This window comes from Triticum aestivum, chromosome 4A, assembly GCF_018294505.1.
Source record: "Triticum aestivum cultivar Chinese Spring chromosome 4A, IWGSC CS RefSeq v2.1, whole genome shotgun sequence".
In the NCBI taxonomy this organism is placed as follows: Eukaryota; Viridiplantae; Streptophyta; class Magnoliopsida; order Poales; family Poaceae; genus Triticum; species Triticum aestivum.
In genome coordinates, this window is record NC_057803.1 from 11631587 (window position 1) to 11703675 (window position 72089).

General features: G+C 45.3%; 2 protein-coding genes across 4 annotated transcripts; one reads left to right on the plus strand and one right to left on the minus strand.

Moving 5' to 3' along the window:
* The first annotated feature begins 20515 nt into the window (after positions 1-20515).
* LOC123084776 (uncharacterized) lies at positions 20516-26950 on the plus strand. 3 transcript variants are annotated; one of them, XM_044506284.1, is made up of 9 exons: positions 20516-20604; positions 21084-21173; positions 21570-21800; positions 23932-24004; positions 24116-24272; positions 24494-25752; positions 25878-25916; positions 26480-26564; positions 26674-26950. In XM_044506284.1, exons 6-9 carry the CDS (start codon positions 25411-25413, stop codon positions 26754-26756), a joined length of 549 nt encoding a protein of 182 aa, XP_044362219.1. In that variant the 5' UTR covers positions 20516-20604; positions 21084-21173; positions 21570-21800; positions 23932-24004; positions 24116-24272; positions 24494-25410; the 3' UTR covers positions 26757-26950. The 3 variants fall into 3 exon arrangements, with proteins under 3 accessions (XP_044362219.1, XP_044362220.1, XP_044362218.1); XM_044506285.1 differs by having other exon boundaries at positions 25267-25752; XM_044506283.1 differs by lacking the exon at positions 21084-21173 and having other exon boundaries at positions 24116-25752.
* A 2927-nt stretch (positions 26951-29877) lies between these two features.
* Positions 29878-32375, minus strand: LOC123084774 (cyclic dof factor 1). Its single transcript, XM_044506282.1, has 2 exons — positions 32027-32375; positions 29878-31357 (listed from the first exon to the last, which is right to left on the minus strand). Exons 1-2 carry the CDS (start codon positions 32117-32119, stop codon positions 30137-30139), a joined length of 1314 nt encoding a protein of 437 aa, XP_044362217.1. The 5' UTR covers positions 32120-32375; the 3' UTR covers positions 29878-30136.
* Between the last annotated feature and the right edge of the window lie 39714 nt (positions 32376-72089).

Genomic DNA, 72089 nt, shown 5'->3' on the forward strand with positions numbered 1-72089 from the left:
TTCTAAATATTTTCATCGATTATAGAATGTTTGCCAGTTCAGGAAAATTGCTTAAAAATGTTCACAATTTCTAAAAAATGTTTGTAAATAGCAAAAAATATTCATAAATTAAAAAAATGTTCTTGATTGTAGAAAATGTTCAGAAATTTGTAATAGTATGTTGTTTGCGATTTCAAATATGTGCATGAGTTTAACAAATTGTTCATAATTTCAAAATGTTCATGATTTCGAGAAATTGAGAGAGATATTGTATCTCGGTGATGCAACGAAATGTGATCATGACCATTTGAAATTATGAATTTTTTTCTCCCGTTGCAACGCACGGGCCCGTTTGCTAGTATATATCTCTACTCCTAATGGAGCAGTTGGTAGCCTCGCTTCCAGTTTTTTTTCGTCCCACCACTTTCGTTCGGTTTTTTTTCGTAGGTTAACCGTCGTAGATTTTTTTCGATGATGGTTTCTTATTCACCGGTTTATTTACCCCTCAGCTCTTTCCTTGCAAATCAGGACTTTCCAAACGTGCACGCAATCACGGATCTAAATTTACTAACTTATCCAAATCAACCGATACCTTCCATTATTGCAAATTTCTTTAGGAAACAAATAATAGATTTTAAGGAAACAAATAAAAGATTTTAAAGACACATCATACTTTACTAATAATCACTAAAAATCAAATCTAAATTAATTAACCTTACCTTAAATCACTCAATCACTTTAATTAGAAAACATTTTCTTTCCTAACTGCACCTCGCTTAGTGTGCACATAACAATCCGAAGTAATTAGAGTCACAAGATTGAATCCATTTATTTCGAGCGACATGATTGCGTTCCGGGATGGAGGCCATGATTTCGTCGAGGTCGTTGCTGCCTCCTACACTCAGGGTGTGTCGCCGAGATCGAGGCGAGCATGAGGAGCTGTGGCCACCGCCATGGTCACCTCATCGCAGGGGATGAAGCACGCCGTCGGCCTACAGCTTGTGGAGATCAGCACTTTCCAAACGTGCACGCAATCACGGATTTAAATTTACTAACTTATCCAAATCAACCGATATCTTCCATTATTGCAAATTTCTTTAGGAAACAAATAATATATTTTAAGGAAACAAATAAAAGATTTTAAAGACGCATCGTACTTTACTAACAATCACTAAAAATCAAATCTAAATTAATTAATCTTACCTTAAATCACTCAATCACTTTAATTAGAGAACATTTTCTTTCCTAATTGCACCCCGCTTAGTGTGCACATAACAATCCGAAGTAATTAGAGTCACATGATTGAATCCATTTATTTAGAGCGACATGATTGCATTCTGGGATGGAGGCCATGATTTCGTCGAGGTCGTTGCTGCCTCCTACACTCAGGGTGTGTCGCCAAGATCGAGGCGAGCATGAGGAGCTGTGGCCACCGCCATGGTCACCCCATCGCAGGGGATGGAGCACGCCGTCGGCCTACAGCTTGTGGAGATCACTGTTGCTCTTCAGGTCGCGTGGTGACCGGATCTTGCCGATGTGTCCCTCCCCGACGACCTCCTCTTCGCCCAGTTGGCCGGCATGGATCTCGCCACTACTGCCCTCAACTTCTCTGCCTCGAGCTCGACGGTCAGCCACCATGGATCCCCCAGCTGGAGGGTCACGTGAACCAGCCGTCCTCCCATGCTGCAGCGGCGAGAAGGTGACATGGCTCTCCGTACACGAAGAGTGGAGTGTGGAGTTCGGTCAAGTACTTATATACTTGGCCTCTACTGTTGATCCATGTACATGGAGAAGAACAGACAACCGCTCATTCATGCTTCGTTCCACTCCTTTGCGCTACATTACTGGAGGTGACATTTTCCTATCTCTCTATGTTGTAACAAGCCTGTTGCCTGCATAGTTAATGGATTTTTTATTTAAATTTATCGCTGCTTAGTGCTTTGTTGCAATTGTTCACGCAAGATTCTTATATATAATCTGAGCGTATGTAGGCATACTTAGCTTTGCTATTCCATTTTTTTTGGGCGCATAGAAATAAGAGTATTGTCCAGGTTAGGTATTCAATTGAGTATGGTATTTGGATTGCTATCAGAATGTCTTTTCTATGCATGTGATTTCTCACATCTGGTTATAATATTTGTGAAGACATGCATTGCACGTGCACTTGGAAGCGGGCCCGTGGCCCGCGCTGGACGGCGCCGACGCCGACCCGAGCCACCTCGTCCGCGTATTCTTGAAGCTGTGGCTGGTCGATTTACATGAAATTAATTCCCTCAGTTTTGGTGGCAAATATAATACACATAATCCATATTGTTATGCACTAGCGTGTATGTGTGAAATAGATGGATTATGGTTTCGTACCCAATAAGATGGATATGTGTGTGTGTTAGAGAGAGAGGGAGAGGGGGATAGAGAGTGAGGAAGACGGAGGGAGAGTGTGTGTCTGTGTGTGTGTGAGGATTTGATGGTAAAAAAGGTCGCCAATGTCGTAATATTGAACTCTTAAAGTTAATGTGGCTCCGTTGCAACGCACGGGCGTTCTTCTAGTATATATATATATATGAAAATGGGTTAGTACTCCTAGGAGTACGTACTCTCAATGCCACGTGTGCCTTTTTTTTAGACGCCCAAACCGCTGCTTAAATCTGCTTAGCTTTTTTATTTAAGAAAACAACAACTGTTGCATGCGAGGACCGCGCTCGTTTACAAGTTTGTTGACCGATCCATGTTTTTAGGGATTATAACTAGCTGTTCTCATGGGAATACAAATTTTAGAAGATACCTTCATAGAAAATATCCACTCTCGGCAGCTCCTCCTATGGCATGTCACAACCTTGCCGACGTATCACGACAGGCGACGACGGCGGCGGCACTACAACATCTGACGACGGCGATGAGATGCGCGACTTGCGGAGGTAACCAACGACATGTAAAACCAGATCCTTGGGAAGATCCTCCTTCTGTTGGATTCCAGGTGATTATCTATGGCCTTGTCGTTGCCTTCCGCGTCGCTAGTTTACATGGATGAGAGTTATGCATCAGTACAACGGATCTTGAAGCCAAGGGCCAGCAGCATGCGGTTAGTCTCCATACGATCAACCTATTATTTTTCCTGCTCTGTCGTTTCCTAGAGAAGAATAAACAGTTTTTTTTGTGCCCTATATGGAGGTTTTCCAGGTGGCCGAGGGTACTAGAACTCGGACAACTACGATGAATCCGTCGGCGACATACGTACGGGCTCAGCTATGTATGCATCCACTTATCCATATTCAGGGCGTTCAAGAGAGGCATTGCAAACTGCTGGCCTCGGTCATAAAAGAAGAATGTCACCACGATTCCTTGACCATCAAAGAAGAATGTCACCATGATTCTGGGGTAATTTGTTAGGATTTTCTTCTAGTTGTCTATAGATTTTCCTACTTCTATGTAAAAAGACCATAATGAATTACATATGCTAGTTACTTCCCACGAACTGTTTAGATGAACAAACTTGACGTGTACTGTCCTTGTAAATTAATATTCTCATAGATCTGATATACTTATTTTTAAATGAACATACTCCTTTTTAGGAAAATGCTCCTTTGTAACGAATATACTAATAATACTCATAGCTCTGAATATACTATTTTTAGATGAACATGCTCATATTTCTGAGCATACTCATGGCATATTTGTCCAGAAAACTAATTATACCACATTTTCTTTCTAGCTTTTTTTATCCCATAAGAAGAAAAGTGAGACAGCGTAGAGCTTTTTTTTTGCTATCCTAGTTTAAGCTACAAAGCAAAGGTCATCTTGTAAATTAGATGGACTTCTAGTTCTAATACACTTGCACTGTTTCTCTTTTGACATACTGAATTTATGAAGCAATCACCATCTCTTCATAGTTTAACGAGTTTCCGAGCTTCTTGTTTCACCATTGCTCATGTTCTTGACAAAACAACCATACTTCTTTACTTTCAGATCTTACATTAAACTGCAGCAAATTTGTGCTTTGGAAAGGAAGTGTGTATTGACATCTGGCGAAACATATTCAGATTGGTCACAAGATATACTCTTTTGTATTCTAATTCATTTTTATTGTAAATATATGCTCGAATTGGGAGATGCAAAAGCAAGTGCGTACTTTTATTTGTTATCTGGTACAAATATCTTTTATTTGTTATCTGGTACAAATATCTCTCTTGTGTTGGAGTAGTATATACTTCTTTAATTTGCTGCAAGTCATATAGTATAACCAACCATCTGTTTCTGGTCGTATATACTCCTATGGCTGCAAAGTAGTAGTATAAACTCCTCTTGTTTTTTGCGAAAATAGTAGTACATACTCCTTTGGCTGCAAAGCAGTATATAGTCCTGATTTCAAATAAAAGTATGGCATACTCATTTGGTAGCTAAGTATAAATCTATCTAAAAATGAAGTATGTACTCCTCCTCACAAAAAATGGCAATATATACTCCTTGAGTATTTGTTGGTATATACACCTTAAAAAAATTGGCAGTGTATACTTCTTGAATTTCGTTGGTATATACTCCTTCAAAAAGTTCAGCATATACTACTGAAAAAGGCAGTACAGACCTATTTACAAAAAAAGAAAACAGGTATATGCCTGGCATGTAGTTGGGTATATACATCCACCACCAATTTGAAATATATTAAAACACATATGAGGTATATACTGCTAGCATGATGTAGATGAAAAAGGTCTGTATCTTTTTTTTACACCCTTCATTCCCAATCTCAAGATGTATAAAGGGTATATACTAAAGTTCAGCAAATAAATTAAGGGTATATACTACTTGCGTTCCAAGTGCCATCTCACCTCCGTAACAAAACCAGACTTTCCCCCGCAAAGGAAACAGACTTTCCATTGGATAACATGCACCCGTTACCTATAATCTTGGAAGTTGTTTGCGCATGCAACACAATTTGCTAATATTTTAATTATTGGGCCATTTAATAGGGTGGGAGTACATACTCCTGGGAGTATAAAAAAGGAGTCTTATATATATATATGTATGTATGTATATATATATATATATATATATATATATATAGATATATATTAAAATGGTTGTGTATTCCTAGGAGTACGTACTCTAGCTCCTCATATACCACATAGATGAATCTTTTATACCTCTTTATTATCTTTAATATACTTCATTAGTAATTATTAGATACCCCAAAATGAGTTTCATGAAAAAATTAATGCGAGTCTACATATTTTTAAATGTTTACGTATATACTGATGTGTTTGTACGTGAAAAAGGTATATTACAAAAAGTATGTCGCAGATAATATTTTTTCAACAAAACTCGTATTGGGGTATCTTAGAATATTTAATGAAGTATATTAATAATAATAAAGAGATATAATTAATGCGTATACAAGGTATATTGAGAATGGGAATACATATTCTCATGAGTACAGAAGAGGAGTTATCTCTCTCTCTCGGGAATACATATATATATATATATATATATATATATATATATATATATATATATATATATATATATAGGAGCACTATTCTGATCCCGGGATCAGAATAGTTATTTGGATCACGGCGGCCCTATATAGGAGTCGAGCGGATGTTCCTGAACTCTCCGACACACAGCGAAACAAAAAATAAAAAACCCACGTTCCCCACCTCTCCCCACTCTCCCCGATTCCCAGCTGCAGCCATCCCCGCCGCCGTGCGCCTCCCCCATCCTCCCAATGACCGGCGAGCCTCCCAACAGTCGTTGCACCTCCCCACGACCGGGTCCAGGCCGGCTCCCATGCGCCGCCGCTGCCATCTTCGCCGGCGCACCGCGCCCACTCCTCAGATCGCCAGCTACCGCGCCCACAACCCAGATTCCTCCGCAGCCGCCCCCCGCCGTCACTGGCCCTGGATCCCATCGCACCGCGGCCCGCCGTCGCTGGCCCTGGATCCCATCGCGTCGCCGACCGCCCTCTGTCGCCGTCGCTGTCGCCATCTACCTCAACCGCAACTCCTCACCCCGCAAGATTCGCCACGACGACCCTCGCCCGCCGGATGGGCTCTGCCGGTACTTTGGCCACTGGATTCGGTCGTCCCTACACCCTGCGGGTCTCTGATGACCGCAGATGCGTGAGATTGATGGACACCGATGGTGACCACCGGTGTACTCACTGTCGCATTTGGACTGCAGCGACGATCGAGTCAGACCTTCCCCGGCATCACAACTCTTCCTTCTCTCTGTCCATCAACGCGCGCTGCCGTCCACATTATCTTCCCGCCCCAGGTGATGAGTGCCCCTGCCAACCTCTCCGGTGACCAACTCTGGATCTTGCTGCCCCGCTGAGGAAAGCCCCTGCGCACTGCTGCGGCGATGCATGCCCCTTGTCCCCGCTCCTCTCCACCGGCCCCGACGACGCCCAGCCCTCCATCTTGCTGTTGCTCATGTAATTTTCTCTATTTGTTCTCGGCCTGATGCCGTCGTGCATTAGCATCCCCAGCCCCATCGGCAGAGGTCCCCGTTTGGGCCTCCTTTGTGTAATCAATCATCATCCTCCGTCCTACAAAACTAAGAGCACCGGAAACAATGACACTGACAGAATCCCGCGCGGCACACGAAGGAGCAGTTCAGTTTCTACAGTGTTGCTGTGTCGTGCGTGAGTTGATGCCTGAACCAAAAAACTTTCAGCAATAGTTGGTTGTACTTTCTAGCAATTCATTTGTGTTTCTATTAAAAAACAGAAGTTCACCCTGCAAAATGTGCATAGTTCAATTTGTAAAAGAGAAGATAGATAATAAAACAACAGAAAAGTTTCAATCTGAAAATGCAACTTTTCACAATTCAAAAAAATGTAACTTCTCACTATACAATTCAGTTTCTATTTCTCTTTTCCAAAAATAATAATAAAAGTAATATGTTGAATCTATTTGTGTAATATGTTGAATCTATTTGTGTTTATGTCTCTAATAATTGTAATAAAAATAATAAGAACAATTGCCTCTGTCCGTGCTATGTGTTACACACCTTCCCAAATCAAAAAATAATAATTTCATGCGTGAGTAGAAAATGTACAAATTTTCTCAAACCATTTTCATTTTCAAAAGAACAAAACATATTTCAACAAACAAACCCATTCGGCTCGCAAAAAAATAACTTTTAGTTAACAGGATGAGAACCGAGAAGTTCAAGGATGAAACCTTGGGGGGTTCAAAAAAAGAAGTTAAAAGGTTTGGTTTTTATTGTAAAATTAATATTTTCATAATTATTAAAGAATAACCAAGTAATTCAAATAAAAACAAAGTAGTTCAATGTTTATAAAAATAATTTTTCTCATTTCTAAAAAAGCATAGAAGTTCAAATTGACATATCAAAACACCAGTTTCCACATTTTTGAAAAACACACAGAGAAGTTCAAATAAAAAAAAGTTAGAGCGGTTCGATGTCTATACCAAACTCAGATTTTTTTCCGCTACTAAAGCGAAACCAAGAGAAGTTCAAGTTGATAACAGCCAGAAGTTCACGTACTACAAAGGTGTGTGTTTTCATATGAGAAAATAGAATTAAAAAGTTAAAGTATAACAATTTAGTTGCGAGAAGTTCAATCGGCACGGGAAAGTTCAGAACTTCTTGTGAGAGAGGTAATCGGCACGGTATATCATTTGTGCAACTCCGATAAACGGGTGAGAGATTACGAAAAAGATGAAGTTCAAAATTGAAATAACAGAGAAGTTCGGAATTTATTAAAACCTAGGATTTACCTATTGAAAAAAATAAAAAACACAACCATTTTTTGCACTTTTAAAAACAACTCATAAACGAAAAGAATGGTTGCTCGAAGTTCAATTGCTCGGCGAGGAAAAATTCAAAAAATTCTTGTGAGAGAGGTTCACCGTGTATTTAGATGTCCAAAATACATTAAAAAATACGTAATTTTTGGTGTTTTAAAATAATTCTCTCAAACCAGAGAGAAGTTCAAAAATGATAACAACCGGAAGTTCACGTACTACATAGTGTCTATTTCATATAAGAAAGATACAAATAAAGTGAAACAAAGTGAAGTTCAAACAGACATGCCCCAGAAGTTCAACTACTTCACGCAGTGCATTTCCGTTAGCGATGAACGCAGAAATTATGATCTCACCATTTTCTAATTTACCTCAAAACGACAAGAATATTATTTGTGTAAGTTCAAGTCCTTGGTCGGAGAAAGTTAAAAAAATTATTGCGAGAGACGTTTGTACAAAAGGAATATTATTTGTGTAACACTAACGAATGGATGAGAAAATTACAAACAAAAATTCATCACAGAAGTTCAACATGAAAACAGCAGGAAGTTCAACTACTACGCTGAATGAATTTTAGATGAAAAACTTTTAAAATCGTCGCGATTATGAAAAAATGATCAAAACGGGAAAGTTGCGTGTTTACAGCAGCTTTCCATCGGTATATCACCTGCTCAATTCCGGTGAGTGGATGGAGAGTTACGAGCAGTGGATGGAGACCTACGAGCAAAAAAATCACGTGAAAACAGAGTGAAGTTCAGGTACACGCGCCGAGAAGTTCAGGTTCTTCACGCGGTGCATTTTCGAAGAATCTGTTTCGCGATTTAGGCAGAACGCATGATCCCGCCGTTTTCAAAATTACTTGAAAACGGCTAGGAATCAGAGAGAACCATCAACATGAAAAAGTTTCGCATTTTTCGTAGCTTTTCAGCGGTATATTATTTGCCCCATTCCGATAAAGTTTATAGAAATTACGGTAAAAATACGTTTTTAACCATTTTCAAAACTGACATAAAACCCTAGTGAATTAGGAGAAACAATATATACAAAAAAGTTTCGCATTTCTTCAAGCTTTCCAACGCCATACCATTTGCTGTATTTGAACGTATGGTTAAAAAATTAGCTCAAAAATACGAACTCGGTGGAACTTGTACCATTTTCTAAATTACTTTTAAACTATTCAAAATTAGAAAAAGATTTTAACATAAAAAAGTAGCGCATTTTCATAAGCTTTTCAACTCCATATTATTTGCCTTAATTGGATTAGCCGTTTAGAAATGGCGTCAAAAATACGAACTCGGGTGTTAGATTTACGAAATTTTACGATTTTCCGAATTACTCTTTAACCGTAGGGAATTAGAGAAAACTTTCAACATGTGGAAGAAGCGGTTTTCAGCAGCTTTCCAACGCCATATTATTTGCCTCATTCCGATAAACGGTTTAAAAATGTGATCGAAAATACGATTCACGTTTTTTGTATGAAGAAAAAACGATTTTTAAAACTGCTCTTAAACCGCTTACATTTTGCCAAAAATTTAACTTGGGTCATGATACTGATGTCCATAGGTTTCCAACGGTATATCACAAGCCCCATTTGGACACCTTTTAGCTGAAGTTCAACATAGTACTCAGGGAGGGTCAGGCGCGTTACTCGGGAAGTTCATGTTGTGATCAGAATATTATTCTGATCCCGTGATCAGAATAGTGTTTATGTATATATATATAATCTCTTCTTTCCCCTTCTACTCTTTCTTTTGGGTTTTGACCGTTGATTCTTTTTTTACTTTCACCTGGTGGCAAGGTCCAGCTCGGCAAGGTTGCGAAAGTTTGCCTTTTTTACGCAGTTGCTCCACTACTGAAGCAATTGCAACAAGGCAAGCAGACGAATACCCCTTCACTCCTCAAGCGCGCTCCAGGGCACAAAACAATGACTTCACTTTAATGTTTATATAAACTGACAAACAAGAACAAATAACTGAAGACTTAACAAATAGTATAACTGAAGAGAACTAGAATGAAACACTTATGGTAATGATCCTCAGGCATATCGGTGACTAAAAGCTAAATGATGATTCAATCAAATGCATTAAAGCTGAGAAAATGGTATACTAAAACAGCTAAAAATGGTTCGTATAAACTTCTTACAGTCCCCAACCCCCCTCAACTTCCAGAAACAACAACAAAAAACGTTAATCTATTTCTTGGTTACTTATCACGCACAAACTTCACAACCCCCCTGAACTTCCACAAACTTCACGCACCACATTCAGTCCACACACGCTGAATACTAATATTGGTTACTTACATATACCCAACGAAACGATTTTCTCTGTTAACTGTCCAGAGGCAGGATTATTTTACAACTACAGACTACACTATCTAAGGGGTTAAGGATTCAGAACAAAAAATGTTAATACCTGCTGCATGTCCTACAAAGTTCTTGCATTCGAAATCATAACTACCAAGATGCATATATTGTTTTCACACACCACATTCAGACTCCGAACTACATATATATTATGTCCCTGCTACTATTAAACTCACTGGTAGCAATACTATTTTTCGTCAGCACGTATTCGATACCCATACTAGATAGTTAGGAAACAAAAGTAAAATTACTGATATATATGTACCGGCCTATGTACATAATTTTGTTGGTAGGTATTAGATGCCCGTATTAGATGTTGGAAATATTGCCCTAGAGGCAATAATAAATTAGTTATTATTATATTTCCTTGTTCATGATAATCGTTGATTATCCATGCTAGAATTGTATTGACAGAAACTCAGATACATGTGTGGATACATAGACAACATCATGTCCCTAGTAAGCCTCTAGTTGACTAGCTCGTTGATCAATAGATGGTTACGGTTTCCTGACCATGGACATTGGATGTCATTGATAACGGGATCACATCATTAGGAGAATGATGTGATGGACAAAGACCCAATCCTAAGCCTAGCACAAGATCATGTAGTTCGTATGCTAAAGCTTTTCTAATGTCAAGTATCATTTCCTTAGACCATGAGATTGTGCAACTCCCTGATACCGTAGGAATACTTTGGGTGTGCCAAACGTCACAACGTAACTGGGTGGCTATAAAGGTACACTACAGGTATCTCCGAAAGTGTCTGTTGGGTTGGCACGAATCGAGACTGGGATTTGTCACTCCGTGTAAAAGGAGAGGTATCTCTGGGCCCACTCAGTAGGACATCATCATAATGTGCACAATGTGATCAAGGAGTTGATCACGGGATGATGTGTTACGAAACGAGTAAAGAGACTTGCCGGTAACGAGATTGAACAAGGTATCGGGATACCGACGATCGAATCTCGGGCAAGTATCGTACCGCTAGACAAAAGAAATTGTATACGGGATTGATTAAGTCCTTGACATCGTGGTTCATCCGAACCCGTAGGGTCTACACACTTAAGGTTCGGTGACGCTAGGGTTATAGAGATATTAGTATGCGGTAACCCGAAAGTTGTTCGGAGTCCCGGATGAGATCCCGGACGTCACGAGGAGTTCCGGAATGGTCCGGAGGTAAAGATTTATATATGGGAAGTCTTGTTTTGGTCGCCGGAAAAGTTTCGCGCATTACCGGTATTGTACCAGGAGTGCCGAAAGGGGTCCGGGGGTCCACCTGCCCCGGGGGGGCCACATGGGCTGTAGGGGTGTGCGCCTTGGCCTATATGGGCCAAGGGCACCAGCCCCAAGAGGCCCATGCGCCAAGAGATAAGGGAAAGGAAGAGTCCTAAAGGGGGAAGGCACCTCCTAGGTGCCTTGGGGAGGATGGACTCCTCCCTGGCCGCACCCTTCCTTGGAGGAAGGGCCAAGGCTGCGCCCCCCCCCTCTCTCCCTTGGCCCTATATATAGTGGGGGGAAGGGAGGGCAGCCACACCTAAGCCCTGGCGCCTCCCTCTCCCTCCCATGACACATCTCCCTCCTCCCGCGGCGCTTGGCGAAGCCCTGTTGGAATCCCGCTACTTCCACCACGCCGTCGTGCTGCTGGATCTCCATCAACCTCTCCTTCCCCCTTGCTGGATCAAGAAGGAGGAGACGTCGCTGCTCTGTACATGTGTTGAACGCGGAGGTGCCGTCCGTTCGGCGCTAGGATCATCGGTGATTTGGATCACGACGAGTACGACTCCATCAACCCCGTTCTCTTGAACGCTTCCGCGTGCGATCTACAAGGGTATGTAGATCCACTCCTCCCTCGTTGCTAGATGACTCCATAGATTGATCTTGGTGACACGTAGGAAAATTTTGAATTATTGCTACGTTCCCCAACATTAGATAGTTAGCAAACAAAAATACACGTATTAGATACCCGCATCAATTCAAACAAAATAAACATTAATAAGTTTTATTGTATGGCAAGTCATGCATGCCTAATAAATAAAAAAACAAATAAAACGTAAGCGGGGAAAGTCTTGCATGAAAAATAGTTTTTTTTGAGCATCAGTACAGACACAAGCGCTCATATATACGCGCATACACTAACCCCTATGAACGCATACACGCACACCCTACCCCTATGAGCATCTCCGAGAGACTGAGCCGGCATATCATCTTGAGATTTACGAAGTCATCGTAGGCGCCTCGTCGTCGATGGGAACGTCTCCTCCCACTGAAAGCGCATCGCCGGAAATCCTGAAATAAATCCAGGAATAATGTGAGCACCATGATTTGAACCCTGGTGGATTGGAGATACCACTGTCCGCCTAACCATCTCAACCACAGGTTGATTCGCTTGCATGAAGAATAGTTGTAGGAGACAAATTAAATATACCACGGTTTCCAAAACAATCAAGGTGCCTAGGCACCTTGGTGTACCATCTATTTCCATTCTAAGAATTGCTTATTAAATCCAAATTCTGAAAAAGCATCTCTTCGACTACTAACCCTTTACCACATTTTTGCCTGTTGCAAACCTTGTGGGTCTGCAACAGTTATAAAGGTATTGTTGGAACTAGATTGAACACATGCCTGTTGAAGAAAAAACCGGGGGCTGTGAGGATTCCGGCCACATTGGCAACAACGGTAGTGATAAGGCTATTCCCAGTGCTCCAAGGTGTACAGGTGCTAAGGATGCCACATAGGCAGAAAAATGATGTGGCAAAGCAATTAAAGAGGAGAGAGAACATTATGGTGACTCCAATAAGAACCAATGCTAAGCATGTAGACCTAGGCAAAAAGACTACCAACAAATACATGAAGGAGTTTTATTACTAAACAATTAAATAGAGGAGGCTTAGCTACAAAATCTAAGCACCGATGCATTGGGGACATTAGTTGCTAAGCATTTTAATGTACTTAGCACCCCACTTTAGCACCAATGCATTGGAAAAGGTCTAAGCATTGTTGGCCATGGGCTGTAGTGTTCACCGTTGACACTGGATACATCAATTGGGGGTTCACTGGATCGATGGAACCTTCAGCAAAAGGCGAAAAAGAGTAAATGATAGCAGAGAAATATATTCATGTTAGGAAAAGAACTGTATACATAATTTTATTTTCTTTAATTGATTTCGAAAAACTTAAAGTTTGGGCACTTTCAAAGAAATAATTTAAGGACAGTTTTCATATCACAAGCTTTGTGAGTGTTAATTATTACCTGATCGGAATGAGTTCAAGCTGGCATGGTGAGACTGTGGCAGATTAGACGACCATCCGGCGGGTGGATGCAGCTGGTAGTTGATATCGTCGTAGCCTTGATCATGTCCATAGAAGCTTCCATTGTAGTTGTAGAAGTAGCCATCCATGTCGTCGTTCCACGTGTTTTGGTGGGGTGGAGGAGGTGTATTCATATGTTGAGAGAATGTAAAAGCTCGGACATGGGCATGATCCTCAGAATGTGGTTCAAGAATCTCTATCGTCTTCTTGCCAAGATCAACACCGACCGTCCATTTCAGTTTTTGGCGACGATGTCGAAGCGTGGACACCATTGTCAGATACACCATGTCGATACTCAGGGTCGGCTGGCCTGCTTCCAGTTGCCTCACCGTCCATCTTCTAGCAGCGTCGTCCCACATCGCAGGCAACATCGCACGATGCATCGGCTTGTAGACTTGGATTTCATCGACGTCGACATTGTGGCCCTTGCGCCAGTGGTCCCAGGAAACATGCCTGTAACATGTTCGGATCCTCCAACCATTGGGGACGCGGACGAAATCTATGTCCCCGCCTTCGCATTCGCGGCGGAGGAGCTCGGAGTCGAGGATGGTGTCTGCGTGATCGAGATCCGTGGTGGTCTTGATCACGGGCCTTTTCTTGATCATGGCGACGTGGCGGAACCGGACATCCATGTCGACAAACTTGATGAAACCGTCGGCGCAGTAGGCGACGTCCCTGTGGAACACGTTGGGGGGAGATCGATCCCGGAGCGCGTGATACTCGGAGCGGCAGAAATCGGGCTTGGGCAGCGGGATGAAGCGAACGCGTTTGGGGTCCTCGTCGAGCACGTCGAGGACGACGACGCCCTGCCAGAGGTTCACCCAGCCCAGCACGGTTCCTCCGAGCGCGATCACCTTGGTGGGTTGGCAGGGCATGTCGTCCTGCTTGAAGTCGACGAGAGGCGTGAGCGCCCTGGTGCTCCACACGCACGTCTTGGAGGAGAAGAGGTGGAGTTGGTATAGGTCATCGGGTAGTCGTACTTGCCCACGCTGAGATCGACGAGGAGGAACTGGCCGCCGTCGTCAAAGGGCAAGATGGCGACGCAGGAAGACAAAGGAGTCGGAGTGGCCGGGATGGGTGTGAGCGAGGGCTTGCTTCCGCGGCCTGCTGCAACGTGGTAGACAAGAAGTAGAAACTGCTCGTCGTAGGGCTCAGACTCTCGCTGAGCCCATCGGCGGAGGAGGATGGGGTCCTTGGCCTTTGAGATGACCTCGACTCGCGCTGAGTATCGGGCTTGCTCCTCCTCGCGCCGGGAGTCGACGGTCTCGTGGACGAACAGGCGGGAGACGTGCGGCGGCGGGTCGAGGCAGAAGCTGACCTTGATGCTGCCGCCGGTGCTCATCTTGGCTTCAGCGGTGGTGTCGTTCTCGCAATCGGCGTAGCCGCCATTCTTATCGAGGAGAACCCAGGACTGGTGACCGGCGGCGGCGCCGGCATCTACAGGGTGGAAGCTGCAGGAGGAGTCGGACGATGGATCCATGTCCACGGTTACGTACGATCAGGGGATGGCTGCGGGGCTAGATCTTGTTGGGTTTTTAATCCCAACTAGTAAGAATGCACGTGCAACGCACGTCTCAAACGTAAATCAGGTGAGATTCACATGATATAAAAAGAATGTTTTTAAAAATATAAATCAAATGGATACACAATGTTTGATGTCGCTCAAATTGTATTTTCAAAAGTGAGAAACGATAGTGGTTATGTTGCTTCATAGAATAATCGCAGAAAATATTTTTATTTAAATAAAATTAGTAATTATTTATTAATGCAGTAATATAGGCTTGTAGTGTAGTCTTCTCTTCGAATGTAGCCAGGAAAAAAAAGTATGAACTGCCTTACGGTGCAATTATATTGTTCTAGATGCTTAATTCTTGAATTTTATGTTATTCTACTAATCTGCGTAGCAAAATATATACTTGACTAATTTGGATTGAATTATATATATTTTATGGTTGTGTGGATTGCCAAAATTATATAGCTACCTACTATGGATAATAGGAAATAGAAGATGATATGTGACTACAACGACTTCTATATAAAATAAAGATGATTTATAAGAACTAACTGAAATGTAAAAGGGCTAAAAGAAATTCAATAATTATCATGATAGAAAGTATTTATCCAGTTTTGTATGTGTTTATGCGTTGGCAACCATACTAACTTACAATGTCGTAAGACGCTCTGTGCATATAGAAACTGAAATGGGTTAGAAAGAAAAATAAAGATGGAAGGAACAATATTCCACAGTATTTGTCAAGCTTAACCTTATCAAGCTTTCAGGTCAGCTTCTAAATTACAAAAAACATGATGAATCCTCAACTAAGAAAGAGCCAACAATTTGGAACATGCTACAAAACTGGTGAAGATAGAAAGCATTCATCATTTTTTTCCTTGTCGTAAGGAGTAGCTTCAGCATACATTTGTAACAGTGTAATACCTGATCCGGAAAGAGTTATTCATTATTATTATTGGAGGAAAGAGGCGCGCAGACAAAGAAAGAGAGGCGGTGCAAATAAGGCCTTAAACAGTATGTCTTCAAGTTTGATGACTGCAGATATGTTGGATCATTTGAAACTGCACAAGTATATAAGAATAAATATATGTGGCAAAATAGCGAAAGGTATATGGTTTCTCTGTCATGAAACAAAATAAATCCGATTGATGTGCATGATGGCGGCAGGCGGCTCACGATTAGCTTCCTAATAGGATGGATGCGTCCGAGATAAGTTTTTTAATATGATGGATTTGTCTGAGATTAGTTTCCTAATAGGATAGATGCACTCTGATTTACTTTCCTAGAATGTGATGCACCCATGATTATTAGTTTCCTAATTTCCCAGGCGTGGAGTTTCATATTTTCCTCCACGGTGGAGTACGGTCAGTCAATGTAAATTGCTAAGTGCACACAGAAAATGAGTTAGGTTAAGTCTAACCGTTAGATTGATTTCAGTGGGTCTAATCATGCGCTGGTATTGGATCTGTGTACATTTTGTGGGGTGTGCTTAAAAAAGTTCTTGTTTGATTGTTTAATAGTAGTATAGAAAAGGTCAAACAAACGGAGGGAAATTACAGCACGGTCCTAACATTATCCAATTAATTGCACGCCTCATCAAAACTACTGAGCCGACACTACCTTGAGATTGAAGATATGCACCTACTCCCTCCGGTTCTTTTTGTCTGCATATTAATCAAAGTCAAACTTTATAATATTTGATATCAACATCTACAATACAAAAGTTATATGTTATAAAAATTAATTTCATCATGCATCTAATAATATTGATTTTATATTGTGAATGTTGATATCTTTTTTTATAAAGTTAGTCAAACTTTACAAAGTTTGACTTTGACCAAATCTTATATGCAAGCTAGAAAAACCGGAAGGAATACATGGCAACAAGCGCACGTATAGTAGAGCATGAGTAAATCTCAAATGCTAAAGGCATCTATTTAACCGATGATTTAAAAGGCTATAGAGAAGTAAAAATTCCAGTTTGCTCCTCTAACCGGACCTAGCCTATCTTTTAAAGCACACAAAGGACTAATTTTTTTCACTCCAAGCGGTGTCCGAGGAGTAAGGGCCTGTTCTGATCTCCTCCAGCTTCTAACTTCATCAACTTCTCGAATAATTTTGTCCTGAACGTTTGGGCTCCAAGAAGCTAACTTCTCGAAGCTGATCCAACTCGCAGTGTAAAAATATGAAGCTCAAGCGGCCCAGCTCCACCGATCGAAGAATCAGAAGTTCGCCCAATTTACAGGAAGGTGCCACCGCCAAAGAAAACGATTCGCCGCCCCCCGCTCGATAAAAAGAAACCAGCGATCCCCAACCAATCGATACCTCTCTCCCTCCCTCGTATCGTTGCACTGGGCCGAACAAGGCTGCCCCCAGCCGGCCCGATTAGTGCCAAACGGGCCAGAGCCCTCCAAGTTGGGCTGCAGCTCTACGAGAAGCTGCCCAATGCAGCCGAACGGTCCTGCTATCGCTACGTGAAGTTAGAAGCGAGGAGGAGAAGCTGGATATGTGAAGTTTTGAGAAGCCAGAGAAGATCCGAACAGGCCCTAAATATACTCGCCCGCTCGGTCGAGGAGTAGAATTTTCCCCTCTATTCCACTCCCACACGCCGCTCTATCCTCGCCTCCCCATGCCCCCACCGCAACCCGCAACCCATCCACCCACCCCCCAGGCGACATGGTTGTATCCGGAGGCCGCCACTGCTCCCCTGACCATCCACAGCGTGCGGCCGGCGGATCGACGTTGCGGCTCCACCTCCTCCTCCCGCGTCGGTGATGCCACCTCCTCCTGCACTAGCGGCTTCCTCGAGACCCCACCGCCCCTGCCGCTGGTGCCGAGGTACCACAACATGCAGCAACACCAATGGGGGACTTGGGTCGTGGAAATATACGGCTGCGACACCTGGAAGACCCATTGGCTGGGCTCCTTCCACTCGGCGGAGGCAGCGACGCACGCGCATACGACATCAAGTCGGTTCACCTCTATGGCGCTGTCGGCCACCGCAATTTCCTCGATGGATATTTGCCGCCTGCGGACCCGCCGGTGGACAACCGGGTGGCCAACGCACGAGAGAGGCGGGAGGACCGAGTGGCCTGTGAGCTGCTAGCGGCGGAGGTCACTGACGAGACATACATGGTTGAGCTCTGCCGTCGAGGCCGAACGACGACACGCGGAGTAAGCGGTCGGAAGAACCGTGGTCATCGACCTATGCAGTGATGAAGACGGCAAGGGCGAAGGCGACGACGACTCCAACGATGGCGGCAGCGGCAGCGATGAGCCGGACCCAATGATCAGCGACATGTCTAGAAGGGAGTGAAAACAGCTCGAGGAGGAATCCGATGAATCGGATTAGGTTAAATTTCTGCCTAAAATGTCAAGTCTAGTTTTAGTTCTATGTAATGTATTAAATCTGACCGAATTTAAGTTTATGTAGCCGAATTTGCAATGAATGTGGTTTAATTTGCACGGATTTGCATCGATTATGTTTTATACTCCGGTAAATTTGGGAGTTCGGCTTGAAACAACTTTTCTATAGATTTAATCCTCGGTTTACTCCTCTAATATTTAAGGGATCGGCTAGAGATTCCCTAAGGGGTGGATGTGTATGTCTTTCACTTCTCCGCGACGAGGCGGGCGCAGCGGCTAACAAGGGTAGCGATGGTGTGTTGGATTGGGTAAAAGCTTCCGTTATATTAGTTCCTCGACGCTATGATTTTTAATTTGTTCATTCTTCCTGCTCACGTTGATAACTGGATCGGTTCTTGCGTGCCGGCGAATTCATTGAAATCAAATTTGGCGCCATGCTAAACCAGAACTTGAGTTTATTCAGTAACTGAACTACACCAAATGGTTTCAGACTTTAGGCATTGCCTGTCACTCCGCCCGCTTAGTTATCCTTTCTACTCAAACCCCCCTTGAACGGTTCTGGAACATGTACGGTATGCTTGCAAGTCAGTTAGAATGCCTGTGCTCCTTAACCCGAAGTGAAGTTCTTTTGTGTGCGTCTGAACTGAAGTTGGTCTCACTAACAGAAACTTCAACTTGTTCAAAAAGATACTCCCTCTATTTCATAATATAAGAACCTTTTTTACACTAGTGTAGTGTCGTTCTTATCTACTACCCCTATAAAATGAAGAGAGGGCGGAGAATCAAATCATCTTATCCATTCAAACCTGCAATCTGATGGTCTACATCGCTTCAAAACACCAAACATGTTTTATGCTTTAATTACCCATCATGCCATTGGGTTACAATCCTCATAAACACGTCCGGTCAAAAAAAAGCGCCCTCCCGTGACCACGCCCTCGGGCAGCTTGGCCCCTGCCCGACCTCTTCCCCCCACATACTCCCCGCCAGCCACCGCCGCCTCCATCTGCACGCCGCCGGACCGCCACGCCCACTCTCCAGCCGCTCGGCCGCCCTGTCCACGCGCCGCCCGGTCCGGCCCCTCCCCACCCCGTCCACAACGCGCCGCGCCCAGAGGAGAGCCGAGCCGTCAGGGCCGCCGCGCCCAGCCGAGCCGTCAGGGCCGCCGCGCCCAGCCGAGCCGTCAGGACCGCCGGCGCGCCGCCCGGTCCGCCGTCGCCGCCATCCCTCCTCCACGCACTGCCGCCTCCGCCGAGGAAGAGGTGCCCCGTGAAGGGGAAGTCCCTCCAGGGACGGCGCAGTCGGCGAGCACCGTGTAGGCGTCGGTGAGGACATGGGCGAGGGAGGTGGCCCTGTTGTGCGCGGCGGGGAGGCAGATGCCGACCGCGTGTCTCCTCTCCGAAGGGGTGTGCCTGCATCCGATGGTGAGGGACCCTAGCTCCACACCCTTTTGTCGTTGATGAATGAAACCTGCAGGCACATCTCTTTCTTTCTCTGATCTACTTTTCCTCTCTCACATACACAGTTCTGCACCTTCTCTTGTCCAAGTCATGATTCCTTGTAGTAGGAGGGAATCACATTGGATCCGAGTATGTGAGGGAGGAGCAAGAGCAACAGGAAATTGATAAGGCAAGATCACCCCCCCTTGTTAATTTGTATTTCTGTTGCTGCGTGATGATATAATCTAAGTGATGAAACGTCAATTCTGTATGTGACTGATGAAAGAGAGGTTTCGCATCACAAAGCAAAAAAAACCCTATCATGACACAGTGTTTGCATTTTACTTGCACATGCTGTAGGAATATAGACAGTATGCATCACAGGCTTATAGTGCTGATGTTCTCAATAGTATCCAAAATTTTCTTTGTAGAACCAAATAAGCAACGAAATATATTAATAAGTTTACAATTTAGCTGTGTACCACAAAGAATCATGGAAACCAGATTTTAGGTGTTTTGGATGTGTGTGTTCAGTTCCGAAGGCAATGGTTAACAAATGTGTGTTTTTAGATTTTTCAAATGAATTTCACCCTATGGCTAGAGCATCTTCAATGAAATGCAAAACTGTTCATTTGTCTTTACCATTAATAGTTTAATACTCATGCTGAAATATTGAGGTCTTCTATTTACGCTTTGTGTGCTATGTTTTGCTCTCACTGTACTTCAGTAAGAATATTATTCAAATTCTTCACCACGATGTCCTATATTTCTATGCTTGCAGGTTTTCCACCGGGAGAACAATTTCTAGATGCTAAATTGAAATGTATTGTCCAGTGTCTTGCGATGTCATTCTTTCATTATTCAAGGTATGTGTCTCACAAGGAAATAGAAAATCCTGAATTTTGCATGTGTGATTGGTTCAACAACCTCAACCTCTGCACCTCACTGTCAACCACATGCAAGCTTCCTCCTTACTTTAGGTGAGAGGATTTATTTCATCGCCTTTTTAGCTTGCTCAGATTGCAAGTTTGATAGGTTTCCCTAACCCGGGTTAGGAACCCCTTTGATTTTGGTTCCTTGCTACAACTCTGTATGCAATTTTGTTTCTCTGTCACAGTTTAATCGATCCATTATTAGCTACAAATGCTTATTTATAAACAGATGGGTACAAGGTTCATTGTAGTCTTGCAGTTTGGAATACCAAAAAAAGCATTTGTTTGAGTGGTGTAGTGTTTAGATGTCATTTTCTTGTTTGCTGTTTTTATCGCCTTTTATTGTCGTGCTATGAGTTGATATGAATCAGCTAGCTATTGTCTAATTGTTGAAATACCACCCTTTCGAGCAGCCCTTGAACACAGAACAAGGAAACAAGGATATTTCGGAGTCCCAGTTTCACTGACTTCGTGGACGCTGGAGCCACTGCCACCTTTACTATGTGTGTGGTTAGGGTATAGATCAAACTACAATTCAACAATGGTCATCTACACCATCAAATCTCCGACTATAAAACTCCATGCTAATGTTCCATATTCCTCTTTTCTGCTAATTTTTAGAGTTTATCCTTCTATGAATTACCTAATTTCAGTCACAACTGACAAATATCAGTCTATTTGTTAACATCTCCTTCTCCATCAAGGTTTATAAATTGACTTAAGATTATGTATGTGCCCCTATCATTTTTTTGGTTCGTCAACATATGAAGTAATCAACCGTTCGAATGAGGGATTAGGAGTACATCATCTAAAATATTTCTATTCCCAGTTAAATGTGTACTGATAAATTTAACTATCAAAGTCATTGTAGTGAGAAAAAATTTTGTTCTTATTTGCAGGCATTGTGTGGCGATGAACACATGACCAGCAAGGGGCCCTGCCCCCCTCCCAATACTATGGATTTGTTCATAATAAACACATGAACAATGCAGCATTTGACTTGTTTTCTGCTCCAACCGGCCCTCCTCAACATCCTAATCCCACTAATCCCGCCTCCGCCACTGCAGGCATGCCGGCCTTTTCTTAATTGCTATACTTTTGAGGACGCATCACTAAAAAAACTAAAAGAGGTACCACAACTCTATAAAACCCTTATTACATTTTTGCATACGTACAGAAGTGAAAAATGAAAGTGAATTTAGCTATATACTTTGAAAATTGTAGTGGTTTTGCATGTCTCATAATTTTTTTTGTTATGATATTATTTTGTTCGCCGGTATTTAACTCTTGGGGATTTTTATCTTTTCCATTCAGAGTAGTCCAATTGATACTTCCGATGGACACACGGCAGGTTGCTGATGATGTCGTCTAATCCATATTGGAAGGTTTAATAACGTACTTGAACACTAAAACTATATAATGGATGGTTCTAGATGGGGGCATGGATCCTCTATTTCCTTTACCAAATGGAGTCGGTCGTAATCACATGTTGTCTGACCTTCTCTCTATGCTCTCTTCACCTTATTCTTTGCATCATTTCACCGGTACAAGTCATCAGATGGGTATTACTGTTTCCAGTATGTTGTGTGTCGGTGGCCTGAAGCACAAGCTACTCACTATACTATATAGTACCGTGCTACAACCGTGAATTTTGCAATCCTGGTATACCCTAATTTGAGGTGATTTGTATGCCAGGTTATCCTAATCTTTATGTATCTGATGCTAAAACCATCATGCTTGCTTGCAGAGATTCAGTTAAGACTTAAATTAACAATTTGAGAAAAAGGGTTTCCCCCCGCTTTATAGATAAAGCATCACCGAACAACCGAATCCTGCCGATACAAACACACACACACCACACACCACACACACCCAAGGCTGGATACAAGGACGCTGATAACAGCAACACTACCCCGACAAAATCCTAGCCAACATCAGATGAACACAATCAGTACTACTACGATGATGTCGGGGCCCTCAACCGTGGGCGGGCCACCGCGAAGAGGAGAAGCCGAGTAGGACGAACAATGAGCTCCAAAGCGGCGCCTTCAGCAAGGAAACGACACCATCGTGTCGCCACCGCCCAATCCAAGGATTAGAGTTTCCCCCGGAGCACTCCGACGACAAATGAGATGCCGCGACGGCGCCTTCAAGAAGGGGACGACGCTGGAACGCCGCCGCCGTCGGCCTGGCAGAGCAGAACGGGTTTTCACCCCGGCCAACACTCATCGTCACCGGATTGGATGAACGACCCACCCCGGTCAACACGCCGCCCACACGACCATGCTGACCGGACAACGCCCGAGCCGCGTGCTCCGCCCAAGAGCACCCCGGCTACCACCAACCGGGCCGCCGCCACGGCATCCGAGCCCCACCCTCAACCAGGACACACCGAACGGACGCGGCTGACCAGAACGAAGCGGAAGCTCGCCTTCCACCCCAAAGTCGACACCTTGGCATGATCGGTGACCTCGGCGGCCGGATCAGGGCCAGGGGAACTCCGGCGGCCACCCGCGGCAGCCGCCAGATGCAACGGAGGGGGCACCCTGCCCCTTCCCGGAGTCCCCTGCCACCACCAGTAGGCCTCGCGCGCACCACCACACCATGGCGCCACCCCGGCCTGACGAGCCCGTCGCTGAGTCCAAAGAAGAGGGAGGGAGCTCACCCGAGTCCGACGCAGACGAGCAGCCGCCGGAGAGAGCCGTCGTTGCCGCGTGCAGATCGGACAACCACCAGGCCGCAGCAGCGCCGCTGTAGCCCACCCCACTCCGAGGTCAAGACTGACCTCGGCCACCGCCCCGCCCCGCCCGCCGCCATCCAGGAGCCGGATCCGGGAGGATCGGGCCGGATCCGCGCGAGCACGCCACCGCCCAGATCGGGAAACCCCGCGGCCGCCACGCCGCAAACGAGCTCGCCGCTCGACGTCACGTCCCCAACAGGCAACCCCGCCGCCGAACTCCGAGCCCGCCGCCGCGCCGCCGGCCCCGCCAAAGCCCGGCGCCCCCACTCGACCGGCCGTCTCGCGCCAGCCGCGGAGCACGAGGGGGAGGAAGAAGAGGCCCCGCCGCCGCCCCCACTGGCCGGGCTTCGCCCGCCGGCGTCGCTGGGCGGCGGCGAGGGAGGAGAGCAGAGGAGGGGGAGGTGGGTTACGGCGGCTAGGGTTCCCCCCGGTCGCTCGCGAGAGCGACACGGGAGGGGACGGGAGTCTCCCCAACCAAGTTTGACAATTATGTATCTGAAGACTAACATTTGAAATTACAGGTTTCATGGCAATGATGAAGTGCTACCAAATTATGTTCCAAGAAAAATGATTTCTGCCTCAACTTGACTACATGTACGTGACTTGCAGTCAGTATGAAGTTCATTACACTACTAATATTAATTTTCTCATCTCCTTTATTTAGCTATTTGTCTATAGTCAACTCACATCACTCGACATCTACAGGCATGTTGAATTGTTGACCCGATTTGACGGACTATATAAGTGCTCTTCTCCTTGGGAATTTGAAAGCACGCCCCTTCTAAGCATCGCACAATATATATGCTTATATATGTGGTAGCAGTCATTGGTACAAGCATGTGTGCATTAGACCAGAAAAGGGGTAAGTTGCCTTTGATACTGATCTGGTACCCCCCTATAAGCGTATGATATTAAATAGGTTTCTATTGATTTATCAATAGAGAATTTATGTCAATTGATTTAATGTCGATATAAGCTTTATGCAAGTTTGTTTTCTCGAGAGTACACGATCGGTATTATAGCTTTTTTATGCAAGTTTGTGAATTCTGAAGTAGTGGATCCTACCATGTTTCAAACTCGCAGAGCATATTGAAGGTGGTACAAATCATTGCAGAGTGAATTACAAGTAGCTATATGTGGATTGGAATTTATTGAAACTTTGCATATTCAAAATTTTAAGTCGAATGAGACGTGCATTGCACATGCATGCTTACTAGTATTACAAGGCGGAGGGAATACTAATTAAGGTAATTGTATATTGTAGCAACGTCTAAGTCACGTGTTTGCATACTTATGGCCAGTGAATGATGTGGGCATTTTTTTATTGTCTTGCCACCGTACATGATCGAGTTACATCGGGGAATCGATCCGTGTGATCCGCATAGTGTTGTACTCTACAGGGTCAATCTACCTTGTCATTTAGTGTGTGCAGCAGTCTTTGTACATTACATGATATAATCGGGACAAAAAAAATTGCAATCTTTACGGTGGTGGCGATTCTCGACGAATATTATCATTTTATTTGTGAACTTGGTGTATCACTGATTGCAAATCTAGATTAATACCGGACTGAACTTGGTGTATCACTTATTTGTAAACAAAAATAGTTCGAACATTGTAATAAGAAGGCAAATATAGATGCTCATGAGCTTGATGACTAGATTTTCCTTGACGTTGGATTGGTTTGAGGAATCTCTGACTGAAATTGTGCGCTTCTCATAAACGATTTAACCGTCATTTTCAATGAACAAAGTTTTAGGTGTTTTGTGAAAAATAATAGATCGGGATATTTTTGAAAAAAACATAGCATGATATTTTAACCTTAGATTTGTCTTATCCATTTGTTGTGAGATTAGTGCGAGCAGACCCTTTGCTCGAGCCTTTTCCGGAGAGACCTACCTCGAGGTATCTCAGAAATCAACGGCTCAAAATAAACCCCGGAAACCGAATCCCTGCGCCCACACAGACACTGTGACGGAACTCCTCCAGATAGGAAGATAATGGTGGGCCGGAAGCCGATGCGCCGGCGCCGCGCCGACCACCCGCCTCCGCCGCCGCCACAGTCCTTCGGTGCCACGGCCCGGCCGACCTCCCCCCGCTCCTCCACCTCCGCCTCCGCCGTCGCCGACCTGGACGAGCTGCTCCACACGCCGTCCGCGTCGGAGCCCCGGAGCTTCCCGCACGCGGTGAAGCAGCAGTGCTGGGAGAAGGCCGAGAAGGTGCCTGGGCGCGACCCGGAGAGGTGGCGCCGCGACGCGCTCGGCAACATCGTCTTCCGCAAGCTCGTCGGCTGCCCCGGCTGCCTCTGCCACGACTACGACCACATCGTGCCCTACTCCAAGGTCCCAATTAAGAAGCTTCGCTTCCTATTTGCTTGATACATCTGGATTTCAATAGTGCTTGTGCATGCTCGTACGTTTTTTTTCTTCCTGAACTTGTTGTATCACTGATCCTTTTCAATTGGCAGGGCGGGAAGAGCACATTGGAGAACTGCCAGGTTTTGCAGGTACATATTCCATGTTTGATCACTCCAGTCTCTGTTGTGTACCCAAAAATGTACTATGTCTAGAGCATGATAATGGATACTTTCATGCTGGGTTATGTCTAGAGCAAGATAACTGATACCACCATGGTCCAGCAGACTTTCTGTTTATGCTTATGAGCAACTGAGAGAACCAAACTCCCTATCTTATCCCTACCTTTTTGCATATTGTTTGCGCATGTGTGCTACTTTCTTCAGACAAAGATTTTTCGAAGTAGTCGCCAGTAGCCACAGATCCCTGTTTGGCACTCTAGTCTCTGTTGTTTGCCTGAAAATGTGCTATGCCTAGAGCAAGATAGTGGATACTACCATGGTTCAGTAGACTATTTCTGCTTATGCTCATCATAGGCAGCTGAGAGAACCAAACTTCATATTTTATGCCTGTCTGTTCGCACATTGTTTTTGCATGTGTGCTCCTTTCTTCAGCCACAGATCTGCTGAAGTAGTCACCAGTATATTAGTCATTACTGTGATGCGAATCAGTTTATTCTATAGAGCATAACTGATATATCAAATCATACTTGCAGGCTACTGTGAATCGATCTAAAGGGAACAATACTGAGATATCCAAATCTGAACTAGCACAGAGAAGCGCATATTGTCGGGTTTCAGGTAAGTAATGTCTACCTTGAATGAGCCTGCTGCCTTTAGTGAAGCAGTCACTGAGCGCAAAATTTATTCAGACACCCAACTTGTTAAGTAATCTGTCTGATTCCCTCAGGACGTGATATGGATCTTTTTGAACTCTCTGCCTTTGGGAATGTTCGACGAGGGCCAGATTCAGGGGGCTGCAAAATCCAATGAAGAAATGAACATATCTGATGTGATGTTAACCAGCTTTGAGCAGTTGCCTCGAATCTGTGAAGAGAAAGCTTGGTTGATGGTTGTGTCAAATATTATCAGTTATATGTCTGTAATTTGACACTTTGAGTGAATTATCCAAGGAAAAAGGATCTGCTATTTTGCAGCCCAATATATGTTGTGTTCAGTACGGAGTATATCTTTTGTTACTCCAGTCCTTTACCATGCCAATTTTACAGTCATACAATTTATCTGGAAATAGTATGCAAGTAAAAGCCATAGGAAGAATATTCAATTTGATTTAATGCTGTGATCCAGATAATCTACAGACCGACAGCTGAATTTTGTGGGTTCTATTTTAACGTTTGCGCTGTTGTATATACTTATAGACTTATGGTTACTTCTTTTTGTAAAATACTGAATCAAGGCTATCATGTATTGAGAAGCTTTATGCATTCTTTTGTCCACAATCCAGAGGATTGACTATCAGGATGAGCTGTGTCATCTTAGCTGCACTTGGCAGGACGCCAGGATGATGGGCAAAGATACTGAATCCTGATTCAGGGCTTGTACTTTCTTGTGTTCAATACCCCAGCTCGAAAGTGCAGTCACCGTATACAGGATTTTGCACAGATAATGCAATCTTTCCATGTGAATTGATTGATCTGACATTTGTATCCACAGATATATGAGTGGATGTGGAGACATGCAGATGTATGATCTTGGTTCGCAAACCACAAATGATGCAATATCCAGATCCAAGGCATGGTGATGCCACTGAAGCGACAATGACTGGCTGTCTTGGGATTTTTTTGCAGTACTTCCTGAAACTTTTTTCTGCATTCTTATACTGCTTCTGAAATCTCAAACCTGAGTATAATTTAACTTCAGTGTCTGAGTTGGAATTTAGTGCTATTCACTGCATGTTTTCTACAGTTTGAAATAGACAAGATGTTGCGTTAATGTGAATTTTTTAGTAGTCTAAAACTCTAAATAGATCTGTGCTTCATATGTTAAGATTGTCCAGTGATCATGGCATATTTATCTTCATAGGTTTATTGATTGTTGTTGATATGCTAAATTACTTCATCAGAAGTCGCCAACTCACCATCCTTGATATGTGTATCTTCTTTTAAGAGCACCATGCCACATGCATACAGTATTTCACTGTTTAAAATTTATTTATTACATCCGAATCTTACTTGCTAATTTTTGTTCATATTTGAAAAGAAGTATGCTGCCAGATTATCCCCAAAATTTGCACCTATAGCTAGCTAAATTATAGCATAAGGATACAGACCGTCTGATGCTCCAGATCTAGAGGAACTACAGGAGTGATGATACATACTAATAGAGTAATAGTAACCCAAACCTCACTGTTTCTGTTCATTTCTCTTTTCTTATTCATGCATAGATAGGCCTGAAATTTGGATGTTTACAAATTGCGTGTTCTAGGTGTTCCATTGTAGTCAAACACTCAGAGGTCAGCTTGCTTGCATGCTTACTTTCTTTCATGCTCTGTGCATGACGTGCTCAGTGCTGTAACCGTGTCCACGCCTCCACGGTGGGTATGTTGAAATCCCACTGTCATATATCTTTCCATTTTATTTTTATTTTGGTATTAAGCTTGTCTTCACATATAAATAGTGTTCAAAGCAAGTAAGATGAATTTGCTAAATACTTAGTGTGGACTGAGGACTTGAAAGTAGTTATTCTTCTAGCGAACAGTGTTATCCACTTTAGCACTCTAGTGCAGCTTTTGCGTTATGCGCCTTTGATGGGAAAGTGCGCTACAAAAGTTTGGTAAAGTTAACATCCTTAAGGTTTTAGCTGCCAATTATGTGAAGACACCAAAAGGCAACTGGTGCTATAAAAAAGTGACTACTGCTTGTTGTGTTTGACCTTTAACTCTTTTATTTAAAGTATTGCATCACTTCTTTCGTAACGTGGCCGAAAGTCCCATGGATAGACATGATGGCCACTGTGCCCCCAATACTTGAGGAAATACGGTTATTTTCCTGTTAAGTATGCAGAATAATAGACCTTTTTTTAGCACATCATATTAAACCATATTAAACATGTGTTCTCACCATGACAATACTGCTGAAAGATAAAAACAAAGTCAATAATATTGAGAATCAGAGGCATGCTTGGTTGGAAAATCTTTATGCTTCTCTTCTTACAGTAGTATGTTTTATTTTGGTTGTGTCTTTGCCTTAGAGGAGGGAGGGGGCTGCACATTTTGTGTGTGTTCTGATAACCATTGACCAGCAATCAGATGACCATTATATTGGAAGTTTGATAGAAGGTCAAACATGTAGCCTATTAAAGGTCAAACTGGTTGACGATGGTGTAAGTGGAAGTGGCACTGCCAGATGCCAATGACTGAAAAGCAGAATGAATGGGGGCAATAATGCATGTTGTTGAAACATTTGAAAGGTAGGATGTTACCTAACAGATAGAAATTTTTGTTTAGTGGTATGTACCAGTCTATACCCGCCGCCCACACTCTGTTTGTTTGTAGGACTACCAGTGTCTTTGTTGATGGGATGGCACAACTTTCAGACACTACTTTTTTGTCAGCTCCTGATGTTACTTCCTTACCACATGATAAAATGTTGATCTACTTAAGTACGCTTCTGAGATATTCATATGACCATGGAAAAAAAATGATATTCATATGAGACCATGCATGGACTTGAAGATTTTCTTTGTGCTCATCTTTACTTATTGGTTTTCTTTATGCAGGACAGTTTGCAGTATGTGTGAAGGAGATAATATATTAGTTGTCACATTTAAGGTTAGTGGGTCATCCAGTAGTTGTCTATCACTTTCTTTCTTTCTTCCATGCCTTCCTCCACTTTTTGCATCACTTTCATAACCCAATTATCTCAACTATAAGGATGAGAAAACAAAGAAAAAGAAAGGGAGAAAGGAACAAATATATCAGATACTATTTCTGCTATCTGTGCAAATTCTTATATTAGAAGAAATAGACAAATGGAAACAAGCTGGAGATATGCACATGGTATCACATTTCCAAGGATGCAATGGGCTCATTTTTGTTTGTTATACAATGGAATCAGACAGCTACCAATTGTTTCGGTGCTATCACGCAAAGGTGTTCCTGCCAAATATTCCAATCAATATATCATATTTATCTACAGATACAGGAACTTCTGCTCCCAATCTTCCCCAACCCAAATAGCTATCTACAAGTTACCTAGTACAGCTACAGTTACATGATCTGATTATAGCTATGTTGAACACTTCATGTCTCTTATCTAGTAGTATACAATTATCTAATGTACAAAATTTCAGCTGTATCATGCTACATGGTTTTATAGTAGCAGAAGGCAGCATGAAGAATTTCCAGATGGTGCTCAAGATCTCTCATGGAAGTTGACTGAGCGTGACAGTGCAGCAGGGTTCCCCTTCAAGAATGGCAGGCTATTGTTACCTCTGTGGCTTGACGTCTTTGCCTCATCCTTTGGATCAAAAACCCTTGCAAGCTTACACCCTTTGCCATCATCCTTCTCCTCCTTGTCGCCCTTGATCCCAATAAGTGACCAGATAGAACTCCTGGCCACCTCATCTACGTCATCGATCCGGATTGTCTTGGGCACCCACACCTTGCCATTACCCTTGGTATCTCTTTCCTCATCACCGTCTCTAGGGTGCTTTCGGGATTGGAAGCAACTGGACATTGTCGATACCGGAGAAGCAGCACTAGGTGGTGAGCTAGATTGACACTGAGACTGCGGCTGCGGCTGCGGCTGTGGCTGCCATGGAGTGTTCCAGGCTCCCGGAACCATGCAGCCCCAGTAGGCAGCAGCAGCAGCTGGATAGAATGGAATTGCTACGTTTGAGGGGAAATAGGCAGGTGGTGGTGCACAACTGAATGGCCACATGGCTGCCCCGTTCATGCACGGATGCTGCACAAAATTTGCGGATCTATCTGCTGCAACTCTCTCCCTCGGGTTCATTTGGCTCGACTCTTCTCCCTTTGCCCATCCTTCAGCAGAAGACCCTACTGACGGGGCATCGGTGTTCTCAGTCCGGGTTACCGAGCTGAGATCCTTTATGTGCTTCATCTGTTCTGAGACGTCTAAGGTGGACGCATCGGAGCCAAAGCTGAGCACCGTGCCGTTGGTGTTGACCGGGGTGCAGAGAGGATCACCGGGCAGAGCAGCCCTTATCCTCTGAAGGAAGTGGGAGGCGGCTGACAGACTCTTGCTCTTGCGGCGGCCCGCGCCCACGGGCACGTTGCGCATGGCGCCTCCGGCCGTCCAGTACCTCTGGCAGTTCTTGCAGAAGTGGCGCGGCTGGTTGATGTTGTAGTTGTTGTAGTAGCAGAACTTGGTGTCCATGCTGCTGCACCGGGGGCAGGGCAGGATCTTGTCAGGCTTCTTGAGCTTCTCCTTCTGGTTCGCCGTGTCGCCCTGCTCTTCATCTTGTTGATCTGCTGCCGAGTTCTTGGCAGCGGATGGGTCCTCGACGTCCACAACCTCCGGCTGCTGCGGAGGCGAGCCCGTGGAGTCCTGAGGGGCGATTTCTTGCACCTTCGGTTCAGCCGTGGCGCTGCTGCCTCTGTGCTGAAGGTCCTGTAAACATACAGAAAATCCCGATGAGGTCCTTTGCAATTCTTTTGCTGTGAATTTAGAAGTTCACACCCATGGTTTATATTCGGGTTATTGACCTGTGACTGCACATGCTATCTCCAAGTGTAAAATTTGACAAAAATATATTAATGTTTCGGTTCTTATCTGTTAGTGAAAAGAAGCTATGGTGCTTTAATTTGCAGTGGGTGATCTACTCAGAGTCTGATGCATCTGAAGTCCAGTAGGTTACGGCACCACATAGTAGTAGCCACTTTCAGCAAAATCCTTGGAAGCACGCGAAAACGACCCATTAAAAGAGGCCAACGCCTTTCTTTCCAAAGTCCAGATGATGTTCAGACAACTAGATCACGTAGTAGTACTAAAAACTGCTGCTATTAGAGAGCAGCAAAGGCGAAATTCTCTTGCTGATGGGAGCTAAACCTGCGTGCTTAACGCTTAACTGATGCTACTATCTCCCGAAATAGGCAAGGAACTCCATGCTTAAGACCCGATGACTAGACCGAATACGACTCCTCGCCATGATCAACTCCAAAGCCACAGAAAACAGGCTTCAAAATGAACTTTCCCCCCCTAGGCTCAGTAAATAAACCAATCAAAATTCCCAAGTTCCTATACAAGAACACGAAGGAGGAGGAGTGCATGAGCACCAACCTTGTCGCCGGCGTCCGGCACGGGGATGGTCTTCCCGAACAGCTTGATCAGGCAGTCCCCGCCGCCTCCAGGCGCCGCCCTGAGCTGCCCCATCTATGTCGCTCTGTCTCTCTCTCTCTCTCTCTCTCTCTCTCTTTTCGAGGCTATGTGCTCCCCGCTGCTCCGTTCTTGGGAATTTTGCTTTCTTGGACCGGGCCACTGCTGCTAATCCCTACCGTGCGACGCTCGCTCGCAGACAAGGAGGAGCAGTAGGCGGCGAGGTATGGCGCGATGGAGGGAGGGAGAGATTTTTTGGCCTCCGGGTGGCTGGAGCTGCTGAGGGTGGATGGGATTGGGGATAGTCCGGTTTTAAGGAGGAAGAAAGGGGGGGTGGCGGGGGCCACGGGCGCGGGCAGAGAGCCACAAGTTGGGTTTGTGGCCTTCAGGGGTGCGGTTTTTGATTCGCTCCACCATCTCGCTTTTGCCCCCGCGTCGCCCTCCCACCCCCCTTCCGTGGCAACCCAACGCTTGGCTGAGGCTGGGCGCACATTCGCCTGTTTTGTTTTCCATCTCTCCCCCCTTGGTGGGTGCTTGCTGCTGGGTGAAAAAAAAAATGCCCCGCTTGCTCGGTGTTATTCTTCCCTGGTCTCTCCTCTTTGGGCAGCTTGCGTGTGCAGTTTCTACCGTACGCTCCGTTCGTTTGGTTTGTATCAAGTCAAACTTCTTTGAGTTTTTTTTTGCGAATAAAACTTCTTTGAGTTTGACCAACTTTATAGAAACAAGTGCTGATGTCTTAACATCAAATAAACGTATAGTGTTAAAATATATGTTATGATGACTCTAATGGATTTAATTTGGTGTTGTAGATGTTGGTATGTTTTCTTACAGACTTGCTCAAACTTGAAGAAGCTTGGCTCGGGACATTCAAGTATTTTGGAACAAGGGGAGTAGCACGCCTCGAAAACCGCAACGGGTTTAGACTTGTGCAGAGATCGATTGCTATAGGAGCTTTGGCATGAGGAACATTCAGGAAGCATGTTTCTTGGTTGAAATGGCTTCTAAAATTTGAGCATTGGTTGTTCTTGTCGAGTACTCGAAGAAGAGCATCTCTCTTTTTTAAGCACCCAGTAATTAAGTGTTTTCACCAAAATAACAATCAATGAGCTCATGGCTTTTTTATAATGTGGATGAGAAGGTGTTTCACCACAGAGAGTATATATGGTTTTGTTTGAATTGAGAGTATTTTTGAAGTTATGCAATGTGTTCACATAACATAGTTGTTCATCTTCTTGAAATCACATGTTTTTGTTTCCTGGCCCAGATGAAGGGAGCCTCAGAACAACAGCCCGGGCAATGTGGTTCCATGATGCAATTATAGTCAGCCACCATTGCAGGATAAACTTAAGGCAAGCTACCCACCGGTGGTGTGCCTTCAAATTGGGCACCCAAGAGCCACAACACATCATGAGAAGCCCTGCAAAAGATTGGGCATCGGAAGCCCTACAAAAGATTGGCATGTTCGAGATAAGTGCTTCAAGGTTTATGGTGGTGAGGTTGATCATCAATGTCGGCCCATTTGATGGTGTGGTTACAAGGGCTCTCCTGGAGATGAGGAGGGGTCGGGGGCCAGAAGTTTGATTTGTGGTCTCAAGGGTGTGGTTTCTTATTCGCTCCACAATCTCGCTTTTGCCCCTGTGTCACTCACAACCCCACCCCCCTAAATGGTAGTCAAATACTTGGTTGTGGGCATGCACATTTTTTCCTTTCTCGGTTTCTCTGTTAGCTTAGGTGGGTGCTTGTTGTCATTGCATAGAAAATGCCTTGTTTGTTACTTGGTGTGTCCTCTTTGGGCAACTTCATGCGCGACTTCATACCAAAGCAAAACACCTTTCCAAATGGTTTAGGCTTATGCTTAGGCTAACAACCATATAAAATTAGGTACAAAGGAAGTATCTAGAAATATGTTTTTGTTTGAAACAACTTCTGAAATTGGAGCATTAGTTGTTGCTCTTGACAAATCAAAGATGAGCATACTTGTAACAGTCCACCTAAGTCCAGGAAGCCTCATTTTGAAGCTTTTAGCTAATCAACTAGGTCAGCCATAGAAAATAAGCCCATGGTAAATTATCTCTTTTAATATAACATATTAGAAGTTGTTTCGCCCTACATTTTAAGATCATGTTTGGATTGAAGGTATTTTTTCATAAGTTTGTCTAAACACGAATCTTTCATTTATTTGAAACCATGTATAGACATTAGGAGACCTAGCTAGATCGTGAAAGCCGCTTAGAAGATGTTGAAGCAATTTTCTGCCAACACTCTGCATAAGTTCGGAAAAGCCTCTTTTTAAGCTTGTCATTGATGGACTGGAGCGGCCTTGGGAAGTAAGCAAACGGTAAAATAGTTTCATTGGAATAACAATCAATGAGCTCACGGGTTTTACATAATGCAAATGAGTAGGGTTTTCACCATGGAAAGTAAGATTTTGTTTGGATTGATAGTGTTTATGAAGTTAAGTAATTTGATGGTTTTCTTTTCAAAGCTTGCCTAGAGACGAGGAGGGGTCGAGGGCCAGAAGGTTGATTTGTGGCCTCAAGGGTGTGGTTTCTTATTCGCTCCACCATCTCGCTTTTGGCCCTATGTCACTCACACCCCCTCTTGCATGACAGTCAAATACTTGGTTATGGGCATGCACATTCCTTTTTTGGTTTCTCTGTTAGCTTAGGTGGGTGCTTGTTGTCATTGCATGGAAAATTCCTTGTTTGTAACTTGGTGTGTCCTCTTTGGGCAACTTCATGTGCGGCTTCATACCAAAGCAAAACACATTTCCAAATGGTTTAGGATTGTGCATATGCTAACCACATAGAAAATTAGGTATAAAGGAAACACCCAGACACATGTTTTTTGTTTGAAACAACTTCTGAAATTTGGGCATTAGTTGTTGATCTTGACAAATCAAAGACCAGCATATTTGTAACAAGAGTCCACCTAAGTTTAGGAAGCCTCATTTTGAAGTTTGTAGCTAATGAATTATGTTGGCCATAGAAAATAAGCCCATGGTAAATTGTCTTTTTTAATATAGCAGATTAGAAGTTGTTTCACCCTACACTGTAAGATCATGTCTGGATTGAAGGTATTTTTTCATAAGTTTGTCTAAACATGAATGTTTCATTTATTTGAAACCATGTATAAGCACTAGGAGACCTATCTAGGTCGTGAAAGCCGCTTAGAAGACGTTGAAGCAATTTTCTTCCAATGCTCCGCATAAGTTCGGAAAAGCCTCTTTTTTTAAGCTTGTCATAGATGGACTGGGGGCGACCTTGGGAAGTAAGCAAATGAGTAGGGTTTTCACCATGGAAAGTAAGATTTTGTTTGAATTGAGAGTGTTTATGAAGTTAAGTAATTTGATGGTGTGGTTTTCAAAGCTCGCCTGGAGAGGAGGGTCGTGGGTCAGAAGTTAGATTTTTTTGCCTCAGGGGTGTGGTTTCTTATTCACTCCACCATTTCACTTTTGCCCCTGTGTCACTCACGAACCCCCTTGCCTGGCAGTCAAAAACTTTGTTATGGGCATGCACACTTTTTCCCTTTTTCGGTTTCCGTTAGCTTAGTTGAGTGTTTTTTGTCCTTGCATGGAAAATGCCTTGTTTGTTAATCAGTGTGTCCTCTTTGGGCAGCTTTGTGTGTGATTTCGGACCAAAGCAAAACACCTTTCCAAACGGTTTAGACTTGCGCATAGGCTAACCGCCATTGGAAAACATGTTTCTTGTTTGAAACAACTTCTGTTATTTGAGCATTATTTGTTGCTCTTGTCAAGTTGAATAAGAGCATATTTGTACAAAGAGTCTACATAAGTTTTGGATGTCTCCTTTTCAATCTTGTGGCTACAAACCTCAGCCGACAATAGGAAATAAATCCATGATAAATTCTCGCTTTTAATATAGCAGATTAGAAGTTGTTTCACCCTACACTGTAAAGATCGTGTTTGGATTGAAGGTATTTTTTCATAAGTTTTTTATTGGAATGTCTAAACACGAATGCTTCATCTATTTGAAATCATGTATAGACACTAAGGGACCTAACTAGGTCATGAAGGCCACTTAGCGGGCGTTGAAGCAATTTCCCACCAACGATCCACATAAGTTTGGAAAGGCTCTTTTTTAAGCTTGTTGTTGATGGACCAGGGCGGCCTTGGGAAGTAAGCACATGGTAAAAAAATCATGCAAATAACAATCAATGAGCTCATAGATTTTTTTAATGTGAATGAGAAGGTCTTTCACCATGCAAACTTTGTTTGAATTGAGAATGTTTATTAAGTTAAGTAATCTAATGGAGTGGTATTCGGAGCTTGCCATAAGACGAGGAGTGGTCGAGGGCTAGAAGTTGGATTTATGGCCTTATGGATGTGATTTCTCTTTCGCTCCACCTCTCGCATTTGTCCCTGTGTCACTCAAAAACCCCACTTGCATGGTTGTCAAATACTTGGTTGTGCATGCACACATTTTTCCCTTTTTGGTTTCCCTGTTAGCTTAGGTGGGTGCTTGTTGTCATTGCATGGAAAATACTTGTTTGCTAATCGGTGTGTCCTCTTTGGGAAGATTCATGTATGATTTCGTACCAAAGCAAAACACCTTTCTAAACGTTTTAGGCTTGTGCATAGGCTAACCGCCATAGGAAATTCAGTATAAAGGAAGCCTCTAGAAGTATGTTTCTTGTTTGAAATGGCTTCCAAAATTTAAGCATTGGTGTTGCTCTTGTCAAGTTGAAGAAGAGCATATTTGTACCAAGATTCCACATAAGTTTAGGACATCTCCTTTTGAAGCTTGTAGCTAATTAAATACCTCAGTCAGCCATAGGAAATAAATCCATGATAAATTCTCGCTTTTAATATAGAAGATTAGAAGCTGTTTCACTCTACACTGTAAAGATCATGTTTGGATTGAAGGTATTTTTTCATTAGTTTTTGTATAGAATGTCTAAACACGAATGTTTCATCTATTTGAAATCATGTATTGACACTAGGGGACCTAGCTAGGTCGTGAAGGCCGCATAGCGGGCGTTGAATCAATTTCCTACCAACGGTCCGCATAAGTTTGGCTCTTTTTAAAGCTTGTTGTTGATGGACCAGGGCGGCCTTGGAAAGTAAGCACACAGTAAAAAGTTTCATGGAAATAACAATCAATGAGCTCATAATTTTTTAATGGAAATAACAATCGATGAGCTCATAATTTTTTTAAAGCTTGTTGTTGATGGACCAGGGCGGCCTTGGAAAGTAAGCACACAGTAAAAAGTTTCATGGAAATAACAATCAATGAGCTCATAATTTTTTTAATGTGAATGAGAAGGTCTTTCACCATACAAAGTAAGAAATTGTTTGGATTGAGAGTGTTTATTAAGTTAGGTAATCTGATGGTGTGGTTTTCAGAGCTCGCCATAAGACGAGTTGGGGTCGAGAGCCAGAAGTTGGACTTATGGCCTCATGGATGTGGTTTCCTTTTCGCTGTGCCGTCTCGCTTTTGTCCTTGTGCCACTAACCCCACTTGCATGGCTGTCAAATACTTAGTTGTGAGCATGCACACATTTTTTACCCTTTTCGGTTTCTCTGTTAGCTTAGGTGGATGCTCAGATCCGAACTTGCCGTACTCCGGCCCTTGTGCCGCATTGAAGTGGGCTGACCACCCGTTCGCGTGGCCTGGCCGCGGCTATATAAGACGTGCTCCAGCGATGCACATCTACACCTCTGTATCTACGATCCCCTCCTCCTCTTCGATGCCGAAGTGAGGATGGTCCACGCCGACAGGTGGTGGCGGAGGGAGTTCATCCTCAAGTGGATCCTGGCACTGCTCCCCGTGCTCCCCGAGATCCTCGGCGTCGGTAGTCGGCTCCTCCGGCAAGGAGAAGATCATCCTCTCCTCTGGGGACGAGGAGGACCAGTAGCTGGAGAAGCGGCCTCGCCTCCATGCGGAGGCGACTCTAACGTATGAAGAATTCATCTGTCAGATGGAGATCATGACGGAGCGCTCGCTCCGTCAGATGGGCTCGGCACCACCGCCATCGGCGTGGGTCAATGAGGAGGCAATGTCCCCTTCGCGCTACCGCATTAAGCCGGAGCTAGTGTCCCCACCCCAGCGAGTCTAGGAGGATCCCGTCTCCCCTCCCGCGTAGCCATGACCATCGTGTCCAGATTGGACGCCACGTGAAGGACGAGTCCGCCGCCAGGGCTCCGACGGTGCTGGCAAGGGCAAAACCTCCCACGCCGGCAAGGGCAAGACCGCCCCAGGGCTCCACCGACGCCATTGGCACTACCCTTAGGGGCACTCTACACCGCACAACAGGAGGCGGAGCGGCTACATCGCCAGTGGCAGGTAGCCGCAAGACAAGGCTGTCGCGGCGTGATGTCTACTACACAACTTGTTCTTGTAGACTCGTGTTGGGCCTCCAAGCGCAGAGTTTTGTAGGACAGTAGCAATTTTCCCTCAAGTGGATGACCTAAGATTTATCAATTCATGGGAGGCGTAGGATGAAGATGGTCTCCCACAAACAAACCTGCAACCAAATAATAAAAAGTCATTTATGTCCCCAATACACCAAATACAATGGTAAATTGTATAGGTGCACTAGTTCGGCGAAGAGATGGCGATACAAGTGTAGTAATGATAGTAGATATTGATTTTTGTAATAGGAACAATAAAAAATAGCAAGTAAGCAAGTAAAAAAAGTGAGCACAAATGGTATTGCAACGTTTGAAAATAAGGCCTAGGGGTCGTACTTTCGCTAGTGCAATCTCTCAACAATGCTAATATAATTGGATCATATAACCATCCCTCAACGTGCGACAAAGAATCACTCCAAAGTTCCTATCTAGCGGACAACATAAGAAGAAATTGTTTGTAGGGTACGAAAGCACCTCAAAGTTGCCCTTTCCGATCGATCTATCCAAGAGTTCGTACTAAAATAACACCAAGTTATCCTTTCCGATCGATCTATCTAAGTGTTCGTACTAAAAGAACACCATATGATACACATCAACCAACTCTAATGTCACCTAGATACTCCAATGTCACCATGAGTATCCGTGAGTTGATTATATGATATGCATCAAACAATTTCAGATTCATAATACTCAATCCAACACAAAGAACCTCAAAGAGTGCCCCAAGATTTCTACCAGAGAAACAAAGACGAGAACGTGCATCAATCCTTATGCATAGATTAGCCCAATGTCACTCGGGAATCCACGAGATGAGTGCGAAAACACACATCAAGTGAATCAATATGATACCTCATTGTCACCACGGGTATTCATAGCAAGACATACATCAAGTGTTCTCAAATCCATAAAAGTATTCAATCCGATAAGAACGAAATCTCAAAGGAAAAACTCAATTCATCATAACAAGATAGAGAGGGAGAAACACCATATGATCCAACTATATTAACAAAGTTCCGATACATAAAGATCGTGCCAAATCAAGAACACGAGAGAGAGGGATATTAAGCACATAGCTACTAGTACAAACCCTCAACCTCGAGGGTGGACTACCCCCTCCTTATCATGGTGGCCGCCGGGATGATGAATATGGCCACCAGTGATGATTTCCCCCTCTAACAGGGTGCCAGAACGGGGTCTAGATTGGTTTTTTGTGGCTACCGAGGCTTGCGGCAGCGGAACTTCTGATATAGGTTAACTTTCGGGGGTTTATGATTATATAGGATTTTTTGGCGTCGATTTCACGCGAAGATGGGCCTCAGGGGGCCCACTGGCGCGCCCTGGTGCCTTGTGGGCAGCAAGGGGCCCCCTCTGGTGGTTCTTTTCTCCATTATTTCTCTTTTCTTTAAAAAAACTCGTCAAAAAGTTTCGTCCAATTCTGAGAACTTTTATTTCTGCACACAAAAATAACACCACGATAGTTCTGCTGAAAAGAACGTCAGTCCAGGTTAGTTCCATTCAAATCATACTAAAACCATATATAGTTTTTGTAAACATGGCATGTATACTTCATAAATTATAGATATGTTGGATACGTATCACGGCCCTTAGGCGCCCTTCCGTCGCTGGCGGGACATGGAGGGACGACGATGACAAGGGCGGAACGGCAACGGCGGTACGACAGGACAGGGCGATGACGCGTATGAGGTGGTCATCTAGTATAATATTTAGTATTTTTTACGTTTTTAGTTAAACAGTCGAAATATTGACCTTTTTATGTAAATTATGTTTGAATTTTAATGAAATCCACCATGTTTGCATGAATTTTGTCTGGTTAGTTCAAAAGGTTGGTGAAATGTATGCGGGCAGCGTTGGATGGCCGTCTCCCGCATCCATATGAGCGGACTAGTCCCCCTATCCGCGGATGGATACCAGAGCATATTTGCGGGTCAGCGTTGGAGATGCCCTAAGCACCCAGTAAGTGTTTTCAACAAGATAACAATCAATGAGCTCATAGCTTTTTTTTATAATGTGGATGAGAAGGTGTTTCACCATAGAGAGTATATATGGTTTTGTTTGTATTGAGAACGTTTTTAAGTTATGCAATGTGCTCACATAACATGGTTGTTCATCTACTTGAAATCACATGTTTTTGTTTCCTGGCCTAGATGAAGGGAGCCCACCAACTTCCCGAGCAATGTGGTTCCACGATGCAACCATAATCTGCCACCATTGCGGGATAACCTTAAGGCTAGCTAAGCTACTCACCGGCAGTGTGCCTTCAAATTGGGCACCTAAGAGCCACAACACACCATGGGAAGCCATGCAAAAGATTTTGCATCGGAAGCCCTACAAAAGATTGGCATGATAAGTGCTTGGAGGCTTATGATGGCGAGGTTGATTGTCAAGGCGGCCAATTTGATGGTGTGGTTTTTAGGCCTCTCCTGGAGACAAGGAGGGGTCGTGGGCCAGAAGTTTGATGTGTGGCCTCAAGGGTGTGGTTTCTTATTCGCACCACCATCTCGCTTTTGCCCCTGTGACACTCACAAACCCCCATTGCATGGCAGTCAAATACTTGGTTGTGGGCATGCACACAGTTTTCCTTTTTCGGTTTCCCTGTTAGCTTAGGTGGGTGCTTGTCGTCATTGCATGGAATATGTCTTGTTTTTTACTTGGTGTGTCCTCTTTGGGAAGCTTCATGTGTGATTTTGTACCAAAGAAAACTCCTTTCCGAACATTTTAGGGTTGTGCATAGGCTAACCACCATAGGAAATTTGGTATCACGAAAGCATCTAGAAGCATATTTTTTGTTTGAAACAACTTCTGAAATTTGAGCATTAGTTGTTGTTCTTGACAAATCGAAGATGAGCATATTTGTAACAAGAGTCCACCTAAGTTCAGGAAGCCTCATTTTGAAGCTTGTAGCTAATGAACTAGGTCGACCATAGAAAATAAGTCCATGGTAAATTGTCTCTTTTAATATAGTAGATTAGAAGTTGTTTCACCCTACATGGTAAAGTTCATGTTTGGATTGAGGGCATTTTTTCATAATTTTGTCTAAACACGAATGTTTCATTTATTTGAAACTATGTATAGACATTAGGAGACCTAGCTAGGTCGTGAAAGCCGCTTAGCAGGCGTTGAAGCAATTTCCTGCCAAGGTTCCGCATAAGTCCGGAAAGCCTCTTTTTTTGAGCTCCTCGTTGATGGACTGGGGCGGCCTTGGGAAGTAATAAAACAGTAAAATAGTTTCATCGAAATAACAATCAATAAGCTCATGGATTTTACACAATGCAAATGAGTAGGTTTTTGAACATGGAAAGTAAGATTGCGTCTGGATTGAGAGTGTTTATGAAGTGAAGTAATTTGATAGTGTGATTTTCAGAGCTTGTCACGAGATGAGGGGGGTCGAGGGTAGAAGTTGGATTTTTGGCCTCAGGGGTGTGGTTTCTTATTTGCTCCACGATCTCACTTTTGCCCCTGTGTCACTCACAAACCCCCCTTGCGTGGCAATCAAATACTTGGTTGTGGGCATGCACACCTTTTTCCTTTTTCGGTTTCTCTATCAGCTTAGTTGAGTATTTTTTGTCCCTGCATGGAAAATTCCTTATTTGTTAATCAATGTGTCCTCTTTGGGCAGCTTCATGTGTGATTTCGTACCAAAGAAAAAGACCTTTCCAAACGGTTTAGGCTTGTGGATAGGCTAACCTCCATTGGAAAGTGTGTATCTTGTTTGAAACAACTTTTGAAATTTGACCACTAGTCATTGCTCTTGTCAAGTTGAAGACGATAATATTTTTACCAATAGTGTACATAAGTTTAGGAAGTCTAATTTTGAAGCTTGTAGCTAAAGACCTCGGCCGACCATAGAAAATAAACCCATGATAAATTCCAGCTTTTAATCTAGCAGATTAGAAGTTGTTTCACCCTACACTGTAAAGATCGTGTTTGGATAGAAGGTATTTTTTCATAAGTTTCTTTTATAGAATGTCTAAATAGGCATGTTTCATCTATTTGAAATCATGTATAAACAGCAGGGGACCTAGCTAGGTCGTGAAGGCCGCTTAGTAGGTGTTGACGCAATTTCCTACCAATGGTCCGCATAAGTTTGGAAAGCCTGTTTTTTAAGCTTGTTGTTGATGGACCTGGGCGGCCTTGGAAAGTAAGCACACGGTAATAAGTATGGAAATAACAATCAATGAGCTCATATTTTTTTAATGTGAATGAGAAGGTCTTTCACCATACAAAGTAAGACTTTGTTTGTATTGAGAGTGTTTATTAAGTTAAGTAATCTGATGGTGTGGTATTAAGAGCTCGCCATAAGATGAGGAGGGGTCAAGGGCGAGAAGTTTGATTTATGGCCTCATGGATGCGGTTTCTTTTTTTCCCACCATCTTGCTTTTGTCCATGCATGTGTCACTCACAAACCCCACTTGCATGGATGTCAAATGCTTGGTTGTGAGCATGCACACATGTTTTTTCCTTTTTCGGTTTCTCTATTAACTTAGGTGGGTGCTTGTTGTCATTGCATGGAAAATACCTTGTTTGTTAATTGGTGTGTCCACTTTTGGCAGCTTCATGTATGATATCGTACCAAAGCAAAACACCTTTCCAAACGGTTTAGGCTTGTGCATAGGCTAACCGCCATAGGAAATTCGGTATAAAGGAAGCATCTAGAAGCATGTTTCTTGTTTGAAACTGCTTCCAAAATTTGAGCATTGGTTATTGCTCTTGTCAAGATGAAGAATGGCACATTTGTACTAAGAGTTCACGTAAGCTTAGGAAGCCTCATTTTGAAACTTGTAGCTAATGAACTAGGTTGGTCATAGAAAGTAGGTCCATGATAAATTGTCGCTTTTAATATAGCAGATTAGAAGTTGTTTCACCCACATTGTAACGATCGTGTTTGGATTGAAGATATTTTTCAGAAGTTTGTTCTATAGTTTGTCTAAACAAGAATGTTTCAATTATTTGAAACCATGTATGGACACGAGGGGACCTAGCTAGGTCGTGAAGGCCGTTTAGTAGGCGTTGACGCAATTTGCTACAAATGGTTTACATTTTTTTATAGAAATGGAGGAGGACCCTCGGTCTCTGCATCTGGACGATGCATGTATCCAGTTTATTAATTATTCACACAAGACCTTACAAAGTCATACAACAGTCAGACTAAAGCCACCGTCTAGGCAACATCTGTCACTACTTCTATCTAGTTGATGAAGGGATGCTGATAGTCTGGGCCTAATACCAAAACAGACCTCGCAGCCAAACCTACCATCTAAGACCTGAGGTCCCAACCAGGACGCCTGCCGGGTATGGGGCACCCACCAGTCTGGCGCACTTCTCAACCAAGACGCCTGCCGGGTATGAGGCCGCCGTAGCCACCTGCCACTAATCCATCTTCAGTGTTGTACTGTTGCATCAACCTTGCCTGGTCTAGCTGTCGTCGACGCCACCATGACGCCAGACAGCGCCACCTCCCCGTGCGAGTCCATCTCCGCGCATCAGACGTCGAGTCTTCACGGCGCCATGCTGCCGGGATCCGCCGCCATCAGTGCGTAAGCTGAAGCACAACTCCACCAAAAAGCCTTCCACTGGTCCCTCGATCCGTGTACACCTCCATGAATGACACCCCCAAGAGGGAAACGACACCATAGCTGTTGGGGAACGTAGTAATTTCAAAAAATTTCCTACGCACACACCAGATCATGGTGATGCATAGAAACGAGAGGGGAGAGTGTGATCTACGTACCCTTGTAGACCGACAGCGGAAGCGTTAGCACAACGCGGTTGATGTAGTCATACGTCTTCACGGCCCGACCGATCAAGCACCGAAACTACGGCACCTCCGAGTTCTAGCACACGTTCAGCTCGATGACGATCCCCGGACTCCGATCCAGCAAAGTGTCGGGGAAGAGTTCCGTCAGCACGACAGCGTGGTGACGATCTTGATGTACTACTGTCGCAGGGCTTCGCCTAAGCACCGCTACAATATTATCGAGGATTATGGTGGAAGGGGGCACCGCACACGGCTAAGAATATGATCACGTGGATCAACTTGTGTGTCTAGGGGTGCCCCCTGCCTCCGTATATAAAGGAACAAGGGGGGTGCGGCCGGCCAGGAGGAGGGCGCGCCAGAAGGAGTCCTACTCCCACCGGGAGTAGGATCCCCCCCTTTCCTAGTTGGAATAGGATTCGGGAAGGGGGAAAGAGGAGAGAGAGAAGGAAGGGGGGGCGCCGCCCCCCTCTCCTTGTCCTATTCGGACTAGGGGGGAGGGCCGCGCGGCCCAGCCCTGGCCACCTCTCCTCTCTTCCACTAAAGCCCACTAAGGCCCATATACCTCCCGGGGGGGTCCGGTAACCTCCCGGTCCTCCGGTAAAATCCCGATTTCACTCGGAACACTTCCGATATCCAAATATAGGTTTCCAATATATCAATCTTTATGTCTCGACCATTTCGAGACTCCTCGTCATGTCCGTGATCACATCCGGGAACTCCGAACAAACTTCGGTACATCAAAATGCATAAACTCATAATATAACTGTCATCAAAACCTTAAGCGTGCGGACCCTACGGGTTCGAGAACAATGTAGACATGACCGAGACACGTCTCTAGTCAATAACCAATAGTGGAACCTGGATGCTCATATTGGCTCCCACATATTCTACGAAGATCTTTATCGGTCAGACCGCATAACAACATACGTTGTTCCCTTTGTCATCGTTATGTTACTTGCCCGAGATTCAATCGTCGGTATCTTAATACCTAGTTCAATCTCGTTACCGACAAGTCTCTTTACTCGTTCCGTAATACATCATCTCACAACTAACTCATTAGTTGTAATGCTTGCAAGGCTTATGTGATGTGCATTACCGAGAGGGCCCAGAGATACCTCTACGACAATCGGAGTGACAAATCCTAATCTCGAAATACGCCAACCCAACATGTACCTTTGGAGACACCTGTAGAGCTCCTTTATAATCACCCAGTTACGTTGTGACGTTTGGTAGCACACAAAGTGTTCCTCCGGCAAACGGGAGTTGCATAATCTCATAGTCATAGGAACATGTATAAGTCATGAAGAAAGCAATAGCAACATACTAAACGATCGGGTGCTAAGCTAATGGAATGGGTCAAGTCAATCACATCATTCTCCTAATGATGTGATCCCGTTAATCAAATAACAACTCTTTGTCTATGGTTAGGAAACATAACCATCTTTGATTAACGAGCTAGTCAAGTAGAGCCATACTAGTGACACTCTGTTTGTCTATGTATTCACACATGTATTATGTTTCCGGTTAATACAATTCTAGCATGAATAATAAACATTTATCATGAAATAAGGAAATAAATAATAACTTTATTATTGCCTCTAGGGCATATTTCCTTCAATAGCGCCGCCGTCATCTGATCTACTGATCTAGGGTTTCCCTCGGAGGTAGCATAGAGTGACCTTGAACTTCTCCACGGTGATGCCTTCAAGAAGGGAACGATGCAGACAGCGCCGCCACCGCCGGCCTTGGCAGCTAGCCGAGAGCAGGTTTTCACCCAGATCTGTTCGAAGATCCTCCCTCAAGCATCTCGTGCACGGACTGCCGCCATCTCTGCCGGGGACTGGACGAAAGGGATCCAGGTCGCCGCCGCCTGACCGGCCATGGCACCACCACGGTGCCTACAGCCGGGGCCGTCAGGCCCACCACGCTCGCCTGTAGATGCACACCGAAACTGCCGGCCCGCCCAAGCCCATCTAGGCAAGACCAGATCGGCGATCTCGTCCGCCGCCACAGGGGCGACTCCGCCGCGGGGAGGTTGTGCCTCCGCTGCCGCCGCCGTCACACATGCCGTAGGGATACCGCCGCTCCTTGCCGCTGGATCTCCGTCGAACGATGCGCCGCCGCTGCCCAGAAAAAATGCCATCACCGCGCGAGGGATAAGGCCCCGCCGCCGCCATCATAGACCGGGCTTCGCCGGTGAGACCTCAGGCGGCGGCAGGACGGAGGAGGCGAGGGGAGGGGGCCTAGGGCCGGCGGCGTGGTCGCCCCCCGTGTCGCCTAGGGTTGGTGACGCAGGGGTGGGTGGATCTAGATGTATAAGAAGATACTAAAGTGAATGATTGTGGCAATGTCCAAAAACTAAAGGAAAAGATAAGTTCGGAAAGCCTCTCTTTTTTAAGCTTATCGTTGATGGACTGGGGTGGCCTTAGGAAATAAGCACATGGTAAAATGTTTCTTTGGAATAAGAATCGATGAGCTCATGGATTTTTTTTTAATGTGAATGAGAAGGTCTTTCACCATACAAAGTAAGATTTTGTTTGGATTGGGAGTGTTTATATTAAGTTAAGTAATTTGACGGTGTGGTTTTTAGAGCTCGCCTAAAGATTAGGAGGGGTCGAGGGCCACAAGTTAGATTTGTGGCCTCAAGGGCGTGGTTTGTTATCCGCTAGATCATCTTGCTTTTGCGCTTGCATCATTCGCAAACACCCCTTGCATGGCAATCAGATACTTGGTTGTGAACATGCGCACATATTTTCTTTTTTGGTTCCTCACATAACGCCTAGGTGAGAGTTAGTGGGTGTTTTTTTGTGTTGCGTGGGAAATGCCTTGTTTGATGGCTTGTCCGGTTTGGACAGTGTGCGATTTCTCTTGTACCAAAGGGGATATAGTACCCTTCCATAGGAGGTTCGGCATGAGGAGGCCTCAAGAAGCCCGTTTCTTCTTTGAAACAGCTTCTAAAATTTTACAATTGAGTTGTTAATCTTGTCAAGTTGAATAATAGAGCTTTTGTACCTTATAGAGTTTGTATGGGTACGCGTCATGATTGAGCTAGTCAGCTACTAGCTGTACAATAAGGGCCGCAAAAGGAATAATAAAATGATATACCTAGCACCAAACATTCCGGTAAATTTTTCCCATGGCAAACTCAGGTGCATACGCTCTTTGATAACAAAACAAAGGAAGGTAGACCACCTTTTGTCAGACTCACTGGGTCCCGACCGGGCAGAAATTAAGTTCTATTTTCATATTCATGTTTCTCACGTCGAGGGTTTTCAAATAAGATTCATTTTAAATATGTTTAAAAAAAATTGAAAATAAATGTTAAGTTTCAACTCTTTAAACTACGAGCAACCGTTAAATTCACGGTCTTTTACCTACAACAGACAAAAAATGCCTTAAAATTTTATGAAACTTGGTAAGAGTGAGCGAGAAAATCATAAGTTTCAGACAAAATATCTTAAATTTCAACGATTGAAACTTAAAACTTACTGCGCCCTCTGTGGGTTCCAACTACTTTATAAATTGCGAGACAATCAAGCGGCCGGTCATGGATTGGTAGGTGCGTGCCCCTGCGAGTTTCCGGTAAATGTTTCCCATGGCAAAACTCAGGTGCATATATACGCTCTAATAACGATACAATATAGGGGTATCTAGAACTCATCTAGATGAGATATAATTTGGTCTCATTTACTTTGAAAACAAGAACAGATACAATCCACGTCAACACACACATCTTATAGCATCACATCTAATGGCTATAAAAGGTGAATGAGACTAAATTATATCTCATCTTGATGAGTTCTAGCAAAACTGTACAATATAAGGTAGACCAGCTTTCGTGACACTCCCCGGGTTATTTAGCCCGATCGGGCAGTTTGTTCGTGGCTGAGGCGAGTTGGCGTGACTACTTCTCATTGCTATTACAACAAGGGCGAACGTGGGGAAAGGCATGGATGATGGGTTCGGAAAGAACGCCGGGAGCGCATCATCTTTGGTATCTCAATCATGTGGTTGTGAGCTTCTCTCTTGACCAGGTGTTTGTTGCTCTCTTTGGCTGAGTGAAATTAGGCGCTTTATGTTCTCTCGTTTTCGTTTGGTCCCTTTTGTGTGAGGCTATTCTCTTTTCTATCTGATATGGGCAATTTCTGTTAGCCAGGCTAACTTAAAACGTCTGCGATAAGTTAATGGCTATCTTAGAACCCTGTATGTTACAAACGCACTACTAGTAAGTAAAGAGCTCCATGCATGCAGCTAGCTTGCTGGACAGCCGGAGGCCGCACCGGGTAAGAGCGTCCACAGCTGAAGACATTAAATCCGGCCCTTAAACGTCTACGGACGTGTCCACGGACACTCACCAGGCACTCTCAATTTTGCCGCGTTTGCAGTCGTGTATCTCAAATTCAGCCCCTCATATCCATGCAAAACATGCACGTATAAAAATGAACTTGCGTAGATCAACAAACTGGCACCAAGTCTAGTTAAATTGGGCATAATTATAGCATCGATCATCCGATAACCAAAAGATGCAGTTTCAATTGGACAATACCCTAAACATAAGACAAAAAAACTTAATTAAACAGGGAAGGGCAGAGGAAATCATCATTTCCTCGCCGCACCCCTCCCCCCTGTGGTCGGCGGTGCTGCTTTGGCCTTCGTGAAGGAAATATGCCCTAGAGGCAATAATAAAGTTATTATTTATATTTTCTTATATCATGATAAATATTTATTATTCATGCTAGAATTGTATTAACCGGAAACTTAGTACATATGTGAGTACATAAACAAACAGAGTGTCTCTAGTATGCCTCTACTTGACTAGCTCGTTAATCAAAGATGGTTAAGTTTCCTGACCATAGACATGTGTTGTCATTTGATGAACGGGACCACGTCATTAGAGAATGATGTGATGGACAAGATCCATCCGTTAGCTTAGCATAAATGATTGTTTACTTTTATTGCTATTGCTTTCATTATGACTTATACATGTTCCTCTGACTATGAGATTATGCAACTCCCGAATACCGGAGGAACACCTTGTGTGCTATCAAACGTCACAACGTAATTGGGTGATTATAAAGATACTCTACAGGTGTCTCCCATGGTGTTTGTTGAGTTGGCATAGATCGAGATTAGGATTTGTCACTCCGTGTATCGGAGAGGTATCTCTGAGCCCTCTCGGTAATGCTCATCACTATAAGCCTTGCAAGCAACGTGACTAATGAGTTAGTTGCGGGATGATGCATTACGGAACGAGTAAAGAGACTTGCCGGTAACGAGATTGAACTAGGTATGATGATACCGACGGTCGAATCTCGGGCAAGTAACATACCGATGACAAAGGGAACAACATATGTTGTTATGTGGTTTGACCGATAAAGATCTTCGTAGAATATGTAGGAGCCAATATGAGCATCCAGGTTTCGCTATTGGTTATTGACCGGATATGTGTCTCGGTCATGTCTACATATTTCTTGAACCCGTAGGGTCCGCATGCTTAACGTTCGATGATGATTTGTATTATGAGTTATGTGATTTGATGTACCGAAGTTTGTTCGGTGTCCCGGATGAGATCACGGGCATGACGAGAAGTCTCGAAATGGTCGAGACATAAAGATTGATATATTGGAAGGTTATGTTTGGACATCGGAATGGTTCCGGAAAGGTTCGGACATTTTGCGGAGTACCGGGGGTTACCGGAACCCCCCCCCCCCCCCCCCCGGGGAGTTAATGGGCCTTCATGGGCCCTAGTGGAGAGAGGAGGCGGCAACCAGGTGGAGGCGCATGCCCCCCAAGCCCAAACTGAATTGGACTAGGGTTGGGAGGGGGCTTTCCTTCTCTCCTCCTCCTCCTTCCCTCCTCCTAGTGGGAATAAAAAAAGGGGGGGGTGGGGGGGGCGAATCCTACTTGGACCGGGAGTCCAAGTAGGACTCCCCCCATGGCGCGCCCCCCTTGGGCCGGCCACCTCTCCTCCCCCTTTATATACGTGGGAGGGGGGCACCCCAAAGGCACACCAACCCTTTCCTTAGCCGTGTGCGGTGCCCCCCTCCACAGTTACACATCTCGGTCATATCGTCGTAGTTCTTAGGTGAAGCCCTACGCCGGTAACTTCATCATCACCGTCGCCACACCATCGTGCTGACGGAACTCTCCCTCCTCCTCAACTGGATCAAGAGATTGAGGGACGTCATCGAGCTGAACGTGTGCTGAACGCTGAGGTGTCGTACGTTCGGTGCTTGGATCGGTTGGATCACGAAGACGTTCGACTACATCAACCGCATTACTAAATGCTTCTGCTTTTGGTCTACGAGGGTACGTGGACACACTCTCCCCACTCGTTGCTATGCATCTCATAGATAGATCTTGCGTGGTCGTAGGTATTTTTTTTTGAAATACTACGTTCCTCAACACTTCGGTGTACGGGTCGGCCGCCGAAGGGTCGTTGTCGTCCTCCACGGACCTTGATCCGTTGTCGGAGTTGTCCGACAGCTCCATGTGACCCCGGAAAGCCTCCGGAGTAGGCATTCCTGCTCCTCGACGTTCCTCCTTGCCTTCGCCGACGCCTCGCGCTCCGACAGCTCGATAGCGAGCTGGAGCTCTTTGGCATTCTTCCGCCGCAGCCGCCGCGCATCCGTCTCCACCATTGTCAAGGAGTGGCGGAGGATGGATACGCAATGAGTGCGTCCTCGAGATCGACCGGCGCGCGAGAGTACCCAGCGCCTCGCCAGCCGCCATGGCCTCCCTTGCGCCTTGCCGCTCGTGCCGTGCGCCCCGCGCCTCCGACTCGGGCGTCCTCGACCGGCCCGGCACCGGCTAGGGCACAAGCACCCAACGTTCCCATGGAGGCTCTTCGGAGATAGAATGGACGGGGTGGTATACCTGGAGTGGAGCAGAGCAGGCGGCGATCCCACTAGGGCGGCCCGGTAACGTCACACGCACTGCAACGACGGGAAAATGGGGACAGAGCGTCACTCCGTGAGCTACCTCCGCTGCTGCCGTCCTGATCTAGACGGGAGCGGCGCAAAGCAATGTGGAGAGCGACCGCATCGACATTGCTCTCGTCGCCATTGGATCCGGAGCCACTGTGGTCGTCCGCCATGGATGGGATTGGGAAGACGAGACAACGGATTGGGAGGAGGAGAGGACGGAGAGAGTGGAGTGGACTGAGGTCTAGGGTTCACCGGAGGGGATATATGTGGGGTTGGGGTGGGCGGGGCTGACGTGGCAGACGCGCCCGGGCTCGCCCAGCCACCCCATATCCGCCCCATATTTGAGCTGGATATGAGGGGCGCTGGACAACCTAGGCGTGTGAGGACGGTTTGAGGCGCCCGAGTGGGTTGGTTTTTTGTGACCGGTCATCCCGCCCGGGCATTTGAGACGTGTTTGAGGCCCCAGATGTTGATGCTCTAAATGGGTCTCCAATGCTATCCTCAGTGTCCACGGACATCCAACTAGACGGAGGTCATCCAACGTTATCCCCTAAATGTAAAAAGTATCATCAAAGTAGATGTTCAACATTACATTTGACCTAGAAATATAAAAAATAATCTTCAAACTAATATATTATTATGAGCCTGAATCCCTGGAAGACACCCCCTCGTCGGACAAATCTGAGTGAGCATCCTCGGTATCGGCTGGAGCGGTGACTGCTGCTGCGGTGGCGATCTTAGCTTCTTCTTTCGCATAGAAGTGGGTGTCTCCGCTGCTCATCCTAGCCAACTTATTTTGCCCGCCAGTCCAATGGATGGCATTTTTAATGGGTCTAAACTTTGAGAGTTTGACGTGGCGGATGTCCGGGCTACCCTACATCGCCCCTCAATTGGGTGTCGAATCGGAGGATTTCAAACGTCCGGGCATGTACAACCCAATATAAGTGTCCTCGTCGAAGGTATAAAATTGTCCAAAACATTTGGTTTGTATATATAAAGGCAAAGCGTTGAAGATGTCTTTATATAGGTTCAGAAGTTTGAGCACAAATTGTTGTTCTTATCATGTTGAAGAAGAAAATTTCTGTACCAAGAGTCTGTACAAGTTCAGGAAGCCTTATTTTGAAGCTTGTAGCTAATGAACTATGTCAGCCTTACAAATTTGCCTATGATAAGTTCTCCCTTTAATATAGTATATTAAAAGTTGTTCCACTCTACACTGTAAAGATCGTATTTTGATTGAGGTTTTTATTTCCATAAGTTTTGTTAAATAAATAGTTTATCCAGACATGAATGTTACATTTATTTGGAACCATGTGTAGACGCTGCCGAACCTAGCTAGGTTGCAAAGGCCACTTCGCATGAGTTGAAGCAATTTCGAGCCAACGGTCCATATAAGTTCCAAAAGCCTCTCGTTTTTTAAGTTTATAACTGTTGAACTAGGTTTTCCTTAGGAAGGTTCCCCCCTCCCCCGCGCTGCTCCCCCGAGCGGAAGGGGGAACCGTAGCCGCTGCACTTCAGCCCCCTCCTCTCCGGCCTCCTTCTCCCTCACCGCTGCCTAGAAGCGCCGCCGAGCGAAGCCCGGCTGGCGTAGGCGGTGGTGGGGTCGCCTATTCTCCTCCACACGGGATTCCCTGGCCGGTGTGGGACGGCTGGAGGCGCCGGGCTATGGCGGGGCTCGGCGGTGCGGCTTCGGGCGCTCATGGTGGCGATGGTGACGGCCGGTGGCAGCTCGCTGTCCCTTGGTGCTTCGTGGTGGCGCAGCGACTGCCATGGATGGGTGCGCCTGGGCACAGGTCGGCGTCGATCTAGGCGGTCGGATCTGGTTCCACGCGCCGCGTCCTGCGGGTTGGTGCCCCCGCCATGGACCCGGCTTGTGGTGCTAGTGGAGTAGCAGTGGCGAGATGGCGGGCGGGCAGGTTGGCTTCGGTTCTTCCAACGGCAAATTGTGGAAAGCAGCGTAGGTGGGCGTCCTCGGCGAACATCTTTGGTTGATGGCGGCGTGTCATGGGGCCTTCCTCGCCGGTGGTCAGGTCTCGTTGGTGGCCTCACGTGGAATTGCACCGGCCACCATGGTGGGGCAGCACAGGGGGGTTCTTGGTGGGGAGGTTTGCTGGAGGGATGGGTGGTGCCGACTTAGTCGGGCCACCCATCACCGGTGCAGTGGTGCGCCCGTCTGGATGCATCCGCTCCCCTCCTCCCCCCATTCCTTGCTCGTGTGTGTGGTCATATCTTCAAGGACTTTCGAGGCGGGACATATGCTTCGGTCCCGTCGGTTGGGGCAGCCTTTTGGACCAAAGCCCGACACTTTGGCTGGTCTCGGCGGGTCTGGATGCAGGGTGGAGGCCTTGGTGACGGGAGGCGCAACTTTCGTGGGCATCGTGCTTCTCAGGTAGGGGTAGCCATGGCCACGAGGGTGGCTTGGTTGCGGGTGGTTGGCGGCCCTAGGGTGCGACGGAGGGGTGTGAACGCTGGGGTACATCACCTGCCCAGTCCCTATACTGGTCAACGGTGGCGGCGTCCTCTGTCGTTCTATCCTTCTTGAAGGCTCCGTCGCGGTGTTCACACTTCCTTCGTCTTGCTCCGGGTGAAAACTTGATCTTCATGATCGAGCGGTGGTGGCTATCAGTAGTTGTACCTTTCCGGGAGGCACCGTTTTGGAGTCCTGGTTTCGCCGTTGTCCATCTGACCTCTCTGTTATGGTTCATGGTGGAGGTCTTCATCGGCTCCAAGCGGTCTTCTTCGCTTATCTGTAGTTAGCTTGGTGTCGATGGGGTGGTGTTTTGGTGGTGTGCACCTATGTATCTTGCCTTGGGTGTGTGTTGTGTTTGTTGTTGGCGTGTGTTTGTATCGTTCTACTCGAATGTAATGCGGTGATGGTTGCTTTATAATATGAAGCAGGGGGACCCTTTTTCATCGAACTTGGTCGGCCTTAGGAAGTAAGTGCATGGTAAGTATTTTTTTTCATTGAAATCACACTCAATAAGCTCACAGATATTTTATAACGCGAAGGACAAGGTGTTTCACCATACAAAGTAGATTTTGTTTGGATTGACGATGTTTATTAAGTTACCTAATGTGTTTAGTAACATGTTTGTTCATGTACTTCAAACCACATGGTTTTTTTGACGGTCAACGCCGGCCAATTCGATAGTGTGGTTTTCAGGGCTCGCTTGGAGATGACGAGAGGTCGAGGACCACAAGTTGGATTTGTGACCTCAAGGGTGCGGTTTCTTATTCGCTCCACCATCTCGCTTTTGCCCGTGTGTCACTCACAAAACACCTTGCATGGCAACCAAATTCTGAGTTGTGGGCATGCACTTTTTGTTGGAAATATGCCCTAGAGGCAATAATAAATTAGTTATTATTATATTTCCTTGTTCATGATAATCATTTATTATCCATGCTAGAATTGTATTGATAGGAAACTCAGATACATGTGTGGATACATAGACAACACCATGTCCCTAGTAAGCCTCTAGTTGACTAGCTCGTTGATCAATAGATGGCTACGGTTTCCTGACCATGGACATTGGATGTCATTGATAACGGGATCACATCATTAGGAGAATGATGTGATGGACAAAGACCCAATCCTAAGCCTAGCACAAGATCATGTAGTTCGTATGCTAAAGCTTTTCTAATGTCAAGTATCATTTCCTTAGACCATGAGATTGTGCAACTCCCGGATACCGTAGGACTGCTTTGGGTGTGCCAAACATCACAACATAACTGGGTGGCTATAAAGGTACACTACAGGTATCTCCGAAAGTGTCTGTTGGGTTGGTACGAAACGAGACTGGGATTTATCACTCCGTGTAAACGGAGAGGTATCTCTGGGCCCACTCGGTAGGACATCATCATAATGTGCACAATGTGATCAAGGAGTTGATCACAGGATGATGTGTTACGAAATGAGTAAAGAGACTTGCCGGTAACGAGATTGAACAAGGTATCGGGATACCGACGATCGAATCTCGGGCAAGTATCGTACCGCTAGACAAAGGGAATTGTATACGGGATTGATTAAGTCCTTGACATCGTGGTTCATCCGATGAGATCATCGTGGAACATGTGGGAGCCAACATGGGTATCCAGATCCCGCTGATGGTTATTGACCGGAGAGTCATCTCGGTCATGTCTGCATGTCTCCCGAACCCGTAGGGTCTACACACTTAAGGTTCGGTGACGCTAGGGTTATAGAGATATTAGTATGCGGTAACCCGAAAGTTGTTTGGAGTCCCGGATGAGATCCCGGACATCACGAGGAGTTCCGGAATGGTCTGTAGGTAAAGATTTATATATGGGAAGTCTTGTTTTGGTCGCCGAAAAAGTTTCGCGCATTATCGGTATTGTACCGGGAGTGCCGAAAGGGGTCCGGGGGTCCACCAAGGGGGTCCACCTGCCCCGGGGGCCACATGGGCTGTAGGGGTGTGCACCTTGGCCTATATGGGCCAAGGGCACTAGCCCCAAGAGGCCCATGCGCCAAGAGATAAGGGAAAGGAAGAGTCCTAAAGGGGGAAGGCACCTCCTAGGTGCCTTGGGGAGGATGGACTCCTCCCTGGCCGCACCCTTCCTTGGAGGAAGGGCCAAGGCTGCGCCCCCCCCTCTCCCTTGGCCCTATATATAGTGGGGGGAAGGGAGGGCAGCGACACCTAAGCCCTGGCGCCTCCCTCTCCCTCCCATGACACATCTCCCTCCTCCCGCAGCGCTTGGCGAAGCCCTGTTGGAATCCCGCTACTTCCACCACCACACCGTCGTGCTGCTGGATCTCCATCAACCTCTCCTCCCCCTTGCTGGATCAAGAAGGAGGAGACGTTGCTGCTCTGTACGTGTGTTGAACGCGGAGGTGCCGTCCGTTCGGCGCTAGGATCATCGGTGATTTGGATCACGACGAGTACGACTCCATCAACCCCGTTCTCTTGAACGCTTCCACGCGCGATCTACAAGGGTATGTAGATCCACTCCTTCCTCGTTGCTAGATGACTCCATAGATAGATCTTGGTGACACGTAGGAAAATTTTGAATTTATGCTACGTTCCCCAACAGTGGCATCATGAGCTAGGTCTATGCGTAGTTTCTATGCATGAGTAGAACACAAAGTAGTTGTGGGCGTTGATTTTGTTCAATATGCTTACCGTTACTAGTCCAATCTTGATTCGGCGGCATTGTGGGATGAAGCGGCCCGGACCGACCTTACACGTACTCTTACGTGAGACTGGTTCCACCGACTGACATGCACTAGTTGCATAAGGTGGCTAGCGGGTGTCTGTCTCTCCCACTTTAGTCGGATCGGATTCGATGAAAAGGGTCCTTATGAAGGGTAAATAGCAATTGGCATATCACGTTGTGGTTTTTGCGTAGGTAAGAAACGTTCTTGCTAGAAACCCATAGCAGCCACGTAAAACATGCAAACAACAATTAGAGGACGTCTAACTTGTTTTTGCAGGGTATGCTATGTGATGTGATATGGCCAAGAAGAATGTGATGAATGATATGTGATGTATGAGATTGATCATGTTCTTGTAATAGGAATCACGACTTGCATGTCGATGAGTATGACAACCGGCAGGAGCCATGGGAGTTGTCTTAATTTATTTATGACCTGCGTGTCAACATAAACGTCATGTAATTACTTTACTTTATTGCTAAAGTGTTATCCATAATAGTAGAAGTAATAGTTGGCGAGCAACTTCATGGAGACACGATGATGGAGATCATGATGATGGAGATCATGGTGTCATGCCGGTGACAAGATGATCATGGAGCCCCAAGATGGATATCAAAGGAGCTATATGATATTGGCCATATCATGTCACTATTATTTGATTGCATGTGATGTTTATCATGTTTTTGCATCTTGTTTACTTAGAACGACGGTAGTAAATAAGATGATCCCTCATAATAATTTTAAGAAAGTGTTCCCCCTAACTGTGCACCGTTGCGACAGTTCGTTGTTTCGAAGCACCACGTGATGATCGGGTGTGATAGATTCTAACGTTCACATACAACGGGTGTAAGACAGATTTACACACGCGAAACACTTAGGTTGACTTGACGAGCCTAGCATGTACAGACATGGCCTCGGAACACAAGAGACCGAAAGGTCGAGCATGAGTCGTATGGTAGATACGATCAACATTAAGATGTTCACCGATGATGACTAGTCCGTCTCACGTGATGATCGGACACGGCCTAGTTGACTCGGATCATGTAATCACTTAGATGACTAGAGGGATGTCTATCTGAGTGGGAGTTCATAAGATGAACTTAATTATCCTGAACATAGTCAAAAGATCTTCACAAATTATGTCGTAGCTCGCGCTTCAGTTCTACTGTTTAGATATGTTCCTAGAGAAAATTTAGTTGAAAGATGATAATAGCAATTATGCGGACTAGATCCGTAAACTGAGGATTGTCCTCATTGCTTCATAGAAGGCTTATGTCCTTAATGCACCGCTCAGTGTGCTGAACCTCGAACGTCGTCTGTGGATGTTGCGAACATCTGACATACACATTTTGATAACTACGTGATAGTTTAGTTAAAACGGTTTAGAGTTGAGGCACCGAAGACGTTTTGAAACGTCGCGAAACATATGAGATGTTTCGAGGGCTGAAATTGGGATTTCAGGCTCGTGCCCACGTCAAGAGGTATGAGACCTCCGACAATTTTCTTAGCCTGCAAACTAAGGAGAAAAGCTCAATTGTTGAGCTTGTGCTCAGATTGTCTGAGTACAACAATCATTTGAATCGAGTGGGAGTTGATCTTCCAGATGAGATAGTGATGTTTCTCCGAAGTCATTTCCACCAAGCTGCTAGAGCTTCGTGATGAACTATAATGTATCGGGGACATATATGATGATCCTTGAGATATTCGCGATGGTTGACACCACAAAAGTAGAAATCAAGAAGGAGCATCAATTGTTGATGGTTGGTGAAACCACTAGTTTCAAGAAGGGCAAGGGCAAGAAGGGATACTTCATGAAACGGCAAATCAGCTGCTGCTCTAGTGAAGAAACCCAAAGTTGAACCCAAACCTGAGACTAAGTGCTTCTGTAATAAGGGGAACAACCACTGGAGCAGAATTACCCTAGATACTTGGTAGATGAGAAGGCTGGCAAGGTCGGTAGAAGTATATTGGATATACATTGTGTTAATGTGTACTTTACTAGTACTCCTAGTAGCACCAGGGTATAAGATACCGGTTCGGTTACTAAGTGTTAGTAACTCGAAATAAAAGCTACGGAATAAACGGAGACTAGCTAAAAGGTGAGATGACGATATGTGTTGGAAGTATTTCCAAGGTTGATCAAATATCGGACGCTCCCTCTACCATCAAGATTGGTGTTTGCGTTGAGCATAGACATGATTGGATTATGTCTATCGCAATACAGTTATTCATTTAAGGAGAATAATGGTTACTATGTTTATTTGAATAATACCTTCAATGGTCTTGCACCTAAAATGAATGGTTTATTGAATCTCGATCATAGTGATACACATGTTCATGCCAAAAGATATAAGATAGTAATGATAGTACCACCTACTTGTGGCACTGCCACGTAAGTCATATCGGTATAAAACGCATGAAGAAGCTCCATGTTGATGGATCTTTGGGCTCACTCGTTTTTGAAAAGTTTGATACATGCGTACCATGTCTATTGGTGTATATGCATGAAGAAACTCCATGCAAATGGACCGTTTGGACTCACTTGATTTTGAATCACTTGAGACATGCAAATCATACCACATGGGCAAGATGACTGAAAGCCTCGTTTTGAGTAAAATGGAACTAGAAAGCAACTTGTTGGAAGTAATACATTTTGATGTGTGCAATCCAATGAGTGCTGAGGCATGTAGTGGATATCGTTATGTTCTTACTTCACAGATGATTTGAGTAGATGTTGAGTATATTTGCTTGATGAATCATGAGTCTGAATTATTGAAAGGTTCAAGTAATTTCATTGTGAAGTTGAAAGATCGTCGTAAGAGGATAAAAGATCTATGATATGATCATAGAGATGAACATCTGAATTACGAGTTTGGCACAGAATTAAGACATTGTGGAAATTGTTTCACAACTAATACAGCCTGGAACACCATAGTGTGATGGTGTGTCCGAACATCATAACTGCACCCTATTGGATATGATGCATACCATGATGTCTCTTATCGAATTACCACGATAGTTTATGGGTTAGGCATTAGAGACAACCGCATTCACTTTAAATAGGGCACCACGTAATTCCGATGAGATGACACCGTATGAACTATGGTTTAGAGAAACCTAAGCTGTCATTTCTTAAAAGTTTGGGGCTGCGGCGCTTATGTGAAAAAGTTTCAGGCTGATAAGCTCAAACCCAAAGCGGATAAATGCATCTTCATAGAATACCCAAAACAGTTGGGTATACCTCCTATTTCAGATCTGGAAGCAAAAGTGATTGTTTCTAGAAACGGGTCCTTTCTCGAGGAAAAGTTTCTCTCGAAAGAATTGAGTGGAAGGATGGTGGAGACTTGATGAGGTTATTGAACCGTCTCTTCAACTAGTGTGTGGCAGGGCACAGGAGTTGTTCCTATGGCACCTACACCAATTGAAGTGGAAGCTTATGATAGTGATCATGAAACTTCAGATCAAGTCACTACCAAACCTCGTGGGATGACAAGGATGCGTACTACTTCAGAATGGTACGTAATCCTGTCTTGGAAGTCATGTTGCTAGACAACAATGAACCTACGAGCTATGGAGAAGCGATGGTGGGCCCGGATTCCGATAAATGGCTCGAGGCCATAAAATCCGAGAGAGGATCCATGTATGAAGACAAAGTGTAGACTTTGGCAGAACGGCTCGATGGCCGTAAGGCTATTGAGTATAGATGGATTTTAAAAGGAAGACGGACAATGATGGTAAGTATCACCATTAAGAAAGCTCGACTTGTCGTTAAGATGTTTTCCGACAAGTTCAAGAAGTTGACTGCGATGAGACTTTCTCACTCGTAGCGATGCTAAGAGTCTGTTGGAATTATATTAGCAATTACTGCATTATTTATGAAATCCTGCAGATAGGATGTCAAAACATTGTTTCCTCGACGATTTTCTTGAGGAAAGGTTGTATGTGATACAACCGGAAGGTTTGGTCAATCCTGAAAGATGCTAATAAGTATGCAAAGCTCCAGCAATCCTTCTAAGGACTGGAGTAAGCATCTCGGAGTTGGAATGTACGCTTTGGTGAGATGATCAAAGATTTTGGGTTTATACAAAGTTTATGAGAAACTTGTATTTCCAAAGTAGTGAGTGGGAGCACTATAGAATTTCTGATGAGTATATGTTGTTGACATATTATGGATCAGAAATGATGTAGAATTTCTGGAAAGCATATAGGGTTATTTGGAAAGTGTTTTTCAATGGAAAGCCTGGATTAACCTACTTGAACATTGAGCATCAAGATCTATAAGGATAGATCAAAACGCTTAATGGTACTTTCAAATGAGCACATACCTTGACATGATCTTGAAGGTGTTCAAGATGGACCAGTCAAAGAAGGAGTTCTTGCCTGAGTTGTAAGGTATGAAGTTAAGACTTAAAGCTCGACCACGGCAGAAGAAAGAGGAAGGACGAAGGTCGTCCCCTATGCTTTTGTCATAGGCTCTATACGGTATGCCATGCTGAGTGCCGCACCTGATGTGTGCCTTGCCACATATCTGGCAAGAGGGTACAAAGGTAATCCAGGAGTAGATCACCAAATAGCGGTCTAAATTATCCTTAGAGGAATGAGGATATGTTTCTCGGTTATGGAGGTGATAAAGAGTTCGACATAAAGAGTTACGTCGATGCAAGTTTAACACCTATCCGGATAGCTCTGAGTAGAGATACCGGATACGTATAATGGAGCAACAATTTAGAATAGCTCCAAGTAGAACAGTTATTTGAAATGGCTCCAAATATAGCATAGTAGCTGCATCTACAAGATGACATAGAGATTTGTGAAGTACATACGGATCTGAAAGATTCAGACCCGTTGACTATAACATCTCTCACAAGCATAACATGATCAAACCCAGAACTCATCGAGTGTTAATCACATGGTAATGTGAACTAGATTATTGACTCTAGTAAACTCTTTGGGTGTTAGTCACATGGGGATGTGACCTTGAGTGTTAATCACATATTGATGTGAACTGGATTATTGACTCTAGTGCAAGTGGGAGACTGTTGGAAATATGCCCTAGAGGCAATAATAAATTAGTTATTATTATATTTCCTTGTTCATGATAATCGTTTATTATCCATGCTAGAATTATATTGATAGGAAACTCAGATACATGTGTGGATACATAGACAACACCTTGTCCCTAGTAAGCCTCTAGTTGACTAGCTCGTTGATCAATAGATGGTTACGGTTTCCTGACCATGGACATTGGATGTCATTGATAACGGGATCACATCATTAGGAGAATAATGTGATGGACAAAGACCCAATCCTAAGCCTAGCACAAGATCATGTAGTTCGTATGCTAAAGCTTTTCTAATGTCAAGTATCATTTCCTTAGACCATGAGATTGTGCAACTCCCGGATACCGTAGGAGTGCTTTGGGTGTGCCAAACGTCACAACGTAACTGGGTGGATATAAAGGTCCACTACAGGTATCTCCAAAAGTGTCTGTTGGGTTGGTACGAATCGAGACTGGGATTTGTCACTCCGTGTAAACGGAGAGGTATCTTTGGGCCCACTCGGTAGGACATCATCATAATGTGCACAATGTGATCAAGGAGTTGATCACGGGATGATGTGTTACGAAACGAGTAAAGAGACTTGCCGGTAACGAGATTGAACAAGGTATCGGGATACCGACGATCGAATCTCGGGCAAGTATCATACCGCTTGACAAAGGGAATTGTATACGGGATTGATTAAGTCCTTGACATCGTGGTTCATCCGATGAGATCATCGTGGAACATGTGGGAGCCAACATGGGTATCCAGATCCCGCTGATGGTTATTGACCGGAGAGTCATCTCGGTCATGTCTGCATGTCTCCCGAACCCGTAGGGTCTACACACTTAAGGTTCGGTGACGCTAGGGTTATAGAGATATTAGTATGCGGTAACCCGAAAGTTGTTTGGAGTCCCGGATGAGATCCCGGACATCACGAGGAGTTCCGGAATGGTCTGTAGGTAAAGATTTATATATGGGAAGTCTTGTTTTGGTCGCCGAAAAAGTTTCGCGCATTATCGGTATTGTACCGGGAGTGCCGAAAGGGGTCCGGGGGTCCACCAAGGGGGTCCACCTGCCCCGGGGGCCACATGGGCTGTAGGGGTGTGCACCTTGGCCTATATGGGCCAAGGGCACTAGCCCCAAGAGGCCCATGCGCCAAGAGATAAGGGAAAGGAAGAGTCCTAAAGGGGGAAGGCACCTCCTAGGTGCCTTGGGGAGGATGGACTCCTCCCTGGCCGCACCCTTCCTTGGAGGAAGGGCCAAGGCTGCGCCCCCCCCTCTCCCTTGGCCCTATATATAGTGGGGGGAAGGGAGGGCAGCGACACCTAAGCCCTGGCGCCTCCCTCTCCCTCCCATGACACATCTCCCTCCTCCCGCAGCGCTTGGCGAAGCCCTGTTGGAATCCCGCTACTTCCACCACCACGCCGTCGTGCTGCTGGATCTCCATCAACCTCTCCTCCCCCCTTGCTAGATCAAGAAGGAGGAGACGTTGCTGCTCCGTACGTGTGTTGAACGCGGAGGTGCCGTCCGTTCGGCGCTAGGATCATCGGTGATTTGGATCACGACGAGTACGACTCCATCAACCCCGTTCTCTTGAACGCTTCCGTGCGTGATCTACAAGGGTATGTAGATCCACTCCTCCCTCGTTGCTAGATGACTCCATAGATAGATCTTGGTGACACGTAGGAAAATTTTGAATTTATGCTACGTTCCCCAACACTTTTTTCTTTTTTGGTTTCTATCTTAGCTTAGGTAGGCACTTGTTGTTATGTCTTGGAAAATGAATTGTTTGTTGATTAGTGTGCCATCTTTGGGCAGCTTATTTGCGTGATTTCGTACGAAACAAAACACTTTTCCAAACGGTTTAGGCTTGTGCATAGGCTAACTGCCATATATAGGAAATTCAGAATAAAGGAAGCCTTGAGAAGCATGTTTCAAGGTTTATTGTAGCTAGATTGACGGTTAATGCCGGCCAATTTAGTAGTGTGGTTAATAGGGCTCGCCCGGGAGACAAGGACGAGTCGAGGGCCACAAGTTGAATTTGTGGCCTCAAGGGTGTGATTTCTTGTTCGCTCCAACATCTCGCATTTGCCCTTGTGTCACTCACATACCCCCTTGCATGGCAATCAAATACTTAGTTTTGGGCATGCACTTTCTTTCCTATTTTTTGTTTCTCTCTTAGTTTAGGTGGGCGCTTGTTGTTATTTCCTGAAAAATGAATTGTTTGTTAATTGGTGCATCTTTGGGTAGGTTCCGTATGCGATTTCTTACCAAATCAAAGCACCTCTCCAAACGGTTTAGGCTTGTGCAATGCTAACGGCCATAGGAAATTCGGAATAATGGAAGCCTCGAGAAGCATGCTTCAAAGTTTATTGTAGCTAGACTGACGTTCAACGTGGGCCAATTTGACAGTCTGGTTTTCAGGGTTCGCTTGGAGACGAGGAGGAGTCGAGGGCCACATGTTGGATTTGTGGCCTCAAGGTGCAGTTTCTTATTTGTTCCACCATCTCGGTTTTGCCCATGTGTCAGTCGCAAGCCCCCCCCCCCTCATGGCAATCAAATACTTAGTTGTGGACATGCACTTTTTCCCTTTTTTGCTTTCACTCCTAGCTTAGGTGGGCGCTTGTTGTTTTTCAAGAAAATGAATTGTTTGCTAATTGATGTGTCATCTCGGTAGCTTCTGTGTGGGATTTCATACCAAAGCAAAAAACCTTCCCAAATGGTTTATGCTTGTGCATAGGCTAACTGCCATAGGAAATTTGGAATAAAGGAAGCCTCGAGAAGCATGTTTCTTGTTTGAAACGGGTTGTGAAACTTGAGCACTAGTTGTTGTTCTTGTCAAGTTGAAGAAGAGAATTTATGTACCAAGAGTCCGCAGAAGTTCAGGAAGCCTCGTCTTGAAGCTTGTAACTAATGAACTATGTCGGCCTTAGCAAATTTGCCTATGATAAGTTCTCGCTTTTAATATAGTAGGTTATAAGTTCTCGCTTTCAATATAGTAAGTGCATGATAAGTATTTTTCATTGACATCACGGTCAATAAGCTCACGGATTTTTTATAACGTGAATGACAAGGTGTTTCACAATACAAAGTAAGATTTTGTTTGGATTGAGGGTGTTTATTAAGTTAAGTGATGTGTTTAGATAACATGGTTGAATCCACATAGTTTTATTGCCTGGCCCAAATGAAGGGAGTTGACAACAACAGGTGGAGCAATGTTGTTCCAAGATGTAATGATAGTTGGCTCACTAGTACAGAAAAGCTTATTGGTGGCGTGGTAAAAAGTTTATTAGTGGCGTGATGGCTACAATCCACTTGTATTGCGCCATTGATAACAGTTACAAGTGGCATGTGTCAGCGCATGTCACTGGTAACAAGGTTCATCCTTGTTTAAACTGACTGGTCCGGTTAGTAGTGGTGTGCGCATTGGCCCACACCGCTAGAAGATTGATATTAATGGTGTGGGCTTATTTGGGCGCTTCACTGGTATTTTGGGTTGATACCAGTGGCGTACCTATTTTGGGATGTATCATTAATAACCTTCAAGTAAAAGGGTTTTTGCACTAGTGGACACCATTGTAGGATAATGTCAAGAAAAACTAAGCTACTCGTCAGTGACGTGCCTTGAAATTTTGGAACCCCAAGAGTCTGCACGTGCCAGGGGAAGCTTGCAAAAGATTGTGTGTGTTCGAGATAAGTGCTTGGAGGTTTACTGCAGCGAGACCTGCTGTCAACGCCGACCAATTTGACGACGTGGTTTTCAGGACTCACGAAAAGACGAGGAGAGGTCAAGGGACACAAGTTGGATTTGTGGCCTCAAGGGCATGGTTTCTTGTTCGCTCCACCATCTCGCTTTTGCCACTTCGTCACTCGCAAGCGCCCCCTGTATGGCAATCAAATACTTGGTTGTGGGCATGCACATTTGCTTTCCTTTTTGGGTTCCTCTGGGAGCCTAGGTGGGTGCTTGTTGCTGTTGCATGGAAAATGCCTTGCTCCTTGGCTCGTCCAATTTGGGCAGCTTCAATGTGTGATTTCTCGCACCGAAGAGGATATATCACCTTTCCATAGGTGGTTCGGCGTAGGGAGGCCTTAAGAAGCCCGTTTCTTGTTTGAAACAGGTTCCAAAATATTTGACAACCGACTATTGTTCCTGTCCGGTTGGATAATAGAGTAAGACTTTTGTACCTCCCAGAGTTTGTTCGGGCAGGCGTCACGGTCGAGCCAGTCAGCTACTAGCTGTACAATAAGGCCCGCGAAAGGGGAAAAACTATGTACCTAGCGCCAACATTCCGGTAAATCAATCTGCCCACGGCAAACTCAGGTGCATACGCTCTGACAACGAAGGTCGACCGGTTTTTGTCGAACTCGCCGGTTTATTTAGCCCGATCGGGCAGTTTGTTCGTGGCTGAGGCGAGTTGGCGTGGCTACTTCTCATTGCTATTACAACAAGGGCACCAATAGGCGCCGGTGCGCCGGCCGAATCGTTCGGCCGGTCGAGCCCCAGCCGTTGGATGTGAGCCGCGCAGCCTTTCGATATGGTTAAAAAAACGCCCCAACAGCTTCTTCCTCGCGTGATCAGGCTAGATCCACATCTCTCGCTCGGGGGAGCGCGGCGCGGCGCCTCCTGCCCCCTTCTGCGGCCATCCTCGTCGCCGGGCCCCATCCCTCGCCGGCCTTCCTCATCGCCGGTCCCCGCCCTCGCCGGCCGTCCTCGTCGCCGGTCCCCACCATCCCCGGCCGTCCTCGTCGTCGCCTCGACCCATGCAACAACTCTACCTGCGGCTGCAGCTCTTGACTGCGATGGTTGTAGCTCCGCCGCCGCCCTCGCCGTGGATGCTGGCTGCAGGGGATTGCATCGACGACGGCCGCCAGTTAATCAGCGCCGTTTGAACGGATGTAGCAAAAAACTTCACCGGTAGTAGCAAAAAACAACTACGGTTGCAGCAAAAAACATCGTCGTCATCGTCGCGGGGTCGCAGCGGTTGTAGCAAAAACCTTCGATGATAGTAACAAAAACCTATTATGGTTGCAGCAAATCGCCATTGCCGCCGTCACGAGGTCGCAACTCCGCCTTGATCGATGTAGCACAAAACTTCGCCGGTAGTAGCAAAAATTAACTACGGTTGCAGCTTTTCCTTGTTATGCAGTGCCATTGAAGCTTTTCTGTATCTATGGTTGAAGCTTTTTTCAACAGTTGTTGAAGCTATTCTAGGTAACGGTTGCAACACTTGTAGCAAAAACGCGGCGCTGGCTGTGTCTTGTAGCAAAACGTGACGTGGTTGTAGCAAAATGGTATGCCAGTTGTAGCAAAAATGTTGCCGGTTGAAGCATGTAGTATGTCGGCGGCGGCGACTCGGAGCCGTAGTTGGGCAGAGGCCATGGCTGAGATCCGAAAGTTGCAGACGGCCATGGCCGTGGGAAGCTAGCGGGGAGCCGGGGATACAAATTGGGGAGGAGGATAGGAGAGGGGCTCGCCGACCATGAAGGAGAGGCGGCGTTGGGCGTCGCGAGCACTCGCCGCCGGTGAGAGAGATTCTGGAGGATGTGCCCAGTGTGCGGCAGGTGTGGAGGGCAGGGCCGTGATGGGCTGGAGGTAGAAGAAAGGGAGGAAAGGTCGTGCGGGACCCACCGCACATGTGTCTCGCGCGGGGTGGTTTGTTTCCGAGTCGCGAGAGCCAGCGTGGCGCGCGAGACCGGCGGAAAGTTCGACCGGTGCACCGGATCGAAACGTTTCCCATTACAACAAGGGCGAACGTGGGGAAAGCCATGCATGATGGGGAGCGCATCATCTTTGGTGTCTTTAATCATGTGGCCGTGAGCTTCTCCTCTCTTGACCAGGTGTTTGCTGCTCTCTTTGGGCGAGTGAAATTAGGCGCTTTATCTTGTCTCGTTTTCGTTTCGCCCCTTTTGTGTGAGGCTATTCTCTTTCCTGTCTAAAAGCACTATAATCTGGGGAGTTTCTGTTAGCCAGGCTAGCTTAAAAACGTGTGCGATCCGTTCGTAGAACCGTGTTTGTTACAAACACACTGGTAGCAGTGAAAAAAGAGCTCCATGCATGCAGCTAGCTTGCTAGAAGCCGGAGGCCACACCGAGTAAGTACAATAAGATACAGTCAGCAGACTGTAAAAATTAAACTATTATATTTTTGTTGAATTGGATGATAAAGAGGAAAAACTAGTTGTAGATTAACAGTCTACTATTGGGTTGATTACATGTGACATGGCAATTTTATATATCTAGTAGTTAATTATATTATTAACCATGCTCTAAGCGGGTTGAGATGCATGAAGAACGTCTACCTTAAATACGAGAATGTCTGGTTGGCCTGCTTGGAAGAAAAAAACATGCTAAATGAACAGTGACATGAAAATAACACGAGGGATATAGTACATCTCAGCAAGCAGTAACTAATAACTGAGTCATGCCATGATAGACAGAATATAAAGGCATCTTCAACGCTGACCCTCAAACCGCCCGCATATGTTTGGACCGCGCGGTCCGGACGTGTTATGTCATCCATCGTGGGACTGTATTGATCCGCTCGATGGTCCGGGCGTGTTTTTTCCCACAAAGCGAAGACAAAGTGAGGGGCTTTGAGAGCGTCGGGGCTGCTGCCACACTGGCTCTTTACTACCCTGGTCCACCAAAAAAACCTCCCTCGTCCACGTGCATCCCGCCAGGCGCCAGCTGCCCGTATTGATGTCGCTGTCGAGCGACCTCTAACTGGTGCTGACATTGAAGCGGCGCGCCGTCCGCTGCACGCCCGACTGAACATGCTTCTTCGTCGCATTCAACCGGCTTCAAACTGCCCCGCCTACCTCTATTGAACCTGCGCATGTGCCGAGAAATCTACTCCGGCCACACGTTCGTCCGTGAGCTGGCCGGCAATAAACACAACGCCGCTTGGCTCCTCACATTCGCCCGCTATTTAAATAAGGCCAGACGCCGGGTAAAAACCGCATCACACCTCCGCTCCCCATCTTCTTCTTACACCATTTTTTCCACAATCTACATGAAAGAAAGGTTCTCCAACATAAAAGTTGGTTGGGTGGCCTGCCGAGTTCGCCTGATACGAGTTAGGCAACTTGTTGTTCCACCTCCGTCGCCGCCCTAGGCCATCAGTACCATGGGCGAGGCTCCCGGCAGGCAAGCGGAGGAGCAAGCAGCCGCTCCAAGCTGGTCCCCTGGTGCAACAACTCGCCGCTTCAAGCTAGCTCGTAGAGGAGTGGCCAGTTGCTCCACGCCAGCACGCAGGGGGCATGGTGGAATGGGCATTGTGGCTGCCGTGGACGCCCTCGTGTTGTCGCACTCCTCCCACGCCTACGGTCGCATCATCCATCGAAAACGTTGACGGAACCGCGCCATGCCGGCGGAGGGGGCCCGCACGTCCGCGGCCACCACCGACATTGAGGAAAAGTAAACCATGGGAGGCTGCGCCCCTTGGATCCCACGATGGCAGCCGCCACCGCGTCGCCGGCATACACAACCAATGTCTTGCCTGGTTCAGTGTAGACCGCCGTCGACCCCCATCTCGGCTTCATGGAAGCGGAGGAGCCACTCCTCCCCTCCGACTGAAGCGCAGTCGGATATAGGGAATATATGGTGGAGGCAGAGGCGAAGGCCACGGAGGGTAGTCATGTCATGGAAATGGAGATCCACCGCGGCCAACATTAGACCAGGTGATTATACCTCCAGATCCGGAGCTTCGCTTTTAGTTACAAAATGTCTGAAATGTAATGAGTTTCGTCCGGCTTAAATGAAATCTGCCGTGTTTGCATGAATTTCATGTGGTTAATTCAAACAATGATTGAAATGTATGCGGGCAGCGTTGGATGGCCGGCTCCGGTATCAATGTCCGTGGATTGATGCCCTGTCCACGGACGGATGCCGGAGCAAATTTGCGGGTCAGTGTTGGAAATGCCCTGGGGGCATCTTCAATGCAACGCTTATTTTGCTAGCGTTTGGCTTTCCTGATTTTCATAGGGAGCAAACAAGCGTGATTCATCGTTGAAGTGGATTGCCGGTCTCTAGTGCAGGCTCTGAATCCTGCGGCAACCAACAAATCAAGTCTGTTCTCTGCTATATGCGATATCCGAGAGACCCTCAAGCATTTCAGGTCCCACCACATCACTTGGATTAGCAGAGACCAGAACATGCTTGCACACAAACTTGCTGGGAGAGCTAGAAGATTAGGGGACATTTTCTGTCTAGCAGACATTTTTTGAGAACTAGGTTGTAGCCTAGTGGCAAGGGAGCGCAGTGGCGTCTCCAGCAACCAGGGTTCGAGCCACGTCAGGGACGAAATTTTCCTTTCTCACAAAGGATGCTTCTCCTAAATCAATAAACCATGGGTGCTAGTGCCCATGAGTTTCTTTTTTTTTTTTGTCTAGCAGACGTTCCTGCTGAGTTTAGGGATCTCTTACACTCTGAATGTACCCCCGGTGTGTGATCATTTTTTTAATGATCTTTATTCTCAAAAAAAAAAGCTAGTGTGATTCTTAAACCTCTCATGCATTGTACGTGATGCATCCGTCAGTAACTTGTGAACCACATTTTGGAAGTTATGTTTTGAGCTCTTCATCGCACCTACTTGGGAAATTGTCCTTTTTGGAAAAAGCTCTGCTTTATGTCTCTTCATTTTTGCTGAAAAAAAGCTCTGCTTTCCCTCTCTTTCTCTTTTTGCTGATTAAAAAGCTCAGCTTTATCACCTTATTTGGCGGCCAACATGTGTGCTGGTTGGGATAAAGGCCTTCGATTATTTGCTCCATGACTGGTAAGAATATATTAGGGAGAAAACATGGTAAGAACTATCACGGTTTTCAAAACATGTTATATTTAGAAACAGAGGTAGTAGCCTTTTTGGCATCCCAACTCTGTGGTTGTATCTTCTTCTTTTCTCCCATTCCGAAAAGGACCAAAATATCCAGCGAACATCAGACTTTTAGGCATGACAAATTATGTTTGTCAAGGATGAAAAGTTTAGTTGGCGAGCATGGAAAATCTGTCGCAATCTATTTTGATCAGGAAATTGCCGTGCTTGCAAACTGAATGTTCCACCAGTTCATTTTTTTGCTAGGAATTTGTCATGCTTGCAAACTGAATTTGCCATCCTGGCGCCAACATGAATTACCATGAAAAATGCCATAAACATGTACACCTAGAATGATTCTAATTTTCCATTACTTGTTTTAATACCATGTCCGGCATCACATGTGATCCACTATATGTTACATGATTTAAGTTTTAATTTATGTTTGTATTTATCTTTCCTTGTAAAAATCGTGTACTTCCACTGCTCTTAGGGTTAAGTTCAAGAACATGTTTTGGGCTTGGTAAATGACCCCGTCGGCAAACCACTGACAGGAGAACGACCAAGCGTTCAGGCGCACTGCTCGCCACTTTGTCCCTTCTTTGTTCACTTGCACCGTAGTTCGATCAGCGCCCATCCCTCATTCCTCATTCTCTTCCTCTGTTTAGTGTTATCCTCTTTTGTTCGGCTCCCAACAGCGCGCCTCCCGATCCAACGCGCGTTCCTCCCTCCATTGCCCCGCCTTCTCCCCTTCTCCTAGCTCACCCAGCAGGACCAGTGGCATGCATGGATAACCTTACGGAGGTTGCTTGTGATGCCGAGCTAGGTAAGATCTGGTGCCTATTGGAACGTGTCATGCGCTCCTCGACCTGCTTAGACGAGGCTCCGACGATCCATATTCGTCATTGGCAAGCCCAAATCGGCGAGCATCGGTGCCTCGAATGTAGGCACATGGAGAGGTGAAATAATGTTGCAATTTTTTTGAGGTACCAACCAGTTGCTACAATGATTGAAGATTTGCTTGTTCTTTTTCTATGCATACACATGTTTGTCACGTAACTGTAACATTTGTGTGCTTTTTTTCGGCGCGAAAGAGAATGCCGCAACATTGCTACACACGCACGCACAAAATACGGCATGTGGGGTTTTAAGTAAGACGCTGCAATGGTCAAATGATCCAAACCTCATCACATTCGAACATGATGAAGATCATGCATGTGGTGGCGTTGGCACTGCATAAGTTTGTTTACGTGGTTCACCCGAGCCCGTCCTGGCAGTAGAACCCCCTTGTGCGGCCTCAGTGGAAACGAAAGTGTTGTTCTAAACCCGAGCTCACGTGAGCTTGGGTGAATAGTAAAATAAAAAAAGAATAAAAATACATAAAATTCTGAATGTTTTTGTGTGAAACATTGTCAGAAGTTTTGTTGTCCTACAAAATTTCATCACCATATGACATCCGGAGAAATCATGGCAAAAAAATTAAAAATAAATCAATGGTACAAAATGTGTTTGAATATAACCATTTTGAGCATCATTTTCTTTTCTTTTTTTGCCACGATTTCCACGGATGCCATGTGATGATGAAACTTTGCAAGCCAACAAATATATTTTTCAATGTTTCACAATTTTGTTTTGTAATTTTTATTTATTTTACTGTTTGCTCCGAGCTCATATGAGCGCCGGACTAGAACAGCCGCATCCCGGTGGTAAGTCATACTACACCCCGGCTAGGCTTTCCGTCCCATGCATGAAATGAAAGCACAACAAAGCAAAATGAAAAAGAAAGAAAGCAGAACTGGGAGCTGAGGTGCATCCGGCGGGGCCGGGCGGCAGCAACGGGAACTGAAAACGGGTGTCGGGGCGTGGATGGCCTGCGAGTTTGTGAGGCTGCGTGCGGGCGCTGCTGGCGTTTCCGGCGCTTTGGTTGGCGGTGC

Excerpts from the sequence above, each read along its gene's own strand:
- LOC123084776 (XM_044506284.1), top strand. The coding sequence starts at position 25,411 with ATGGTGGGCCGGAAGCCGATGCGCCGGCGCCGCGCCGACCACCCGCCT. Across the intron at positions 25,917-26,479 it reads AGAACTGCCAGGTTTTGCAG|GCTACTGTGAATCGATCTAA; the intron begins GTACATATTCCA and ends TCATACTTGCAG. Across the intron at positions 26,565-26,673 it reads CGCATATTGTCGGGTTTCAG|GACGTGATATGGATCTTTTT; the intron begins GTAAGTAATGTC and ends TGATTCCCTCAG.
- LOC123084774 (XM_044506282.1), bottom strand. The coding sequence starts at position 32,119 with ATGGGGCAGCTCAGGGCGGCGCCTGGAGGCGGCGGGGACTGCCTGATC. Across the intron at positions 31,358-32,026 it reads TGCCGGACGCCGGCGACAAG|GACCTTCAGCACAGAGGCAG; the intron begins GTTGGTGCTCAT and ends GTATGTTTACAG.